The sequence below is a fragment of the Rattus rattus genome, chromosome 12 (assembly GCF_011064425.1).
Source record: "Rattus rattus isolate New Zealand chromosome 12, Rrattus_CSIRO_v1, whole genome shotgun sequence".
In the NCBI taxonomy this organism is placed as follows: Eukaryota; Metazoa; Chordata; class Mammalia; order Rodentia; family Muridae; genus Rattus; species Rattus rattus.
Genome location: NC_046165.1, coordinates 88,965,659 through 89,037,747, shown reverse-complemented (window position 1 = coordinate 89,037,747; position 72,089 = coordinate 88,965,659). Strand labels below are relative to the sequence as shown.

General features: G+C 41.2%; 1 pseudogene; it reads right to left on the bottom strand.

Annotated features, from left to right (window-relative positions):
- Positions 1-33,691: 33,691 nt before the first annotated feature.
- On the bottom strand, positions 33,692-38,702 carry LOC116913285 (annotated as a pseudogene).
- Positions 38,703-72,089: the final 33,387 nt, after the last annotated feature.

Genomic DNA, 72,089 nt, shown 5'->3' with positions numbered 1-72,089 from the left:
AGAGGTCACTTGTAAAAATGGAAATTTGAAAACTATTGAAAAATAAAGACATATTTATTTTTAAAATAGTTTCACAGGGCCTATAAAGCTCTGATATTTCTTCCTTTTTCAAACCATATGGTTTTATTATGCAGTTACCACATGAAGCACATGAATGCTATGAGAAACCTAGAACACATCCCTGGGAGTCAAACTTGGAAATGAAGTCTCAGGGTTTGGTATTTGAAGAACCAACCACAACTCTGAAGCCTCACCTTGGCCTAAGAAGTTGCTTCCACATCTCTTTCCAGTATCTGGAAGACTTAAACCATTCACTTATTCAGATAAAAAGAGAGTTTCCCAATGCCCTGCATTTGTTGAAGTGATAAAAGTAATTTTTTAGAGCGAGGTAACCCAGACACAAAAGAACACATATGGTATGTACTCACTAATAAGTGGATATTAGCCCCAAAGCCCACAATGCCTATAATACAACTCACAGACCATAAGGAGCATAGAGGAAGACCAGGGTGTTGATGCTTCAGTCCTACATTGAGTGGGGAATGGACAATTATGGGAGGTGGAGGGGAAGGGGGACCAAGGAGGGAGAAAGGAGGGGGAGGAAATAAGGGTGGCAGCATCAGGATCTGGAGGAGATGTGAGCGAGGTATAGAGGGCCAGGAAATCAAACAAAAATATATAGTAGGGAGGATGAGGAAGTGGGGATAGCCACCAGAGGGTCTCAGACACCAGGGAAACTCGAGGCTTCCAGGACACAAAGAAGGGGGGTTAGATGCTGTAAAGACCTCCTCCAGCAGATAGGTACTGCCCCAGGACAAGGGATCGGGACACTCACACACCTCAAAGTTTTTAACCCAGAAATGTTTCTGTCCAAAGGAAGAACAGGGATAAAAAATGGAACAGAGACTGAAGGAAGAGCCAACCAGGGACTGCCCGACTTGGGGATCCATCATATCTGCAGATACCAAAACCCAACACTATTGCCATGGTCAAAAGGTGCTTGCCTACAGGAACCTAATGGGACAGTTCCTGAGACAGTCTGGCCAGCAACTGATCAACGTAGATGTGGATCCTTGGAGCCAACCATCAGACAAAGCTCAGGAAACCTGGTCGGGGAGCTCGTGGAAGGACTGGAGGAATAGGGGAAGTTTGCAACCCCATTGGAAGAATAACATAGGCTGGCCTGACTACCCAGTTCTCCCAGAGTCTAGAGCACCAGGAGTGTACCTGGAGAGATCCATGGCTCCAGATACATATGTAGCAGAGGATGGCCTTGCCTGACAGCAATGAGACGGGAGGCCCTTGGTCCTAGGAGGTTTGATGCCCCAGTGTAGGGAAAGGCTGGAGGGGTAGGGCAGGAGAGTGTGGCTGGATGGGGGAGCACCCTCATACAGGCAAAGGGGAGGGTGGATGTGGGATTCGGGGCTGGTGGAGGGGTAACCGGTAAGTGGGATATCATGGGATGGGGGATTCATGGAGGGGGTAACCAGGAAGTGGGATATCATATGAGATGTAAATGAATGGAATGATTAATAAAAAATAAAATAAAAAACTAATTCTTCCACATACAAAAAAGGTAATTCTTCAAAGAAGGTTTAGAGAGCAATCCTTCAGGCTAGGACTTTCTAAACGATGTTTGCATTCCTATAATGAAAGTCATTTGTGACCTTTGAGTAAACAATGTCCTTTGATTTTTATCATGTTTCTGACTGTGTGGGCTCAGATACTGTAACCACAGAGTAAACAGGTGGATTGCAAATGACATATTTTGTTTGTTTGTTTTTCAAGAGCTCATAGACCTTGAACTAATCCTTATAAGTATCTCAGTGCATTGAACAATTTTCAAATGCTACTTAGAATTGTTCTAGAAATTAAATCTTAGACAATTTGTTTACTTTATACAGAGGATATCTTAGAAAAAGGAACGAGCTTTATTTCAGACCTTTTGGCTGTTATCTGAAAGGAGAGGGAGAGAAGAGAGAGAGAGAGAGAGAGAGAGAGAGAGAGAGAGAGAGAGAGAGAGAGAGAGAACTAGAAGTTATACAAGGCTTTTAACTCTCAAAGTCCATTTCCCAAGTGGTATAATTCTGTGGCAAGGTCTTCCTCTAATGAATAAAGATTTCAGAAAACCAATCACTAGGCGAGGAGTAGGTGGAACTTTTGGATTGGAGAGGGGAAGTGAAGAGGCAGGAAAAGGTGACTCGCTTTTGGATGGGGAGAGTTTGGAGGACAATATGTATCGAATAAGAGGTCCCTGGTTTAGATGGTGGATCTGCCAGGATTCACCACCAGAGGATTTAACTTAGAATGGCTTACAAAGTAGGATGTTAGCTGCTGTGACCAGCGATTGAGTTACCTGTTGATTCTAAACTAAGTTTGCATGATATTTTCCTTCATGAGGCTACTCAATTGAGTTCTAGAGAAAGGTATGGTGGTGGGGCACTCCAGTCAGCCATGGGTATTTGGATGTGTGAGTCTGGTGTGGTAGCAACCTGCCATGGAACCTTAGTGAGTCGGGTGGAGAGATTTCAGAGCTCTGGATCAGAGTCTCCATGAGATGAGAATGTGGCAGGCCTGGCAGTAGCTTGGTGGCTTTTTAAATATTTAATGCAACATAATTCCTCCATCAAGGCCAAGCCTCCTATACCTACCCAATCAGTGCCACCAATTGGGAACCAAGTGTTCAAATATCTGAACTTATGGGGTCTAATATTCAAACAATGACACAGGACATAGGTCAACTAGCTTTGTCTGGGAGAACATCTTTGTAGTGTGATGACACTGGTTCTGGGAAGATGTGCACAAATGTCTCCTCGCTCCATCTAGGGAACTGATGGCAGACAGCAGTAAAGATACTACCAAAGTTTAACTTGGTAAACCAATAATTACTGGGGTTACTTACAGGAACATGGATGAGTAAAAGGCAGCTGCATTACTGAAAGCCCACCCCAACACAGATGACAACTTGTGAAGATAGCTCCCTGCACAACTTATGGGCAGCTTCATAGGTCAGACTTTCCTCTTCTCAGCAGTCCTTACTACTTATATAACCCAAGGGAGGGTGGGAGTCTTATGTATCTGATAAGTTTTAGGGACATCCTAAGACTTCTAAGTTGTTGACTTCCTGAGTCTTAAGAGTCTCCATTAGAACTTCCTGAGTTGCAGAGTACTTCCTTCTAGGATAGGCATTGCTGCAGAAATATTCTCACAGTTCTATAGGGACAGAGTGGTCATAATGCCTTTATTCTGGTGGGTGGCTTGTTAGCCATTACTGTGGTATGCATCCTCGATTTAATCATAAATAGACAGATATTTAAATATGTGCTTGATGAATTCATAAAACTTATTTTAAATGAATATGTACAAATTACTATATTAATATCTAAAGAAAGTCATTTGATCTAGTCAAAGTAGGTCAAGAAACTTTTTCTACAAAGGGTCAGGTGGCAGTTGTACATTCCTGGTCACACTATTCCTGTCATAAGCCCTCAACTCTGTCATACCCAGTCTGCAGACAAAAGGCTACACTTGTATTCTTGGGAAGCTTCATGAAAACTCATGGCAGGGCTTCAAGTTGCATCTGACTGATCTGTCATCTAGACATACAAGATTTTGCTGTACGTGAAATAAGTTGTGAGTGAAGGATGCCAAGATCAGTAATTCATTTTGGCTTTTATTTTGTTATTTTCTTCCTTTGTTTATGGATTCAGGATGTTTCTGCTATGCATTGTTAGAGTCGGCGAAGGCCTCCTTCTTCTTGTTAAGGAGTGCACGGGCTGTGAGAGGCAATCTGTTTTTGTTTGTGCACCATTCTTCAGAGCTGAACACAACACTCAGGATTAATAAATGCTAACTAATAGTCATTTCTCAGTTCTCTGCCCTTCCTTTTACAGTGCCTCCTGCAGTGCTCACAGAGGCATTAGCATTGGCAATGTTCGGTTATGTGTCCTCGGCAGCACCTTGCTGATTAAATCACACTCCGGAGAGAGTTAACTACAAGGCCATAAGTATTCTTGACAGGTTGTTCTTGCATGGGTTTGGCTTCTCTTGTAGAAAGATTAAAACTCTTGTCACAGCTAGTAAAAAATGAAGTACAAGCGAAAGCACTGAGTGCCCACAACTCACCAAAGACCTTTCCCTAAAACTCAGCATTCTCTGAGCAAGACGTGGTGAGAAGGAACAGCCCGAGTAGAGATGATGATATTGTGTGGTAGCAGGGGAAGAAATGTACAACCTTTGTGGGACAGGGTGGGCTGTCTTCCCACACATATAAAGTTCATAGACATACAAGTATGTTCTGTTCATAACTTCATTTAGATATATCCAAGATAGTCATCCTAAAAAAAAAAAAGACAAGTTTTCTTTTTTCTCTCTCTCTCTCTTTTTAATCACCATAAACCTAACCCCCCCCCCCCACTGCTCTAAGCACAATGGTTATAAAACTGCCTCCTTCCACTCCTTCCAGATTTTGCTTTAACTGGATGCGTGCCTGAAGCAGCAGGAGATGCTGTCCCATAAAGCCAGAATATTTTATAAGTACTGGCAGAGAACGTTGATTACTTCATTCCCCAAGCAGCACACAGAGCCCGCTGTGGAGGTCCAGGGAGATGGAGTTGTGGAAATGCACTGCAAAGATGTCCTGGGCTGCCGTGTGACGAGGACAAGTCTGGTGGATCAGGGAGCTACAGGCTGTGGTAAACGAGTGACCACATAAGTGTTACACCTGCCGATAAGACCCCGCTGGGGTGTATTGTGGGTGTTAAATACAGACAGTGGGCCTGTAAGGTAGTAAGAAGATAAAGGCACTAAATCAGTGACCTTAGTTAGATCACCAAAACCTCCATAGTATGAACGAAACGATTCCCTCAGTTTGCCCTCTGACCACCACACATGTGCTGTGTAAATTTATGTGCATCTCCTGAAAATAATGCATAGTATTATTAACATATTACATAGTAAATATAAAAAATTAATAATAAACACTAACCACGTCTCTTTTAAACTTGCCCTTTTAAAAATTTCAGGAAAATAGCTTCAACCATTGGAGCAATCAGTGAGATGGCGAAACTTTAATTTGGAACCATTAGAACATAAAGCCATACCAGGTCAAATGTTATCTGCGTGTGCAAAACAGAATAGGTTAATATATTAAAAGTTTGCCCTTTTTAAATCCAAGCCCATGTAGCTGAAGGGTAGACATGTTATGGATCCAGTTAGAGGTTTCTGTTTCCCATGTGTATTAGTCAGGGTTTTCTAGTGTCAGAGACCTTAAGGGACTCTCTCTTTCTCTCTCTCTCTCTCTCTCTCTCTCTCTCTCTCTCTCTCTCTCTCTCTCAACCCTTGAGCAAATCATGAGGAGGGCGATGTCTGTTTCCTGTAGAGCCCTGACTAATAGGACACTTCCACTTAGTTGGTGGTGGTGGTGGTGGTGGTGGTGGTGGTGGTGGTGGTGGTGGTGTGTGTGTGTGTGTGTGTGTGTGTGTGTGTGTGTGTGTGTGTGTGTTGTCTATCCACACACATCTTTATTCTGGGCCACACCTTCTGCTGGATGCCTATATAAGGACATGGAAAAAGGAAGCTCTTGCTCTTTGCCTGCTTACCATTGCTTGTATGCTCATTTCTTCATCAGCATTGGAGCCTACTATCTATCTATCTATCTATCTATCTATATCTATCTATCTATCTATCTATCTATATCTATATATATATATATATATATATATATATATATATATATATATATATATATAATTTATTGGAATGACTTACAGGCTGGAGTTCAACTAATCCAAAACTGGCTATCTGTGAACAGAAAGTCTACGAATCTAGTACGTGCTCAGTCACAAGGCTGGGGGGCTCAGCTGGTCATCTGTATGTGCTGTTTATCCTGAAGAAGTAGGCTTTAATGCCAGAGAAGGAATAGACTAGCAAGGGGGGGCAAGCAGGCAAAAGAGCAAATCTTCCTTCTTCCATGTCCTTATATGGGTTTTCACCAGAAGGTGTGACCCAGATTAGAAGTGTGCTTTCCCTCTTCGAGATCTGGATTAAAGGTCTACGTCTTCCAGCCTCAAGATCCAGACCACGGCTGTATGTCTTCTTTCCTCAAAGGTGCAGACTAGAAGTGGATTCGCTCACTTCAAACTAAGCAGAAAATGTCTCACAGGTGTGCCCTCCATTTCTGGATTGTAGTTCATTCCAGATATAGTCAAATTGACAACCAAGAATAGCCATCCCACCAGGCCTTGGTCCAATCCTGTAGGTTGATGCCATTATGTAGGTGAAGGCATACAAGTTAGGTCAAGGCCATGATTGGACAGTGAAAAATAAGGCGTGGACAGAGCTTTTGTAAGGCAGGAGAGAAGGAGAAGAAAAGAAGAATCAAAATGGAGACGGAGAAGGATGACCCAGCTCTTAAATTGCCAAGGTAGCTGGATTGGATTTCTGTAGGCAAATTTATCTTATCTAGGTGAGTGGTTTATATCCTTACTAATTGGTTATAAGTTCATTGTGAGGATGTATTGTGGATTGAAAATTTAACATGTAAATCTGATTGTTGGGTTACAGTTTGTTGAGTCTTGATTTTACCGGGTGGTTAGGAGTTTATACTTTAACTACCAGGGAGTGGTTGCTGGAAGTGTGGGTAGAGTCCATGGCAGGGAGCCTCGATAGGCCAGTCGCTGCTGGACTCCTAGAGCCCTGAGTTTACTGAGTAACTGGACCCAGAGTTCGAGGCTAGCAGATGAACCTTCGGGAGAGATACTAATCTGAGATATATTAGCACTAGCTCCAATGGCCCACTGGAGCTAGAACTGTCAACCGCCAGGATACGCATGGGAACCAGTTCCAACCTGATTTTTATTTTTACTGCAACACCATCCCACCTCTATAAGTGATTAAGTGGGATTATCTATCTAAGGCACTGCAGGAAGCCGACATCCTCCTCCTCGTGATTTGCTGCAAGGGTTCATTAACTAGACCATTATACTCATGTGGCTGAATGTGGGAAAGTCACAATGGATATCACAGTGTGGGTGGTCCTGTGGAGAAGCAAGGTATTTTGGTGCCTTCCCTATGAGATTGTTATGTGCGTCTTTATCCTTCACATAGTGCTTCTGATGGTTGAGAACACAGCCTTTCTAAGGGGGCCATGTAGAGAGTGAACAGAGGAATAATTTTATCCTCATTCACCTTTTGGCCTCCTGGCAATGTGCCATATACCCAACCAGAATGAACAGGCACTAAGGTGTTTCTCAATAGACCACCCTCCTAGGACTGGGAGAGAGTTGGGAAGTGACCCAGAGGAGGGTGCTATGAGTCTTCAGTGTTCTAGAAGCTTCATTACACTTGTTCCTACAGAGAAAAGCATATCTCATACCACATAGCAGGGTCAGTGGGCTTCTGTGGAGCAAGGCAGCTCTTGTGGACCACATCCAGGCTCTGGTACATACACTTGTTTTCCAGCTTAAGAAAAGTTTTATTTTTAAGTGTGTGTGTGTGTGTGTGTGTGTTGTGTGTGTGTGTGTGTGTACTTGTGAGTATAGATGCCTGAAGAGTTCAGAAGACAGAACTTGGATCCTATTGAGTTCCAGTTATGTTTGGTTATGAGCCAAACATCCTCTCTAAGAATAGCAAGCATTCTTAATTGCTAAGCCATCTCTCCAGCTCTTTAATTTTTATAAACCTCTGAAAATGTGTGAACCTTTCTTAGCTGTGTATTCTCCAAGATTCGGCCTGTCTTGGAGCCACTGGCCCCAGGTGTGTTATCAGTTTCATATCTTTAAAAACTCTTGTTCATGGTTCACATTGCATTTTCTAAGGCCACGTGACCAATTATAAACCTAGTGACTTTCAATCGTGCCCATTTATTGTCACACAGTTCCTCGGTCCCAGGTGACCACAGTCCTCACAGTGGTCACAGTCTGGGGCAGCTGCTATTGCACTGTGCTGCAGTAACGAGGCTTTAATGGTGGGAATGTGATGGATACTTGTGTATAGGAATAATTCCAATGACCATTGGGTACATCCCATAAGAATTGACCTGCTGAACCCAGCCACAAGCTGAAGTTAGCTATTGCCACACATGGATTTACTGCATCAGAATGAGAGAGAGTATCTCCTAGACATGCAGGAATCTCCAGCTTCCTAGGATCCTTCCTGTCAGTAATAGAAAGGGTGTTCACTGGGCAGAGGTAGATAAAGCAACAGAGGCACACCAAGGCTGGATTAAACACAGGGAGAATGACCTTACAGCAGGAACACTCAGTGACTTGTCTATGAATAGAGAAACTCACTTGTTTTCTATTTTGTCTCCCAGACATCCCCAGTGGAGCTGGCCTCAACCTTTTGTCATAAATTAATTCATAGTTACAGATGTCACATTCTGCCCAGGAAAACAAGTTTAGGACTCTTTTAGAGACTCCTTGACGGCTCTGGTAAAGTATCACCACCGTGATGATTTGTACAAGGGAGGGTTTATTTGAGCTTACTGCTCTCGAAGAGTTCAACGGTGGCAGCAAAATGCGCAAACAGAAGAGGCACAGCAGGAAAAGCAAAACAGTACAAGCACACGCTTAGCAATGCAAGAGCTCACTAAAAAAGCTGCTACCCCTTAAAAAACCCTGAGGCCAAATTCTTATGCCTGAAAGTACTGGGACATCTCATTCAAATCACACTAGGGCAATCTTTCTTTGGCTTTCTTTTTTATTTATTTATTTATTTATTTATTTATTTATTTATTTATTTATTTTTTTTATTAAGAGTATTTTTATATACATTTCGTTTAAAGTGTTATTCCCTTTCCGGTTTGCAACATCCCCTCCCTCACTTCCATTCCCACCCTCCCCCTTCCTCCCCCAACAATCACGCTCACTGGGGGGTGCAGTTTTTAGACCCAGGGCTTCCCAACTCACTAGGATATTCACTACCTATGGAGGTCAGAGTCCAGGGTCATCCATATAGTCTTTATGGCTTAGTCCCTGGAAGCCTGGTTGTTTGCATTGTTGAGAATTACTGTCAACGGGGGTCCCATTCTCAGTTCAGTGGTTCACACATTCGCCTCTGTATTTGCTGTATTCTGGCCAGGAGAGATCTACAGGCACTTCTTGCTTCATCCATCTTGTCTAATTGGGTGGCTGTATATGTATGGGCCACATGTGGGGAGAAAGGTTTTAATCTTTTGCTCTCTTCCCTGCCAAGGGTATTCTTGTTCCCCATTGCTTCCTTCCTTTCTTAAAAAATAAAAAAAAAATTATCTTATTTTTACTTATGTGTATGTATGTGTATGCATATGACATATGTACGCAGAAGCCCATAGAGACCAGGAGAAGGAATTGAATACCCTGGGAACTGGAGTTACAGGTGGATGTGAGCCAATAAGCAACGGTTGCTGGGAACTGAACTCAGGTCCCTTGTAAGAGCAGGAAGTGCTCTTAACCACCGAGCAGTGTCTAAGTCCCCAAGCGGGCTCCTTTTTCTATCTTGTTGGTCAGAATTAAATTGACCGTCACTTCTGGTGATGATGATGACAGTAGCTTTAGAGGACTCAAGATTATTTCGAGAGCTGATGATGTGGCAGCTTGGGGAAGAGCCCTGGCTGGGCTCAGGGCTGTAGCTCAGTGGTGGAGCGCGTGCCTGGCATGCACAAGGCATGCGCAAGGGGAGTTCCATCCCCACAGCTGCCAACAAGCAAAGCAACAAAGGAAATCAAACCAAAGCGAGAGAGCCTTGCTAGGACGAAATACTGGGGGTGGTAAGAGAGTCGGGTGATGGGGACTTAGGCCACCAATGACAGTTTCCTGAATCCCGATAGCATGGTCCTTTCAGGAAGCTCATATTGAATACAGCCCCTGGGTGTGTCTATAAGCACTGAGGTGTGGTCACAATGTTATGCTTTGAAGCATTCTGTAACCATCTTTCCTTTGCAGGTTGGCCTTTATACTTTCATTAGGGCTCAAACATCTAAAACGCTTTTGCCAAGTCTGAGACCCTAAATGAGCCCTTTGTTTGCAGGAGTCTCCTCTTTACGTTTGCAGGGGAAACTCGCCTCCTTTGTCTGTGATGGGCTTTCAAATTCACCAGGAAGCACCACGCCATTCTCTTACCCAAGAACTGAACCTTCACACCACACAACTCATGAGAAATCTCAAATAACGAAGGTCGTTAAGGCGGTACATCAAATCTCATTAAAATGACGTAGGCAGCTTTTAAATGCGGGAAGATGAGAGCAGGAACAAGGGACACCTTGGTGGTCAGTTCAGAGAGCTGGAGACACCAATATCCAAGCTTTCTTGGGCTGCTATCTCTATCTGTGTTACCTCAGACATACCATATTCAGTGATCTCATTAATAGCCACTGTGCACTGCTATGAGGCAAGGTATCTGAAGGACACCGAGGAGGAACTTCAAGCCAAGACTAAGGGCTCTTTTACCTGGGAAAGCTGACATTCTAAAAGGGAAGTGTCTGTGTGTGTGTGTGTGTGTGTGTGTGTGTGTAAATTGATAATCATAGATTTACAATATCAGTATATGAGTTGGACAGTTTAATGTCCAAGTTAAATTGAGTTCAAGCCTTGTGAGACAGATCTCCCCTTGTTTAGCAAATAGTTCTCGCTTCTAGCTCTTAACACCTATTTTAGACAGGAATTATCTTTATCAGAGCATTTTTAAAAGACTGATTTTTGTCTTTTATTTATGTGTTTTATTTCTCTGTGTGGACATGTCCACATGAGCTCCATGGGAGCGGGAAACTGGTAGAGAGCGTCAGAGTCTCTGATGCGGGAGCTACAGATGATTATAAGCCACGGGACATGGTCTGCTGGGGGCTGAACTCAGGTCCCTTGAAAGAGCAGCAATGCTCTTAAATGCCGAGCCACCTCTCTAGCTGGAGTCGCTAGTCACCTGTCTTGCTGTTAGGTCCAGAAGGAACTCAGGACAAATGGCTGTGGTGCCTATCCACACATCGAAGCACTTGCTGGCCACAAGCACACTTAGCATTGAGAATACCTGTTACAGAGTCCACAGTGCCATCCTGGCTCATCTCACCCTGTCCCCTACCCTAAACCTCTGAAGCTCACAGTATTTTCTTCTCCCTTCTTCTTACTCCTAAACAACCCTGACCTTTTGGCCCTGAGCTCTCTTGGCCCCTTCTCCCTTAATCCTCTCTTTTGTTCTTTTGTCTTCCTCTCTTGCTTTACTCCTCCCTCTCCCCATGGCCACTCTCCTTCTACTACTTTTTCTCTTTTTCTGGTCTCCTCCTGATGCCTCTGGCCGTACTCTCTCTCCTATCTACAATAAAAACCTCCCCCTTAACCATACCTCAGAGTGGTCACGTCCTCGGTTTATACACTAACCTATATTAATATGTAAACCTGAGGGCTAGGTCATGCCGTGACTGCCTTGATCACCGTGGATAAAAGCTTGTGTGCTCTGCAGGAAGCCCGAGGAACGTGCACATAAACTAAATGCAACGTCTGGGAAAAAGAGAAGCTCACACAAAGCCACACCCAGGACCCGAGCTCCAATCCCTATGTGTCTTCTTAGCAAACTGAGCCAACATGAAAGAGAATGTGGTTTCACTTCCACTCCCTGGCTGCTAATTCGAATGGGCTGTTTTCCCCCCTCTCCCAAGCAGAAGTTTGGAGATCACACATCGCTATCCATTCCTGAGTATGAAGGACGAAGTCTTGCCACAAAGTGTATACTTGACATCCTCCCGGGCTGCTGCGGGCTGTTTTTGATTCTTGGCTTCGAATGTAAAACAGCGTTAGAACAGTTTTGCTCCACACTGAGCTAGAATCGATTTAAAGCAAATTTTATACATTTATTTTAAAGTGCCCTGTAATGTATTTTAGAGGCTGTATTGATTTCATCGATGTAAGTGCATCTCTGACTGGTGTTTTTGTTAGGTTGCAATTGTGTGATAAAGTAATAGGCTCTGGGCTTCTGTCTGGGCCTTCTCGTTTTGTGCCGCGAGAGCTTGCTAATAATTCAATTGTGTCTCTGCCTGATGTTTTAATACTCTTGCTTTTCAGATTGCTCTGACTAGGGGGTATTCACCCCACAGTCGACAGGCTGTTACATCCCATTCAAAATAAACAAAGCAGAAAAGCATGTGTGCACACACCTCCTTGGAATTGTCTGTGTCGATCAACGTTTACTCTGCTTCAGGTCAAGGTTTATAGAAAGCTCTAGTTATCTTCCTTGGCATAACTAACCCGCAAATTTAGTAATATAAAACAACAATGACTTTATTACACTCAAGGACCTTAAGAGTTGGAGATTTATACAGGACAGAGGAAAGATCTGGTATACATACTAGGAAGCGTCAAATAACTGGTCATAACATAATACCTAGATGCTGAAGTCCTCTAGAATCTTCTTCGGGTATATATCTGGCTTTGTAGCCTGTGATGATCTCAAACCTATGCTCTTCTGGGGCTGTCTTCTTGGGGTGCTTGTCCTGTGGCCTCTTCTGTGGCCTGGTTCTCATAGTATGGCAGGGAATTGAAAGTCCTGAGAGTGAGGATTTCTGGGAATAGGGGAAACAGTACCACCCTTTCTGACCTAGCCCTGAAGCATCATGACATGCTGTGTGACTTGCTTCTATTGTATCACACAAAATGCCAAGCCTAGCCCAGATTCAAGTCTATGTCAACAGGAGGTAATTAGGCAATAGGAAGAATATAGAGGAAATTTCGTGCCACTTTCAAAGTCCTCACAACCCACGCTTTATTCTTGGATAGATCTGGGGTTCTTAAAACAAAACAAAGACGTTCATTCCTCTTTCCCTTCATTTGTTCATTTATTTCTCCCTTCTCTCCTTCCTTTGTTTTTAAAGACAGTCTTGCTGTAATGCAGGCTGCCTTCACATTCAGTAAGCGGCTGAGGTAGCCTGGAAATGGCAGCGCTCCTACCTCTGCCTCCTGAGCCTGTCATTGGTTTTGAATTAAGAGTTTATTTGTTAAGTTCTGTGAGTGTTTATTGAAGAGTGTCTAGCACATAAAGGCTAAGGTAAAAAAAACGAAAACAAAACCAAAAAAAGCACCTCTTTTTTTAGTGTCCTACGAAAGAGTGTAACTTAATCAGAGGCGGAGCATGCCGACAATCATAGCACCCACAGCACGCCGGTAGAGTAGCAGGATGTGAAAACCCGTGTTAGTGAACTTGGCTGTAGCGCTTGTGGAATCTTTAGAAGTAATTTCTGTGGTTCCATTCATAGTAAAGAAGCTAATGCAATAGTAAATATCGTCCAAGCATCCCTGCAAAGCTCAAGTCTGGAGGCAGAAATTAGACGGAAGGTGAGCAATGAAATGAACTTACAGATGATGTTTAACAACTCCTTGAACACACTGGAAAGAAAATGAAGACCTGGAGTGTAAAATCCTGGGTAGGCCAAGAGAGGGCAGGGACACGGACCTCTTCCTCTGGGTAACTAGAAGCTTGAAGGCCTCATTTGAAAGTCCGATCCATCAATCTGACTGTTGTCAGTAAGCTTAGGGCGTTCTGCTTTAATAACAATCCTCACGGCCCCAGCTCAATTCACAGTCTTTTATAATTGAGGCTCTGTAGGGTTGTGGGTCCTGTGTCTGCCCCACCACAGAGCTCAGGCCACAGGAAGTTGACCATGCTTACCCCGCTTACCCAACACTGTCTCAGTTGGGTGTTAGGCCCTAGGGAAACCCCAGCACGCCGCTCAGGGGCGGGGAAGCAGTCTGGGGCACAGGACAGCTGGAGCTGGCTTGGGTGTCCCTGGGACTACAAGCAGGCCGGGGCCATCTGGTTCTCAGGCTCTTGGACACCCAGACTCCACTGTAAGGCACAGAAGAGCTGAGAACCGATTCCACCCACCCCCCAACCCCCACATCCTGGATATAGCCTGAGGCGCGAGAGGGGGAAGGTTGGTGAGGGAGGAGCTCTAGCCGGTCCCAAAGGACGAGTCCTTGGCTTGAAGGCTGTGGGCTTGAGCTTGGCTTGGTGGTCCTAGCTGGGAGCACCTTTTAAGGGAGACTAGATGGCAGCTCTATAGGCAAAGGCCTTCTCCATGGCTTCCCCTGGTGGATCCTGATAAAAAAAAAAGGGTCAGTCCATGGTTTTAAGACATTTATTGTCATGGCAGAAAGTGGATGTGTGAAACCGTACCGACTTCTCAGGGTGGTCCTGAGATTAAATACCTTTTGCAGGGAGGAGTGTCTGGAAGGAAAGTTCATTGGTAAGCCCTCAAAGCCTTTAGGTACCTCATTCGTATGGAGATCAGTCTTGAGCCTACATGACCAGAGGTCAAGTCCTTTTCCTGAGGGGCTTGGGGCATTGCCCTTAAGTGACGAATGGCCTCGAATCTGGGGGGAGGGGGAGAGGACTGCTGCTAGTTACACAGGCCTGGTGCTTGGGAGCAGGAGAAGGTCCTATCATTTCTTCAGGATCTCTGGGGGTTCTAGTCTTAACTCAACCTGAGGCCAAGCTACCTTTCACAAGGCGCTTTTTTTTTTATTTTTTATTTTTTTATTTATTTTTTTTTTGCTTATGCTATAGGTACATGGTCGGTCAACTCTGTGGTGACAACTTCACTCTGGGACCCTCCCTACCACATGGTTAGCAGATGGAGAAGGGAGGAGGCAATGGCTGTTGCCGACATCAAGGGAGCATAGGTATGCTCTCTTGCAAATAAGATTCCATTCAGGGTGGAGCAGCAAGTATTTGAAGGAGGGTCCAATACCTCACAGTAAACACACGAAAGGGTTGAGAACAGTAAACAGCATATGAATGTAAGTTATTCTCGATTGGTGCAAGGTTCTTACACCCTAGAAAAAGCCAACCAGCTCTCAGGGTTTGGAAGGTTCAGATCAGATGGCACAAACCCCACCCACGCCTCTCTCATTGACACAATGTTTTCCACATTTGACTGCTCAAGAAAGCATTCCTTTTGTGCAAGAATTATCAATGAACATGTTTCCTTTCTCCCGGAATAGGATTATTTCTTTTAATTTTATTTTTCTTGGATATTTTATGTATTTACATTTCAAATGCTATCCCCTTATCCCCTCTCCCATACTCCCCCTCCCCCTTCTTCTATGAGGATGTTCCCATTCTCACCCACTCACTCCAACCTCAACATCCTGGCATTACCCTATGCTGGGGAAACGAGCCTTCACAGGACCAAGGGCCTTTCCTCCTGTTGATGCTGGACAATGCCATCCTCTGCAACTGCTGGAGTCATGGGTCCCTCCATGTTTACTCATTAGTTAATGGTTTAGTCCCTGGGAGCTCTGTTGGGTCTGGTTGGTTGATATTGTGGTTCTTCCTATGGGGTTGCAAACCCCTTCAGCTCCTTCAGTCTAATCTCTAACTCCTCCATTGGGGTCCCCTTGTTCAGTCCAATACTTAGCTGCAAACATCCTGATCTGTATAAGTAGGGCTCTGGCAGAGCCTCTGAGGAGACACCCATATCTGGCTCCTGTCAGCAAGCACTTTTGGTATCAACAATATTGAATGGGTTGGTGGCTGTATATGGAATGGTGGGGCAGTCTCTGGATGAGACTTTTCTTCAGTCCCCGCTCCACTCTTTGTCCCTGTAGTTCCTCTCATGAGTATTTTGTTCTCACTTCTAAGAAGGAATGAAGCATCCAAATTTTGATCTTCCTTCTTCTTGAGCTTCATATGGTCTGTGAATGGTATCTTGGTATTCCAAGGTTTTAGGCTAATACCCACTTATCAGTGAGTACATACCATATTGTTCTTTTGTGACTGGGTTACCTCACTCAGGATGATATTTTTTAGTCCCATCCATTTGCCTATGAATATCATGTAGTCATTGTTTTTAATAGCTGAATAGTACTCCCTTGTGTAAATGTACCACATTTTCTGTGTCCATCCCTCCATTGAAGGGCATCTGGGTTCTTTCTAGCTTTTGGCTACTATAAACTGCTATAGTGGAGCATGTGTCCTTGTTATATGTTAGAGCATCTTTTGGGTGTATACCCAGGAGTGATATAGCTAGAACTTGAGGTAGTACTATGTCCAATTTTCTGAAGGACCACCAGACTGAGTTCCAGAATGGTTGTACCAGCTTGCAATCCCATCAACAGTGGAGGAATGTTCCTCTTTTTGCACATCATTGCCAGCATCTACTGTCACCTGAGTTTTTGGTCTTAGCCATTCTGACTGGTTTCTCAGGATTGTTTGGATTTGTGTTTCCCTGATGACTAAGGATGTTGAGCATTTCTTTAGGTGCTTCTCAGGCATACGATATTCCTCAGCTGTGAATTCTTTGTTTAGCTCTGTATCCCATTTTTTAATAGAGTTATTTGATTCTCTGGAGTCTAACTTCTAGAGTTCTTTGTGTATATTAGATATTAGCCCTCTATGGGATGTAGGACTGGTAAAGACCTTTTCCAAATCTGATGGTTGTCGTTTTGCCCTATTGACAGTGTCCTTTGCCTTACAGAACCTTTGCAATTTTATGAGGTCCCCTTTGTTGATTCTTGATTTTAGAGCATAAGCCATTGGTGTTGTATTCAGGAAATTTCCCCTATGCCTATGTGTTTGAGGCTTTTCCCCATTTTCGTTTCTATTAGTTTCAGTGTATCTGGTTTTATGTGGAGGTCTTTGAGCCACTTGGACTTGAGTTTGTACCTGGAGATAAGAATAAATCAATTTGCATTCTTCCACATGCTGACCTCCAGTTGAACCAGCATCATAGGTTGAAAATGCTGACTTTTTCCCACTGGATAGTTATAGCTCCTTTGTCAAAGATCAAGTGACCAGAGGTGTGTGGGTTCATTTCTGGGTCTTCAATTCTATTCCATTGATCTACCTGTGTCTTTGTACCAATACCATACAGTTTTTTTTTGTTTTTTGTTTTTGTTTTTATTTTTTTAAAAACATGATTGCTCTGTAATATAGTTTCAGGTCAGGGATGGTGATTTCCTCAGAAGTTCTCTTATTGCTGAGAATAGTTTTTGCTATCCTGGGTTTTTTGCCTTTCTAAATTGCTTTTTCTAATTCTATGAAGAATTGATTTGGAATTTTGATGGGGATTGCATTGAATATGTAGATTGCTTTCTGGAATATGGCTATTTTTACTATATTAATCCTGCCAATCCATGAGCATGGGAGATCTTCCCAACTTCTAAGATCTTCAATTTCTTTCTTCAGAGACTTGATGTTCTCGTCATACATCCTTCACTTGCTTGCTTAGAGTCACACCAAGGTATTTTATATTATTTGTGACATTGTGAAGTTTTTCATTTCCCTAATTTCTTTCTCAACCTGTTTATCCTTTGAGTAGAGGAAGGTTACTGAGTTGTTTGAGTTAATTTTATACCCAGCCACTTTGTTCAAGTTGTTTATCAGCTATAGGAATTCTCTGGTTGAATTTTTGGGGTCACTTAATTATACTAGCATATCAACTGTAAATAGCGACATTTTGACTTCTTTCTTTCCAATTTGTTTCCCTTTGACCTCTTTTTGTTGTCTAATTGCTTTGGCTAGTGCTTCAAATATTATGTTAAATAGGTAGGGAGAGAGTGGGCATCCTTGGCTAGTCTCTGATTTTAGTGGGATTGCTTCAAGTTTCTTTCATCTTAGTTTGATGTTGGCTATCTGTATGCTGTATATTGCTTTTTCTATGTTTAGGTATGGCCCTTGAAATCCTCATCTTTCCAAGTCTCTTATCATGAAGGGGTGTTGAATTTTGTCAAGTGCTTTCTCATCATCTAATGAGATGATTGTGTGTTTCCCCCCTGATTTTGTTTATATAATGGATTCCATTGATGGATTTACATGTACTGAATCATCCTTGCATCCCTAGGATGAAGCATACTTGATCATGGTGAATCATCATTTTGATATGTTCTTGGATTCAGTTTGCAAGAATTTTTCATAAGGGAAATTGGCCTGAAGTTCTCTTTCTTTGTTGGGTCTTTGTGTGGTTTTGTTATCATAACTGTGGCTTTATAAAACAAATTGGGTAGTGTTCTTCCTGTTTCTATTTTGTGGAGTATTTTGAAGAGTATTGGTATTAGGTCTTCTATGAAGGTTTGATAGAATTTTGCACTAAACCCATCTGGTCCTGGGCTTCTTTTGGCTGGGAGACTTTTAATGACTGTTTCTATTTTTTTGTTTAGATGGTTTATCTGATCCTGATTTAACTTTGGTTCCTGGTATCTGTCTAGAAAATTGTTCATTTCATCCAGATTTTCCAGTTTTGTTGAGTATAGACTTTTGTGGTAGAATCTGATAATGTTTTGAATTTCCTTGGTTTCTGTTGTTGTGTCTCCCTTTTCATTTCTTATTTTGTTAATTTGGATACTGTCTCCTCTGTGTCCTCTGGATTGCCTGGCTAACAGTTTATCTATCTTGTTGATTTTCTCAAAGAACTAGTTCCTGGTTTTGTTGATTCTTTGTATAGTTCTTTTTGTTTCTACTTTGTTGATTTCAGCCTGGAGTCTGATTATTTCCTGTAGGCTACTTCTCTTAGGTGAATATGCTTCTTTTTGTTCTAGAGTCTTTTTGGTGTGCTGTTAAGCTGCTAGTGTATGCTTTCTCCAGTTTCTTTTTGGAGGCACTCAGAGCTATGAGTTTTTTTCTTAGCACTGCTTTCATTGTGTCCCATAAGTTTGTATATGTTGTGCTTTCATTTTCATTAAATTCTAAAAACATCTTTAATTTTCTTTATTTCTTCCTTGACCAAGTTGTCATTGTCCAGCTTCCACATGTATGGGCTTTCTGTTGTTTTTGTTGATATTGAAGTCTAGCCTTAGTCCTTGGTAATCTGATAGGATTATTTCAATCTCCTGGTATCTATTGAGGTTCCTTTTGTGACCAATTATTTAGTCAGTTTTTGAGAAGGTACCATGAAGTGCTGAGAAGAAGGTATATTCTTTTGTTTTAGGATGAAATGTTCTGTAGATGTATGTTAAGTTCATTTGGTTCATAACTTCTGTAGCTTTCAATGTATCTCTGTTTAGTTTCTGTTTCCATGATCTGTTCTTTGATACCCTTGGTCCTGCCAAGGTTGGGCCCCCAGTGAATGGGATTCTTGGGGGAAGGGTGGTAATGGGGGAAGGATGGGGAGGGGAACACCTATATAGAAGGGGAGGGGAAGGGATTAGGGGGATGTTGGCCTGGAAACTGGGAAAGGGAATAACATTTGAAATGTAAATAAGAAATACCCGATTTAGTAAAAATGGAAAAAAGTGAAAAATTTTTTAATATATATATATATATATATGTACATATATATATATATATATATACGAGTGTTGTGCTGAAGTCTCCTACTATTATTGTATGTGGTTTAATATAAAGCTTTTAGCTTTAGCAAAGTTTCTTTTATGAATGTGGGTGTCCTTGCATTTGGGCATAGATGTTTAGAATTGAGACTTTATCTTGGTAGATTTTTCCTTTGATGAGTATGAAGTGTCCTTCTTTATCTCTTTTGATAACATTTGGGTGAAAGTAGATTTTATTTGATGTTAGAATAGCTACTCCAGCTTGATTCTTGAGAGCATTTTCTTGGGAAAAATTTTCCCAGCCTTTTACTCTTAGGTAGTATCTGTCTTTGTTACTGAGGTATATTTCTTATATGCAGCAAAACACTGGATCCTGTTTATGTATCTCTTCTCTCAGTCTATGTCTTTCTATTGGGGAATCGAATCCATTGATGTTGAGAGATATTAGGGACCAATGATTGTTTTTCCTGTTATTTTTGTTGTTAGAGGTGCAATTATGTTTGTGTGGCCATCTTCTTTTGTGTTAGTTGATATTAGATTACTTTTTGCCTTTTTTCGCATGTAGTTTCCCTCCTTGTGTTGGGGTTTTCCATCTATTATCCTTAGTACGGCCGGGTTTGTGGAAAAATATTGTGTAAATTTGGTTTTGTCATGGAATATCCTATTTTCTCCATCTATGGTAATTGAGAGTGTTGCTGGGTATAGTAGCCTGGGCTGGCATTTGTGTTCTCTTTGGGTCTGTATGAGATCTGTCCAGGATCTTCTGGCTTTCATAGTCTCTGTTGAGAATTCTGATGTAATTCTGATAGGTCTGCCTTTATATGTTACTTGACCATTTTTCCTTACTGTTCTTAATATTCTTTCTTTGTTTTGTGTATTTGGTGTTTTGACTATTATGTGACTGGCAGAATTCTTTTTCTGGTCCAATCTATTTGGAGTTCTGTAGGTTTCCTATAGGTTCATGGGCATCTCTTTCTTTAGGTTAAGGAAATTTTCTTCTATAATTTTGTTGGAGATAATTTACTGGCCCTTTAAGATGGGAATCTTTGCTCTCTTCTATACCTATTATTCTTAGGTTTGGTCTTCTCATTGTGTCCTGGATTTCCTGGGTGTTTTGGCTTTTCATTTTCATTGATTATTGTGTCAATGTTTTCTATGGTATCTTCTGCCCCTGAGATTCTCTCTTCAATCTCATGTATTCTATTGGTGAAGCTTGTGTCTATGACTCCTGATCTCTTTCCAAGGTTTTCTCTCTCCAGGGTTATCTCCCTTTGTGATTTCTCTATTGTTTCTATTTCTATTTGTAGATGCTAGAAGATTTTGTTCAATTCCTTCACCTGTTTGGTTGTTTTATTTCTTTCTGTAATTCTTTAAGGGATTTTTGTGTTTCCTCTTTAAAGGCTTCTACTTGTTCACCTGTGTTCTCTTTCTATTTCTTTAAGGGAGTTATTTATTTCCTTCTTAAAGTCCTCTCTTATCATCATGATATGTGATTTTAAATCCAAATGTTGCTTTTATGATGTGTTGGCGTATCTAGTATTTGCTTTGTTGGGAGAATTGTGTTCTGATGATGCCAAGTAGTCTTGATATCTGTTGCTTAAGTTCTTGTACTTGCCTCTCAACATTTGGTTATCTCTGATGTTAGTTGGTCTTGCTGTCTCTGACTGGAGTTTGTCCTTCTTGTGGTCCTGTGAACCTGTGAGGTTGTGAGCCTGTGATCTTAGGAGTGAGAGTTCTTCTGTAGACTAGCTTTTTGCTGGCAGGTTTTGGGTCCTGTGGGGACCTGTGAAATGGTCCCAGCTCTGGGCACAGATGGAGAACAGAAGGGTCCTGTCCCAGGCTTCTCTGAGGCTCCTGAGCCCTGTGCACCTCAGGCAGATCTCTGTTTGGACAGTCAATGGAGAAAAAGTGGGGTCCTACTTGTGGGCTTAGGAGGGAGAGTGCTCCTGGCAGACCAGCTTTCTTCAGGCAGCAGGAAATTTTTTAAAGAATGAATTCGTCTATATTTATGTGCAAATATATATTATGTATACAAATATATTCATAATATAGCCAAGACAACTCTCTATATTAGTGGTTCTACATCCATGCATTAAATCAAGTAGGAATCACTGTTCTGAACACACGTGCTTGTTTTCTTGTCTTTATTCTTTACATAATTCAGTATAACAAGTATTTACATAATCAGATTTTACATTACATAACACCTGGGCAGGGTGGGGAGGAGTATAGGGTATATAGGTTAATTGCTAAAACGATGGCATTTTATAAAAGGGACTGGAGCAGCCCTTTGTCTGTGGTCCGTGTGATGTCTTGGAGCCAGCATCCTGTGGGTACCGAAGGGTGATTACGCTGCTTGCAGTAAGAATTGTTCTAAATAGCTACAGCAGCCTTCAGCTTGATTGATAATTTTGTGCCTCTTGCAAGCAAGCCTGTCCATGTGCATCTTAAATCAACCACCTCAACTTGATGTGTTTTATCTGTGGAGAGGAAACTTCCATCAGGAACATTTGTTTCTGTCAGAAATTGTTCTTAAAAATATGTAAATCCCATTACTAGTTATATCCCTCTCCCATAATTTTCCACGTTCACCTCTGAGTTATGCTTGGAGGATAGGCAAGATGGATGATGTAAGCTCTTTAGTGCTTTACAGAGGATGTAATGCAGACTTTCTGTGAGCCCCTGCTCGCAAGCTCCTCTTTGTGACTAACGCAAGTGTAGAAATGCAAAGATGCTCACTGGAAGAGACTGATCTGCAGCATCGATTTTGTGTTTCCCAGAATAAAAGGCTTGTGATGCCTTGGTCCCTAGAGGTTGAGGTGAGGTCGGGGGTTCTCATGCAATATCCCTGGTTTTTCCAGGTTTAAAGTACTTTTACCTGGGATTTCAGGTGAAAACTGCTCTCTTTAGGTTTTACAGACTTGCCTTGCTTCTTCGGCCAGAAGGTAAATTGAGTTCTGTCTTTTAGCTATGGACTATTGAGTAGACCACAGTATCCTTACATCATTGTCTTACATGTGAGTGGCCTTCATGTAGGAATTTTAGTATATTTTACAAATCAAACATAAATCTGATGAACCTTAGTAGCGACCAAAAGCCAAAGTGAACAAAATGTTTGAAGTGTAGATTAAAAAGCCATTGTAGCTCTCATCTCATACAGTCTAAAGGGCAAGTATTACCGTTAAATAGCCCAGTCCTCCCCTTCCCTGGGAGGGAGGCAAATCAAATGCCATTATTTTCACCACGTTAACACACAACGATAAAGTAACAGGGTAGTTTCTGTTTGGAAAATAGCCACCCTGTCCAGATTGACCCAATTCGTCACTAATTTCTACTTAGTCCTGACTTCAAAAGAATTGCTCAAACGGTTATGTGTTTGATATGATACCATTAGCCTAAGCTACACTAAGCCAGATCCAGTGTGGCTAACACACAATAGGAATCATTGAAGAATAAACAATACTCTGTAATAGACCAATTTTTGTATACCAAGAGGGCCATACCAATTTTTGTATACCATGAGGGGCCATATTCAAAAACACAACTATAACCACTTGACTGTTTTCATCAGGAGGAAGAACTGTGCCACAAGTCTGTAAATGACCTAGAGGACATATTTATAAGAAATCTTAACTAAAAAATGTTAGGTAATTATTTGCATATTAGGACAAACATTGCCCCGATTCCCAATTAATGGCCATATTTAGAGACTAAAGTGAGAATTACTTTTGGGCTAAATCTGGAGTTGTATAGTCTCTCCTCTATGTTGTCTAGGAGAAAAGGAAAAATGACAATGTCAATCATTCTTTTACCATTATGAATAATTGGTTTTCCTGTAAGTAGGTCAATGCCCTTCTGTTTCATGTTCATACATACAGGTATACATGTATATGTGAGTGCAAACACACAAACAGACATAGACACACAGGTGTGCTTACTACAAACATGGTTGCTTTTGTGGTAGATAAGGGAGTGGCACGTAAATTCCTTCCATGGGGAGACATAAACAACATTTACCCCTTCCTCATAAGGTTTCATGGAAAAAGCAAAGTACAATTCCCACAAAGTTTTCATCTAGTTTATTGTACTTATGTTTGGGCATGTTTGAGGGGAATGTGGGTGACCCCAAAGAAGCAGTGCCCAGAAGGTTTGACACAGCATGGATGATGGCTTTCCCAAAGATGTGTAGATGGATGGAGCCTCTTTCTATTAACCCCTAGCAGCCTACATGTAGTAGTACCAGGCTGTGAGTAATTAGGGCATACAGATGGCTGGTAGGAGTGGCTGCAATCTGAGGTGTAGATTCGGCCCTACCCCCTTCTTATATGAAGGAAAGTCAACAGTCAATAGGTCCTTAGTATGATGACCTCCTGTGAGCAGGCAAAACTGATGGAGAGGGAGGCTGTTTGGCTCCAAGGATGCTTTCTACACTTGGAACTTAAGGACAGTGCTTGTGGAGACAGAGGCAAGCAGAGGGAGTCGGTGAGAATGTTATGAGTCCATCATTCCCAATTATGCAAATATTTCAGCATTGAAAGGGGGTGAGAAGAAGGTTTTTAGGGCAAGAGGCATCCCAGATGCTCTTTTCTCATTGTTTATTTAGATTTGTATTTTGTTCTGTGCTACTGTTTTAAGAAAAAGAAATCAGAAAAGAAACAAATATGTTTGAAACTTAAATAGAAACTTAGGAATAGCTTTTTAGTCATTTTAAAAATAAACTGGATGTTTGTTCATTATTTAGATTCAGTTGTGGGAAGGGGGTGGGCTAAAATAGGAGATCAGGCCTGGAAAATACAGATGGTTCCCTGGGAACCCTGACGCCTCTCCAGTTACAGGTGGTTGTAGAATGGGGCTGATTTTATGTAGGTCCCACATTCTATAAACAGCACTTATATGAAACCATAACTGATAATGGAACTTTGTAGCACATCTCACTGTACTTTGTTCATATTTATCCTTCTATTACTCTCTCTCATCCTCACTCTATTTAACATTATAAATCCGTCCTGTTTTACTAAGATCTATTTTAAGCACACCTAGTGCTCAACCATGTCTTTTTCCACCTTGTCACTGACCCATTTGCTGAGGGTTTGCATTCAGGGTTGGTGATGTGTTTGCTGGAGAAAAAAAGCTGAAACAAATAGTAAAATTATATAATTAGTGATTACAGAAGGGTCTCAGCCCATTGCAATATATTCTAGTAAGCAGCACTGCTTCCTAATATCAGCTTCTCTCTCCAGAGCCTTGTTTGAGTTCCTGTCAACTCTTTGATGATGAACTATAGAAATTAAGCCTCTTGTGCCTCTTGTAGAAATTACTTAATCTCAGTTGGTTCTACATCCATGCATTAAATCAAGTCTTCAAATGGAAAAAGAAAACATTCTTACAGCTATTGGCTGTCATCATCTACATTTAACAGGTTTTAAATTACAGGAGTAAGGTCACAAAATTTTGGAGGCTAACCAGGTTCAGATATCCTCAACTGTAATTCTTTTCTGTCATCTGAGAGAACTTGAGATTCTGAATGTCCATTGGAGGGATGGGTGAGACCTTATTTGCAGCAAAGAAACAAATAGTAAGAAGTATTATACAAATATATTCGTAATATAGCCAAGGCAACTCTCTATATTAATGGTTCTACATCCATGCATTAAATCAAGTCCAAAAAAAGAAAAGAAAAGAAAAGAAAACGTTCAGCAGGAACTTTACCCAGCTTTTACTGCAGAGCTGAAGTAAAATGCTAACTGTTCAGATACTCTCTGTAATTCTTTTTCTGTCATCTGGAACTTTTGTTAACTTTACTGACTTCATTCTTTCCAACTGGATAAATGAAGCAACGAGACAAATCACTGTATCCTGTCCAACAGAGCGGGACTAGCTGGGATCATGGATGTGTGAAAAGCACAGAGTATATCACTTTGTAGAATACTTCCTTTTCCACCTGCATTTTCTTTTACCCTTCACTATAAAATTGTGATCATCGACTCTAAAAAAATTGAAATTTAAGTTATTTTTAAAATCCCTTTTACATTGTTTGTTCTCTTTGTGTTGGGGAGGGGAAGGGAGAGGATGGCAAAGCAAGATTACCACAGCACATATGTAGTCAAAGGACAACTAGTGACAGTCTGCTCTCCTCTCCCACAGGAGGCTTGGTTACAGCCATCTTATCTGATATCCATCCCCAAGGCCCATAATTTAAGTTCCTGGGGAAAGAGGTGATGATGATCCCATCATCCTGTTCTAAGAGGAATCAGTGACCATGGGACGTGTGCTTGTTTTCTTGTCTTTACATAATTCAGTATAGCAAGTATTTACATAATATCAGGTTTTACATTACATAATACCTGGGCAGGGTGGGGGGAGTTACAGTGTAGGGTATGCATAGGTTAATTGTAAAAAATGATGGCATTTTATAAAAGGGACTGGAAGCAGTTGCAATTTGTTCTGTGAAGAGATGGGCTAAGTAACTTTTGTTTGCACCATTTTATTTAGTTGAGGAGGAAACATTTTCAGTGGATTATTGATAAATGAATAAAATGTAGAGGATATTAAAAACTATTTACTCTTTCAAACCGCAGTTACTGAGTGCTGGAAATATTCTTGGCTCTCTTCTGAGTTCTTGGAATATATTATGATTAAGCACATCAAAATCCACAAAAGGACAGGAGAAATAAATCACTTTTTAAATAGTATTTTTATTTAATATTTATCAAATTACTAGACAATAGCATCAGTATTTTATGGCGTTTGATTATATAAATTTTGAGAAGTGAAGGAAGTAAAGAAATAGTGGAAAAGTCATTTATAAACCTACATTAGTAAGTAGCTATAACTTTTTTTGTACAATGATTTCTTTGTGCTTTCTCCCCCAGAAACCCAGCTTCATTGTGGTCTCAAGCTTCTCACAGCTTTATATCCTCTTCAGTTGTTCAGACTGTGGAAAATAGAGGGAAGAGTGGTAGGATGCCTGAGATTGGAGTTTAAAATGAAGTTTATCACATTCATCAACAATTGTCAGAACATAGCCACATGACCCTATGTGCTACAAAAGATGCTGGGAAGGAAATTCTAACTCTATCCCAAAAGAAAACAAAATGGTATTTTAAACTATAATCCTGATTATCACTGAGTCCTAGATACTCCAGCTATTTTTGTTTTGATTGCAATATTGTCATTTCATGCTTTTTCACCTGCTCTTTGTTCTTCGAAATAGCAACTCTGAGGGTTCTTATCTATGGATAAACGGATAGACCAAAACCTTGCCTCTATTCCCCAACTAGCTCGTATCTCAGTAACCCAGTTTACTCTGTGTGCTTCATGCCTGGTTACCTCCTTCTCAGTATCATGCATCTCTCTCCTTTTCAGAGTTCAAGGCGAATCTCTCATGTCTGACTATTTCCCAGAATTTCCCCCCTCTGTCTGTCTGTCTGTCCATCCCTCCCTCCCCCCTCTCTGTCTGCAGGAACTCCCACCTGCTACTTCCTGCCTTAGCTCATTGGCCAAAGGCTTTTTTATTGACAGGGGAATGCTTTTACACAGCACACAAGAGATAGCAATTCTCTTTGCACAATATAGCTTTTCTTCTATTAGCCAATCATTCCTTATTTTTAGGGAGAATTCATTGAGTTTCTGTCTATTGTAGTTGCCTGTTTTATCTGTGCATTTTCCACACTGTTTGAGCTACCGTTCCACTGGGTTAGGCAAGCACTTGCCTTCATGCATTTCCAGCTTCTTTTCAACTCCATGCAGTGGAGCACACAGTGCTGTCTGACAATTGAGACTGATAGGCAGATAAAAACCTACACCCAAGATCCTGGCCTCACTCCCACTGTTGCTGTGCTGCGTGGATTGTGCTGTGCTAATGTGTTTCGCATGCACGCTTGTCGCTTTAGAACAACTTTATCCTCTTCTGTATCCTCTTCTGTATCTGTTTTCATCCTGATTTTTTCCATGCGGTAATCTTTGATCCTTTTTGGTGTTGAAGGCAGGCTTTAAAAACTATATCCCTTCATGTTTCATAAAGGGGATGTCTCCCTAGTGGATTTGATTCCTTTAAAGCTGTCTAAAGCTTGCGAAAGACCATTTAATGGAGGGGAAACCACAACACCCAAACTCAATAGTAAAATTTCCATCAATATTTTTCAGTGGTGAATATAGAAGGTTTTCAAAAAATACTATGGTAGGTGTGCCAGCTAGGTTTTTTTATTTAATTTTTTTTTTTAAAAAATTGTCCTTCTCTCATATATTGTATTATAACCACAGTTTCCACTCCCTTCTCCCCGTCTAGTCCCCCTCCTCCAATCTCCTTCCCATCCACCCCTCTTCAACAAGTCATATCAAGTTACTAAGCACCTCCCCACCTAGTAAGGCTGGAACAACACAGCAGGAGGAAAAGAGTCTCAAAAACAGGCAAAAGAGTCAGAGACAGCTCCCATCCCTACTGTTAGGAGTCCCACCAGACCGAGCTACACCACTGTAGCATATACGCAGAGGGCCTGGGTCACACCATGCCGGCTTCCTGGTTGGCGGTTCAGTACCTGTGAGTACCTATGAGCCCCCATTAGTTGATCCTGTAGGTTTCCGTGTGTTCTCTTTGATCCTTCTGGCTTCTCCAATCCTTCCTCCAATGTCTTCTGCAGGACTCTGAACCAGGCCCCTCCTGGTGTTTGACCGTGGCTCTCTGCATCTATTTCCATCAGTTGCTGCATGACAATTGGGCTAGTTGCCAACCGGTATGCGCTGGCCAATTTCAATATCAACTTGACACATGCTAGAGTCATCAGACAGGAAGGAACCTCAATGGAGAAAATGCCTCCAGAAGATCAGGCTGAGGCAAGCCTGGAGGGCGTTTTCTTAACTAGTGATTGATGGGGAGGGGCCAGCCCATGGTGGGTGGTGCATCCTTGGGCTGGTAGTCCTGGTTTCTATAAGAAAGCAGCCCAAATAAACCATGGGAAGCGAGCCAGTAAGCCGCAGCCCTCTGTCGACTCTGTCAGCTCCTCCCTCTAGGTTCCTGCCCTGCTTGAGTTTCTGCCCTCACTGCTTTTGATGAACTGTTATATGGGACTGTGCATGAAATAAACCCTTTCCACCCCAAGTTTTTTTTTTTTTTGGTTATAAAGTTTTATCACAGTAATAGCACCCCTAATTAAAACAGTAGGTTAAAAACGTAATAGATTTTTTTTTCAAAGTATTGATAATTGGGTACTTGGTTTATAATGTTGTAGAAGTGTTTGTGGTAGATTAAATAGGAATGGCCCCTTATCTCATATATTTGAATGTTTTGTCATTAAGCCCTGGCATTATTAGGAGATGCGGTCTTGTTGGGGGACATGTGTAACTGGGGGAGGCCTTTGTGGTTTCAGATTCTCAAGGCAGACCCAGTGGCGTGGCTCACTCTTTTCCTGATGCCAGCTGATCTGGATGTAGAACTCTCAGCTACTCTCCAGCACCATGACTGCCTGCATGCCGACTGCCTGCATGCCCCATGCTTCCCACCGTGATTACAATGAACTAAACCTCTGAACTTTAAGTCAGCCCTGATTGTTTTCTTTTATGAGTTGTCACGGTCATGGTGTCTCTTTATAGCAATAGAACTGTAACTAAGACAGTGTTCAATATGTTTGTATGATAAAAACATATATTTATGCTTATTTCGATTCATATTAGCAGCTATAGTTGCCAGAAAATACCATCTCGATGCTGTAAAGGAGTACTAGATTAAGGGACACCCTCCAGGAGTGGCTACTGCTTGCAAACATGTTACCTATGTTATCAATACCAGAGACTTCCTCAATGAGCATAGTAAAGGTTAGAAATAAAATTTCATTCATGGGATTCATGGTCTAGAGGAGGAAATTGTCTCAAAGACTCTGACCTTGTATGAATAAGGTAAAGTTGAAATTTGAATAAGACATATTGATACCTGTACACAAATTGGGTATTATCTATCAGCTTCTATTCTAACTGGGCTCTGTGTTGTCCTTTTCTTTTATTAAACATTGAAATATGCTTCTAGGAACATGGTAGGAGATGGAGCGATCCAGCACTCTGTACCTTTAGAACTGGTAATGGGGAAGTAGCAGTAGGTACCTATTCTGTGTTTATAATGTTAACATTATCATTATGTGTTAGCATATGGAGTTTATTATTATATATACATTTATGCCAGCATTACATGTCTACTATATGGCAATAATGTTCTGCGAGAGGTTATGTCTTGTATTCTTCCAAACAATCTTGAAAAATTCAGCAAAAAAATTAACCTTCATGATTACCTAGAATTCTATATTTTGTTTGTTTTCTTTGCTTCCTCAAAGTGATGCACGCTCATTAGGCACTCAGTGCTTGTTAAATGAGTCATTTAAATTTTACAAACAATACAATGGAGGCTCAAAGGACTTCGAGGCTTGTTTAGTAGCTTTCGTAGGTGGTTTAAAGAGTAACTATCTGGGTCTGATATATCTGTCTGATCCTCGGGTCACTGTGTAGTAACCAAAGGCAAACACTCAGACAGTGCCCATTTGGCTATCCATTGAGATACATTGAGATGATGGACTTGTGTGCTAGGGGTGCAGAACGGTGGTTAGTGTCTATTTTGAAATAAGATCTGTTGGCGAAAAGTAGGCTACGATGTCCTATTCTTGACTGTTCCTTTATGCTATGTAGTTAGTACCCAAAGGAAATGAATATTTTGGTAACAAATAATACTTTATCTTATTGTTGTTGCTGTTTGATTATTATGACCAGTAATGGAAAAGTAAATTCTTAAGTGGACAGAATCACCTGAGAGACAGCTTCCTAACCATGTCTTCAAGAGGAACCAGGTGACAGTACCAGTCCCTGGGTTTAGACTCCTGGGCTGAACACAAATGAGAAAGCACGCTCATGGCTCTCTGTCTTCTGACTGTAGATGCGATGTGACCCCCTGTTCAGAGGGCCTGCTGCCTTGACTCCCCGGCTGATATTGACTGCACCATTGAACTATGATCCAGAACAAGCCCTTTCTTCCTTACATTGTATTCATGTGGAATTTCATCATAGCCACGGGATAAACAAAGAAACAAAACAAAACGAACAAAAACTAGTATCATCTCAAACAAATAAAAGTAGCCACTCACCAGAGTAGACTCTGCTGTTAGCAAATGCAGACCAGACTGGCACCGATGTTGACCGATGTTGTCTTGGGCTGAGCATAGATAGATGGAATCTTCCAGCTTCTACTAGAGGACCGGGCACATCCTTGCAGCTTTCCACAGTGCTAACTTGGTGGCGTGGGGCCTCCAGAAAAATGTTAATATTTAACCATCTCTAAATCTATATCGAAGTTTTATAAATAAAATCATCTCCACCAAGGGAAATGCCGAGCCAAAGTAGTGGGGCTTTCTCCTTTTCTCCTCTCGTAAAACATTGTAAAACACTGCACGATAGGCGTTCTCCAATTGAACACATACAGCTGTCATCTGAGCAGAGGTCTTGCCACACTGACAGTGAATGGGCAGCTCACTACCCTAGCAAACAGGAACCCAAGATGATCAGGACAAAGCTGCTTAGCAACTCCCCAAACAGAACCGTCTCGAGCCCTGTGAAAAGAATTTGATTAATGGATCCTGGGAGCTCACCGGTGATCACTGGCATCCAAGCATAGTGCGCAGGCGAAGGCTGGCTGGTCGCTTCAGGCTGAGCTTGGAGGAGGCCAGGCAAAGCACAGCAGTGGGTGTTTCTGACTTGAATTGCACATTCCCAGTGACTAACTGTGCTGGGATACCTCATTTATACTTAGGAAGCTGCCGTGTAATGTCTCGCTCTCTAGTTTTGAATCTGGAAACCAGAATTCTGCTTACTAGTTAGGGATCCTCATGTTCATTGAAGAGTTCTCCGGGAAAGATTAGCAGATAAGGTCGAATGGGTATGAAACCCATGTGAAAACAACTGAGTCTTCCAGATGGTTCGTCACCAGTGAGTATGCTGGACTGTTGTCTCCCTGCCCCATGGTAGGCTCACACACAGGACAGCAGCAGAAGCTGCCAGGAAACGTTGTGGTTTTGTTTGTTTGTTTGTTTTTGTTTATTATTATTATTGTTATTGTTATTGTTATTATTATTATTATTATTATTATTATTATTATTATTATTATTATTATTGAAACAGGGCCTTCTATGTATCCCCGGGTGTCTTGGGACTCTCTATGTAGACAAGGCTAGCTCTCAACTGACAGAACCCTTCCTGCCTCTGACTTCTAAGTGCTGGGATTAAAGGCCTATGCCTACACCCAGCTTGTGTATAGGTAATGTGGGGCATTATGATGATAGTGTTGCCAATTCTATGTGACTAACACATCTCTATTTATCACCGATTTTCAGGGTGTTTGAGGCATTTTTATGCAGCTTGGGACACTTACAAGGATATGATGTTCATTTCTCTGATATACATTGTATGTTTCTTTGTTTTAACCAGTTAAATCTGCCTGGTTTCTTCGGCCACCTTTCATCAATTCAGGTCTATCTCTAGTTTTGTGGTTTCCAGAAGCAAACTCATAAAATGGAGATGGGATGCTTCAAACTATTTATAAACCATTTATTAATTAATCGTGGGTGTGCCACCATGGCTTTTACAATGTAAGGATGCCAGCTGCCTGCCATTTCTATTTCCACTGTCTTGCTTTGTGTGCATATGTTGTGTGTGTGTATGTATACAATGTTCATGTTCTTGCATACTCCTGTGAGGTCAGAGGTCAATATCACTTATCTTCTTCAATCACTGTCTACCTTATCTTTTGACTCAGTGCTTCTCACTGAACCTGTTGCTCGCTTATTCAGCCATACAGGTTAGTCAGTGAGGTCCAGGAACACACCTGTCTCACCTCCCAAGAGTCAGGATTACAGACATGTTCTCAGGCACCCAGCTTTTCACATGGATGCTGGGGCATCTGAACTCGAGTCCACATGCTTGCAAAGATAGTAAGCACTTTATAACTGAACTGTGTTCTTACACACACTGTCAGTCTTCCTCCTTTAAAGTTCAAAGTTTATTTTTAGATAACCTGAATGTAACATTTGACCATTCTGACTGTAACATTTGACCATTCCGACTTTATGACTTATAAATAACAGCTTTAATTAAATAAAAATTCACAGGAAAAAACGTATGAAGTACTAAAATTTTTATTTGATATGATTGAAAGCATCACTAGATTTTTAATTTTGTTGAACACTGGAATGTGAAGGAAGTACCAGGAGGCACTTGTTTGACACCTCTAGAGTAAGTTTCTCAAGATTACAGGCATTGCTAACATTTTGAACAAAGTTCACTACTGCTTACTTTGAAGTAATACTGCATTTCCCCCTACACTCCTTCGTATAGGAAGAGTCACTCCTATCAAACCATCTTTGTCATTTAAAGTGTTTTTAGAGAAATACCTGCCTGAATGTCACTTTTTTTACTACCCCCTCCACCTCACAAGATCTAATACAGTAAGGAGACACAAGTCTGTTGTATTGAGCATCCATTGAAAGGTCTCTGACTCAAATCAGGAGCTAAAATAGATACCAGCATGGTTCAAAACAAAAAAAAAAAACACACACACACACACACACACACACACACACACACACCACAGAGTAAACAAAGCCATGTTCTTTAGAAATAGTTCAGAGCTATTCTAGAACTAGCCTTTCCCATAAACCTTCACACAGTGAATGGTAGATCTTTACAAAGTGACGTGCTCACTGCTGGTATGTGTACAGGAGCATTCCAGAGATCCTTGAGTGATTCGACTTTGAAAATTCTGCTGCCCCAGCTGCCCCAGCTGCCCCAGCTGCCCCAGACCTCTTGGACTTTGCATCACTTGATTCAAATTTTTGCAAGTGTCTAACAATCACAGTAGTAGAGAAATGGACAGATCGGCAGCCATAGCAGCAAAGGCCAGCGGCAGAGACTTGAAAACAGTGAAGCACAGCAGGGGAGAGGGAAACCAAGAGCTCTCTATACAACAAATACCCAAACTTGCCATGCGCAAGCCTCCCACAGACAGACCAAGTAAGTTACTCTTCTTAGGTGGAGTCTTATGTAGCTCATGCTAGCCTCACTTTGAACTTTTGTTTTTAAATTGAACTTATCCAGCAGAGTGGAAATAATGTCTGTACAAAAGCAAACGTTTCTTACTATAACTTCTGCGTCACAATGAAAATCTAAACAGTTTTTTTAAAAACAGTCAACTCAGTCAAAACCCACTACTTCAGATTCAATAGCTTCTTTGAAGCCGCAGTAACACTTTAATATGGTTAAGACTTGAATGCAGAAATTTGCTTGGTTGGAAGGCTAATTAAGCCTCCAACTTGCTCGAATAGAATTACAAAAAGGGCAAAACTGTGTTTTTCACAGAGACACGGTCCGCTGGAATCACCAACACTGGGCAGCTGTTAAGAATACTTAGAGACCTGAGATAAAAAGGAATCCAGGCATCCTTAGACAGTCTTCTGTTGTCCTTTCTTCCCGATCAGCGATTTGTAGACGTGTGGGATGACACCACCACCAGCAATCGTAGCCTTGATCAGAGAGACCAACTCTTCATCTCCGCGGATAGCAAGTTGCAAGTGACATCTTTTGATGCATTTCCTGCCAATTCAAGTACCTCTGTGGTGAGGAACTCCAGGACGGCTGCGCTGTACACAGCAGCGGTCGCGACCACACGTCCCTGGCTGGTTGTCCTAGATTTCAGGTGTCGATGAATACAGCCCACAGGGAACTGCAAGCCCTCTCACTGGGAGCAGGAAATCACCTTTGTCTTGGCCTTTCCGGAGTCCTTTCCAACCTGGCCATCTCGTACTGTGCTCAGACAAGCGAGGAAGGGATGAGGCCAGGGGGATGCTCGGCGAGATCCCGGCGCCCACTCCTCCGGCGTACGGCGATTCAAACTGCCCACTTTGAACTTTTGATCCTCCTGTCCTTACCCTCCTGAGAGCTAGGATGACAGGCGTGAGCCACTCTGTTTCCGTATCCTCTGAGGGATTGGACTCAAAGCTGTGTGCATGTTAAGCATGCACTCTACCAATAGTGTTGCATTTCAAGCCCCCAGGAATGCATTCTGGATTACATATCACTTTCTGTAAGTGCAGTAAAAAACCAATGCAGCAGGTGGAACAAACTCCTCAACATTTCTTGTCAGTTTCTTCAAATCCAGTTTTTTTTTTCTATACAAATATTACATCTGAGCTTTCTATACCAAAAAACTGTCCACTCCAGCAAACATGAGACTAAGTGCCCTTGAACTGGAGAATGTCAACTTTCCTCACGTCACCATATTTTCTTAATAGCTTTCAATGGCTGCACCCCGTGAGACTGTGTAGTTGTTGACTACATGATTGTATGCGGTGTCAGGAAGCGGGCATGTGGCAGACGGTCTGCTGTCACAACCCTGGCCCCTTGGCACTCTATGTCTGCACACTCTTGGCATCTGTATGGCTTCAAAGGGAGAGAGAGAGAGGAGTGGGAGAATCAATAGTTCCCGTAAGGTGGCTGGCAGCAGTGAGTGGGTGGATGCCGTCTGTACCTCCCTCAGCTCTGAGAGCGATGCCTCAGCCATCTGAGCTCTCTCTGTTGCCCACATTCTTCACTGTCTGGCCCCCTCTTCTTGCCTCACCACTTCTCCGGTGGCGTTGTCTGCTTCTGGTGTTGTCACTTCCTGATTGTCTGAATCCACTTCTGTTGTAAGCCAAAAGAAGATACCCTAGTACCTACTGTTGTAGAGAGTTGGGAGTAAATCTACCCTCAGTATGTACAGTCAAGCCAGGAGTCCCTAATTTTAGGGTTTAGAGAGCATCCATGTGCCTGACCACAGGTTATTCCTTGCCTTTGCCTTTATACCAGTGTGTGTGTGTGTGTGTGTGTGTGTGTGTGTGTGTGTGTGTGTGTGTGTGTGTGTGTGTGATAAAGCATGCATGCTTCAGTGGTTATGTGGCCTGTCAGAGGACAACCTTATGGTGTTGGTTCTCTCCATCCACCTTTGCCCCATGTTTCAGGGATTGAAATCAGGGTTTGAACAGTGAGCCCTCTTACCTACTATGATGTCTCACTCAGGATATCCGGTTTGTGTGGCGAGAGTTCTTATCCACCGTGCTGTCTCACCGGCCACTTTTGCCTTAAAAAAAAAAAAAACCTCTATCCCACTGGTTTCATCCTAGAAATCACTTTTCTGTTTTTATTTCTTTTCTTTTTTTTGAATGTGTCTGTGTACTTGGAGACGGTTCTCTTTATTTAATTTTCCCACCTACTTACTTTTAATGTTTCGGGCTCTCCGTTTTAGCTCTCTAACAATTACCAGCAAAATTTAGCATCTTACGTAATTACAACAAGCCCTTACCATCTCACAGCTGGGGTGTCCCTGCCTCGGAGTCTGTCACAAGAAGGAACCCTGCCTGTTAGGCAGTTGGGACTGGTGTCCAATTGAAAGAGCTTTGCCTCTAAACTCAGTCTCCTGCTGGCTGAAACGCTCTGGTCTCGGTCACAGAGGCCTCTGTGTAGGTTATCTTTGGGGCATGATATTAGCTGATGCTGTGGGATGGATTATGAGATGCTCAGTGAGGCATGTTTCTCGGTGTTTCAGATGAACTAAGGGAGGAGATCTACTCTGAGGTTGGTAGCATCTTCCAAATGTCTAGGACAAAGAGAAAAGGGAGAAAGAGAGTGGAATTCTCTTCTCTCTGATGCCCAGTTTCTCCAGATGTGAGCCAGCTATTGCTACTGAAGCCTGGAGCTGCTCCTGCTGTATGCTTTTTCCATCAAGACAGACTGAGCCCTCAAATCATAAGCCAAAACAAACCTCTCTTAAGTGGCTTCTTAGCAGGTCACAGTGACAAGAGACAAGTGAGGAATGCAGGCTGCTGTAAGGAAACACCATGGGCTGGGTAACTTAATGAGCCAACATTTAGAAGCCTAGGGTCAGGACGCTGGTGACTTCGATGTGTAGTGAGAGCTCGGGCCTTGTGCACTGTTACTTTCCAACTGTGCCCTTTCATTACCTTTGCTCGCTGTGAGAATGGTGAGAAGTACGGTTCTCTCTGTTGTACGTTGTTATTATTATGATTACATTTTTGTAGTGCTGTGACTCAAACCTATGTCCTCATGTATGTTAGGTGAATTTTTTACCATTGAGCTGTACTGCCTAGCCTCTTCCTCTTATAAGCAATCAGGGTCTCATTATAATAATCTCATTTATACTTGATTACCGCCTCAGAGGGCTTTCCTACAAGGGTCATCAAATTGGGAATTAGACCTTTCAGGGAGGAGAGACCAAGTTAGGTCTGTGAACTGAGAGGGAGAGAGGACAAGCCAGAGATCATATAAGACAGAACCTGCAAAATGTTTCCAACCTAATCTTGGAAGGACATCCTGTTATTTTTTTCTCTTTCTCCCTCCCTCTTTCACTCCCTCTCTGTCTCTGTGTCTGTCTGCCTGCCTCCCCCAACCCCTCACATACACCTTAGAAATGAGTCTGTAAGTTTAGGGCACACTCATGAGGAGAGGGCTCTGGGGTGAGCCTTGTGAGGAAACTCCCACAGCAGTCCACTCTGTGTAGAAGCATTTCTTGGTGTCCTTGCTAGTCCTCTGGGTCTTCCTTAGCTGAAACAGACAGTTGACAACTGCCCCACCCCAGGCACATGATACTAATGAGAACAGAGAGTCTGCAGGACACAATTTTATTTGCTTTCCTGATTATTAGCCATAACCCAGATCAAGTTTTTATTTCTTTAAACCTCTTTAAGATTGATTATTTTAAGGAGAAAGACACCTAGAGGCCCACCCACAGCCCCATCATGGGGTGTACGTAGACAAAGGACACCCAGAGACCTGTCAGCTGCATGGACCACATGCAGCGGGAGCCACTACAATGCACAAGTCTATGGTGGACAGATGGGAGAGAGGGAGAAGGAACAGCTTGAGTATAATGAAGAGAGACGGAACTGGAGATGTGACGGTGAGGAGGAGGAGCCTGCTGTGAGTGGCCAGCCCTGCCACCTGAGGCCATGGTGAAGTCCCAGCCCCTGCTGCTGTTGAGAACCATGTCTGGTCTATGTCCACACAGCAGCAGGGGTCTATGCTGATGTCTGCGACTCATATTGCCACCAAAGGCTGTGTGGATGTCCCTGGCTGGGCTTCCACCCAGGACTATGTTAATGAAGAAGAACTGTACAGGTTTGGCTCTGCCTCTCATGAGCTGGAGCATTTGGAATAGAGCTGAATCTGGAGGTGTGAGTGCAGGTGAGCTGGCCCCAAGGGCGTGCGAGTGGGAGGGCTGTCCCTGCCTCTTGCTGGATGCAGCAGCACTGGGTGAGTCAGCCAGGGCAGTGCTAGAGTGTGTCCTGGTGGTGTAGGTGCAGGAGAGCTGGTAGGCTGACAGGCTCAGCCATCACCGAGGCCCAGATCCAGGGCTATGAGTTAGTCTCTGGATCTGCTGGAGTATGGAAAAGGGTTGGTTCTGCAGATCGAAAGCTGCAGTGTCTCTATCAGGACAACAGCAGAATAGCCGAGAAGAGTCCTGGTGAGCATGTGGTATTGACGATACAGAAGTGACTATGCAATATGGCCATGTGAAACATGTATGAGCCACACACTTAGGCCATACATTGCCATGTATTAGAGTTTTAACAACTATATTAAAGATGGATAAATCAGATAAGATCTATTCTCATGTTTAATGTATTATGTGCAATTAATAACCAATATAACATGATTCATGAATTCCTTACACATATTGTACTAAGTCTTTACAAACCAGTGTACATTTTACAGACACATGTTTACCTTAATTTGAACCACCCACATAACACACACAAGCTGATGGCCATGTATGGCTGCAGTTAACCTTTGGCTAGTATGGGTCTTATGTTTATACAGGCTATAAACTTACACGATTGCCTATGAGTTTCAATAGTGGTGTGTGTGTGTGTGTGTGTGTGTGTGTGTGTGTGTGAAAATTAAAGGCTGTCATCCATAGATAACAACTCAATTTTTATAATATTTTCAAGAGCCAGCATTGATCGAGCACTGCTGGTTAATGTAGGTGCTGATTCCTGAAGGCACCATAGGACAATAGATAGGTAAGTATCTGAAGACCAACGCCACAAGATTGTACTCGAGAACATTTACAGACTGCGATTAAAGGTTGTCAGTGACCTAAGATCTAGGCGTTCCATGGCCCCACTTATACCAACTTCTCTCCTGCAACCTTCAATAGGCATTTAGTGATCCACTCAAGGTCAAGAATAAAGGGAATACTAGTAAAATCCATTAACGGGAGAACAAGCCACTTGGGCTGTGTGCATTTGATGAGGATGCTGTATCCCAGTCAAGGGTATTACAAACTGAGAACCTGGCTGAAAAGGGACACGCAGATCAATTTATGGAACCATTGAGCAAAGTCGCTTTTCAAAGAGCACTTACCGACTTCTGACAAAACAAAATCCACACAACAGACATCGTTCCAGGGGAGGGAAAGCCAACAGCAAGGGCTTCCAATAAACACGAGCATGTGCTTACCCAGAGAGCATCATCTCTCTCACTTCCTGTGGAACCATGCAGACTTGATTTGAAAGATGGAATAGCCAGGCCGGCCATCAGAGGCCATGGTCAAGTCCCAGCTACTGCTGCTGCTGAGGACCATGTCACAAAGATCAGATTTGAAGAGTAAACAAATGGCGGATGGATGGAGACCCAGGCATGTTGCAACTTGGTACACCTGTCTGGTGACTTAAGGGATAATGTAGAATGAGGCTGATTGGTAGCCTGCAGGCGCTCATGGTGACTTAGTCATCTCAGGATTCTTTTCCAGTTGTGTCAGTCCCACTTTTTAAGCTCACTAACATTCTTGCCCCTTGGGCCCTTGGCTATTTCCTTACCTGTTGTGGCAACTGGATTTACCTGGGCACCACCCAGTAGCGCTCCACTTGTCCCTGCTGTGCATTTCCTGCAGGCCTCCTTGGGCTTTCCTCAAGGCATTTGCGATGTGGTGGGGTCAGAACAGCCTCAGGTAGATGAATCGGAGTTGGGGATGTGTAGGAGTCAGTGCTCTGCAGTTTTTAGAAGTGAACTGTGGTTTGCATGAGAAGGCAGATGGCAGAAGAACTGTACTTCCTTTTTCCTGTGGAGATGGATCGCCTCAGCCTGCCTTAGAAGATGATGCAAGGGGATGGGTGAGCACACTTGTGTCTAAGTGTGGCCAACTCCCTACTACAGTTCCCTCTCCATGTTATTTTTCCCTTTGCCTTGTCTCTGCTTCCTGTGTCTCTTTACGTCTAATAAATTCGTGACCCAAGACACGAGAATCAGGGTTAGCACTGAGCTGGGGGCAATAGATTATAAGTCATTAGCTGTGAAAATGTGCATGAGACTTTTTAAGACATGGTAGAACACAAAATGAAAGAGATCACTGATTTTTTTCCAGACAGGGTCTTGTTATGTCACCTACATGATCCCTAAACTTTGAGACTCGAGTAATCCTCTTGTCCCAGCCTTGCCAGCAGATGTATGCCTGACTTTTGTTAACACTGAAAAAATTTTAAAGAACTGATATTTGGATGTGTTGGGTTAAATAAGGTACACTACTGAAATTGATTTTTATTTGTTCATTTCGAATTTTAAGAAGTAGCTCAAGTGTTTCCCAAGCTACAATTTGACTGGAATTGTAGACTACACCTCTGACCTGTTTAACATTTCAGTACAGCACTGAGTAGTCTCCCATAGCCTCTTGTACTTTTGACAATTTGTTTTCTTTAAAAAGACTTATTTTAAAGAAAACATTTTTGACTGATATATATATATATATATATACATATATACACATACATATATATGTGTGTGTATGTGTGTGTATCTCTATGTATATACATGTGTGTATGTCTCTGTATGTGTGTATGTCTCTGTGTGTGTCTCTGTATGTATATACATGTGTTCATATGTGTATGAATGTGTATGTTGCTGTGTGTGTGCATGTATCTCTGTGTGTATATATGTATAGCTGTATGTATCTCTCTGTATCTGTGTATATGAATCTGTATGTGTGTGTCTGTGTGTGTGTATCTCTGTGTTTGCGTGTGGGTGTGTCTGTGTGTGGGTGTCTGCGGGTGTTCTGTGTCTTAGTGAGGGATTTACTGCTGTGAACAGACACTATGACCAAGGTAACTCTTATAAGGATGACATTTAATTGGGGCTGGTGTAATGGTTTGTATATGCTCGGCCTAGGGAGTGGCACTATTGAAAGGTGTGACCCTGTTGGAGTAAGTGTGTCACTGTGGATGTGGGCTTTAAGACCCTCACTCTAGCTGCCTGGAAGTGAGTATTCTCTTAGCAGCCTTCAGTTAAAGGTGTAGAACTCTCAGCTTCTCCTGGCCAAGGCCTGCCTAGAGATAACTGCACATACTGCCATGCTCCTGCCCTGATGATAATGGACCGAACCTCTGAGCCTGTAAGCCAGCCCCAATTAAATGCTGTCCTTTTAAAGACTTGCCTTGGTCATGGCATCAGTTCACAACAGTAGAACCCCAACTAAGACATCTGGCATTCTACTGCTTTCCAAGTCCGAAGTCTCAAAATCCACATTCTGCCAAACAAAAGCAGGGTCAGACCTATCTCAGCAGTAACCTAGTCCCTGGTACCAACTTCTGTCTTAGCTAGGGTTTTACTGCTGCACGGTGCAGGAGAAGCTGAGAGTTCTACAGCTACATATGAAGGCTGCTAGCAGAAGACTGGTTTCCAGGCAGCTAGAATGAAGGTCTTAAAATCCCAGTGATAGAGCTACCCCAACAAGGTCACACCTATTCCAACAGGGCCACACCTTCTAATAGTGCCACTCCCTGGACCAAGCATATACAAACTATCACACTCTGTATGTGTGTATATAGGCGTGTGTGTCTGTGTATATCTATACTTGTATATATATGTGTGTGTGGGTGTCTATGTGTGTCTCTATGTGTGTGTGTGTGTGTGTGTTTGTGTGTGTGTGTGTGTGTGTGTCTGTCTGTTTGTGTATGTCTGTGTGTGGGTGCGTATACATTAGTGCAGATGCCTATAGAGGTTAGAGGTGTCACGTTCCCTGGATCTGATGTTACAGGAAGTTGTGGGTTGCTTGGTGTGTGTGTGTGTGTGTGTGTGTGTGTGTGTGTGTGTGTGTGTGTGTGTACTCAGAACTGGATTTGGGTCTCCTGATAAGTAGTGCCCACTGTTAAGCACTGAAGTCTGTCTCCAGCATTCCTATGGTTTCTTTGAGATTTTAGTCAGTACTGCTGTGAGTAAGCTATAGTTTCAAGTCATGGTCATGCTTTCACTAGGGTCCAAAAGGATCCCGTGAACAAACTGACTACTTGGATTCTTTCCAATGATCGTGGACTATGAACACAATATTTTTTTTTCTGGGACAAAGGATTCTTATGTAGCCTAGGCTGCCATGAAACTCAGCCTTTCTCTGTCTCCGGAGCTCTGGGTTGACAGGCATTTAACACCACACATTAAATTTGCAGGTTAGGCTTGCAGTTAAACTACAAATGAGTTCATCTCTGTTTGATGCTTTGCTATACAGACTGAAATAAATGCAATAGATGTTGAGAGGCTAATAGGTTTATAAGCATTAATTTCCTGGTGTATTTTATTATATGCATTTCAATGCTATAATTGAATATCTATCTAAAGCATACAGCCTAAGGTTCAGCTTGTGCGTTTTTCTTTTCACTTCCATTATCAATTATGGGTTGCAATTTGGTGGCTAAATTAAATTTATTGCAGGATTTTGCACTGCTGTTGTGTCTGGCAGTTCCATGTGGCTTTTTTATCCAGGGTATTTCATTTCCAAATCGTCTTATTAAAAACTCATGCATGTGATGTTGACTGTGAGCATGACTCAGGGCAAGTCAAAGAGCTGTGGATTTTATTCTGGTCAATAAAAAGATCTGCTTCACACTCAGAGTCCCTCTCTTGAAATTTTCGCTCTGGATCAATGGAAATGTTGTTAAATCGGTTTGGTGAGAGTTGTTGAAAGGGCAAGTGTTGAGCATATCCCCAGTTAAGACAGAGGGTGAACTGTCTCAACTCCAGTTGAGTGGAAGGGGAAGGAAGCAGACTTTAAGAAGACAGAACGTTCAGTAGTTTTCAAATAGCAAATCAAACGTATTTGACATGGCTCCAGCCAGAAAAAGATTTTTCAGTTTAGCTGTAAGTCATCACGAGAGCAGAGGATATTATTTATGCTTTGATAATCAGCTAATCGCTAAAGGGAATCACAAAACACCCTGCTCAGACTTTTGAAATACCAAGCAACACTGTCGATGACCACACGGGACTCGAAGATGACCACCCTACAGACATCTCTCTGTGTCTGTCCTGTAGCAAGGGTCAGAGGTGAGTTTCTATATGTCAGGGCAAATAGACATTTCCATTGTTTCTAGAATAATTTTGTTTTCTTTGAAACCTTGTTTCTTTGCTTCTCAAATGAAAGAAATTAAATGTAGAAAAACAATTCTACCAGTAGATTCATTATGATAAGACGGGGATTAATTAGAAGTTAAAGAAACACTCACATCTGGAATAATATTAAATTTTGTTCAAAAGCACAGATAGGCAGAGTGGTAGGATGATGAGTCAACCATTTATCTCCAGCTATCACTGCAAGCTGGGCAAGCAGCTCTGTGGCCTGGCCCTGTGTGCAGTCACCACCACAGCACAAAATCCCTAGTCACATTCACGTCCCACAGGTATCTCCCAGTGCCAAAGACTGTCACTGCATCAATGAGTTGGACTTTAAATATTCAGTGGCAATTGGGATGGCATTACTAAGGGCCTTGTCAACCTTGTTTGGGATCAAGGACCACAGCCACAGTTGTGCCCAATCTTGGTTTATGATAAACGTCCATTACAACTCAGGGTTAACAGCTTTGACAAAATAGGGTCATTTGCCAACATCTTATGATTATGAGAGACAGGCTATCATAGGCAGAACATAGAAGAGAAAATGAACTCTCTCTGCTAATCAATACAACCTATCCTATTAACATCCAATATCACCATGTCATCCACTTTTGAAGATAACAGTGATTAAAGGGATGATAACAATGCTGAGCACTGGAGACGACCAGAATCCTGGAATATTCAGCTTGAGGTCTGTGCCTTGTAACAGTTGGACTTACCTCCAGCTGAACCAGCACCATTGAAAATGCTATCTTTTTTCCACTGGATGGTTTTGGCTCCTTTATCAAAGATCAAGTTACCATAGGTGTGTGGGTTCATTTCTGGGTCTTCAATTCTATTCCACTGATCTACCTACTGGTCTCTACCAATACCATACAATTTTTTTTTATTATCATGATTGCTATGTAATACAGCTTGAGGTCAGAGATGGTGATTCCCCTAGAAGTTGTTTTATTGTTGAGGATAGTTTTCACTGTCCTGGGTTTTTTTGTTATTCCAAATGAATTTGAAAATTGATCTTTCTAACTCTATGAAGAATTGAATTGGAATTTTGATAGAGATTGCCTTGAATCTGTAGAATGCTTTCTGCAATGTGGCCATTGTTACTACATTAATCCAGCCCATCCATGAGCATGGGAGATCTTCCTGTCTTGTGAGATGATCTTCGATTTCTTTTTTCAGAGACTTGAAGTTCTTGTCATACAGATCTATCACTTGCTTGGTTAGAGTCAGACCAAGGTATTTTTTGTTATTTTTGACTATTGTGAAGGGTGTCATTTCACTAATTACTTGCTCAGTCTTTTTATCCTTTGAGTAGAGGAAGTCTACTCATTTGTTTGAGTTAATTTTATACCCAGCCACTTTGCTGAAGTTGTTTATCAGGTTTAGTTGTTCTCTGGTGGAACTTTTGGGGTCACTTAAGTATATTATTATATCACCTGAAAACAGTGATATTTTGACTTCTTCCTTTCCAATTTGAATCCCTCTGACTTCCTCTTGTTGTCTGACTGCTCTGGCTAGGACTTCAAGTACCATATTGAATAAGTAGGGAGAGAGTGGGCAGCCTTGTCTACTGCCTAATTTTAGTGGGATTGCTTCAAGTTTCTCTCCATTTAGTTTGATGTTGGCTACTGGTTTGCTGTATGTTGATTTTATTATGTTTAAGTATGGGCCTAGAATTCCTGATCTTTCCAAGACTTTTATCATGAAGGAGTGTTGAATTTTGTCAAATGCTTTCTCAGCATCTGATGAAATGATCATGTGTTTTTTTCCTTTGGTTTGTTTATATAGTGGGTTACTTTAATGGATTTCCATATACTAAACCATCCTTGAATCCCTGGCATGAAGCCTACTTTGTCATGGTCAAAGATCGTTTTGATGTTTTCTTGGATTAGGTTTGCAAGAATTTTATTGAGTACGCTGGCATCGAGATTCATAAGGGAAATAGGTGTGAAGTTCTCTTTCTTTGGAGGGTCTTTATGTGGTTTAGGTATAAGTATACTTGTGGCTTCAAAGCATGAACTGTGTAGGGTTCCTTCTGTTTCTATTTTGTGAAAGAGTTTGAAGAGTCTTCAATTAGGTCTTCTTTGAAGGTCTGGTAGAATTTTGCAATAAACCAATCTGGTCCTGGGCTTTTTTTTGGTATGGAGACTTTTGGTGACTGCTTCTATTTCTTTAGGAGTTATGGGACTGTTTAGATGGTTTATCTGATCCTGATTTAGCTTTGGTACCTGGTATCTGTCTAGAAAATTGTCCAATTGTCCATTTCACCCAGATTTTCCAGTTTTGTTGAGTAGTATGATCTGATAACTTTTCACTTTCCTCAGTTTCTGTTGTTATGTCTCTCTTTTCATTTCTTATGCTGTTAATTTGGTTACTATCTGTGTTCCCTCTCATTAGCCTGGCTAAAGTTTATCTATCTTGTTGATATTCTCAAAGAACCAGTTCCTGGTTTTGTGGATTCTTTGTATTGTTCTATTTGTTTCTACTTGGTTGATATCAGCTCTGAGTTTGATTATTTCCTGCTGTCTATGCCTCTTCTGTAAATTTGCTTCTTTTTGTTCTAGAGCTTTCAGGTGTGGTGTCAAGCTGCTAGTGTATGCTCTCTTCAATTTCTTTTTGCAGGCACTCAGAGATATGAATTTTCCTCTTAGCACTGCTTTCATTGTATCCCATAAGTTTGGGTATGTTGTGCCTTCATTTTCATTAAATTCTAAAACGTCTTTAATTTCTTTCTTTATTTCTTCCTTGACCAAATCGTCATTGAGTAGAGCATTGTTCAGCTTCCATGTGTATGTGTGCTTTCTGTTGTTTTTGTTGTTATTGAAGAACAGTCGTAGTCTGTGGTAATATGATAAGATGCATGGGATGATTTCAATCTTTTTGTATCTATACTGAGGTCTCTTTTGTGACCAATTATATCATCAATTTTTGAGAAGTTATCTGAGGTGCTGAGAAGAAGGTTTATTTTTTTGTTTTAGGTTGAAATTCTATAGAAGTCTGTTAAATCCACTTGGTTCATAACTTCTGTTAGTTTCTCTGTGTCTCTGTTTAGTTTCTGTTTCCATGATGTGTCCATTGATGAGAGTATTGTGTTGAAGTCTCTTATTATTATTGTATGTTGTACAATGTATACTTTGAGCTTTAGTAAAGTTTCTTTTATGAATGTGGGTACTCTTGCATTTGGAGCATAGACATCCAGAATTGTGAGTTCATCTTGGTAGGTTTTTCCTTTGATGAGTATGAAATGTCCTTCCTTATCTTTTTTTTTTGATAACTTTTGGATTAAAGTCAGTTTTATTTGATATTAGAATGGCTACTCCACTTTGATTCTTGGGATCATTTTCTTGGAAATTTTTTCCCAGTCTTTTACTCCTAGGTAGTGTCTGTCTTTGTTACTGAGGTGAGTTTCCTGTATGCAGCAAAATGCTGGATCCTGTTTATATATTTATTCTGTTAGTCTATGTCTTTTTATTGGGGAATTGAGTCCATTGATTTTGAGAGATATTAGGGACCAATGATTGTTGTTCCCTGTTATTTTTGTGGTTAGAGTTGGAATTGTGTTTGTGTGACTATCTTCTTTTGGGTTCGTTACAAGAAGATTACTTTTTTCTTTTTCTATGGTGTAATTTCCTTCTTTGTGTTGGTGTTTTCCATCTATTATCCTTTGTAGGGTTGGATTTGTGGAAAGATATTGTGTAAATTTGGTTTTGTCATGGACTATCGTGTTTTCTCCATTTATGGTAATTGAGAGTGTTGCTGGGTATTGTAGTCTGGGTGGGCATTTGTGTTCTCTTAGGGTCTGTATGAGATCTGTCCAGGATCTTCTGGATTTCATAGTCTCTGTTGAGAAGTCTGGTGTAATTCTGATAGGTCTGCCTTTATATGTTCCTTGACCTTTTTCCCCTTACTGTTTTTAATATTCTTTCTTTGTTTTGTGTATTTGTTGTTTTGATTATTATGTGATGATAGGAGTTTCTTTTCTAGTCCAATTTGTTTGGAGTTCTGTAGGCTTCTTGTATGTTTATGGGTGTCTCTTTCTCCAGGTTAGGGAAGTTTTTCTATAACTTTGTTGAAGATATTTACTGGCCCTTTAAGTTGGGAGTCTTTGCTCTCTTCTATATCTATTATCCTTAGGTTTGATCTTCTCATTGTGTCCTGGATTTCCTGGATGTTTTGGCTTAGGAGCTTTTTGTTTCTTGCATTTTCTTTGACTGTTGTGTCAATGCTTTCTATGGTATCTTCTGCCTCTGAGATTCTCTCTTCTATCTCTTGTATTCTGTTGGTGATGTTTGCATCTATGACTCTTGATTGCCTTCCTAGGTTTTCTATCTCCAGGGCTGTTTCCCTTTTTGATTTCATTTTTTTCTATTTCCATTTGTAGTTCCTGGAAGATTTTGCTCAATTCCTGCACCTGTTTGGTTGTATTTTCCTATAATTCTTTAAGGGATTTTTGTGTTTTCTTTTTAAGGGCTTCTGTTTGTTTACCTGTGTTCTCCTGTATTTCTTTAAGGGGGGTATTTATGTTCTTCGTAAAGTCCTCTATCATCATGATGAAATGTGATTTTAAATCCAAATATTGCTTTTCCAGTATGTTGGGATATCTAGTATTTGCTGTGGCTGGAGAACTGTGTTCTGATGATGCCAAGTAGTCTTGGTTTCTGTTGCTTAGATTCTTTCACTTGCTTCTAGCCATCTGTTTATCTCTGAATTTAGTTTGCTTTGCTGTCTCTGACTGGAGCTTGTTTCTCCTGTGAGCCTGTGAGCCTCTGAGCCTCTGAGCCTGTGAACCTGTGATCTTTAGGAGAGAGCACTCCTGGCATACCAGCTCTCTGCTGGCAGGTTTTGCATCTGAGAGCTGTGGGAAAGCCCCAGCTCTGGGCACAGATGGAGATGTGAAGGGTCCTCTTCTATGTTGCCTTGTGGCTCTTGTGCTCCATGTGCTCCTGGTGTGTTTCTACTCAGACAGTTAATGGAGAGAATGTGGAGTCCCACCTGTGGGCTATGGGATTAGGATGGAGAGTGCTCCTGGCGTACCAGCTCTCTACAGACAGGTTTTGTGTCTGAGGGCTGTAGAGCAACCTCAGCTCTGGGCACAGATGGAGACTGGGAGCTTTTAAATGCATTGGCCTTCAAAATTTTTATGAGGAAAGGTTGGTCAGGATGAATGGGAACATGAGAACCAGGTGGGGAAGAGGAGCTAGGAGACTTGAAGGAGAACAGGGGCATCAAAGAACATAGGAAAATGCTAAGTTCAGTGACAGAGAATATGTTTACTTCTGATCTCTGAAAGCCCATGTAAATTGTAAGAATTATGGCATATAGAGCAAGGTGCAGATGGAAGCAAGACGATGGCAGGTGGTAGGCACGCGGGTGGTAGGCACGCGGGCAGAGAACCAACAGACACCTTTCCTACCAAGGCTACTGCTAAGGGCTTCTTCATGAGACGTCCTCTGACCCTACAGAACAGTACTAGCACTTGAGCATATACTACTTTTAACATGAAGTTCCAGAAAACCCTTTATTTTTCCTTTACAATAATTCTGTAATAGACAAATGGGTCTTCATGAGCTTCAAATGGCAGAGGAGTAGGGTAAGAAAACTTACCCCCAGCCCACACCACTTCCTGATATTTCTTCCCCTCCTGTGTACAATTACTACCAGCAATTGTGGAGCAGTGAAAGACCCCCTGGTTCCCAGTTGAGGAGGCTTGAACCCCAGAGACCCTGAAGGGATGGTAGGTGTTTCACCTGACTCCCAGGAAACCAGCCTACAGTTCCCCATAGATTTGTGACAATCAGTCATGTAAGGGCAATGCTCTAAGACCCTTCACTGGTAGAGGACATGACCACAGGTCATGTAGGCTCAAGACAGAGCTCCATTATAATGAGGTACCTAAAGGTCTGGAGGCTTAGCCAGTGAATTTCCCTTCCCAGACACTCCTCGCTGCAAAAGGCATTTAATCTCAGGCCCACTCTGAGAAATGGAGTATGGTTTTTCTCACCCACTTTCTGCCATGATAGTAAACGCCCCCAAACCACAGACTGTCTCTTTTCATCGGGGATCTGCAGTAGGGAGCCACAGAGAAGGCCCTCACTTACAGAGCTGGTGTCTAATTTCCCAAAGTTAAGCCTCCCTGCACTCCCAGCGTCAACCATTAAGCTCAAGCCACCATTGTTCAGCCAAGTACTCTCCTCTCAGGACCAGCTGGAGCTCCCTCTCTTTTCCCTCGGCCCAGGTCTAGATCCAGACCCACAGACCCCCACTCTGTTGTCAGCTTTTCCGCAGCACCCCAGCAATGTCTGGACGCCTAAGAGCCTGAGAACCAGATGGCTGGTCCTCCTTGCAGGCCCAGGGACCCCCGAACCAGCTCCGGCTGTGTCCCATTCTCAGACTGTGCTTCCCCACCCCGGGAGTTGAGTTCTGCGGCGTGGGGTAAGCATGGTCAAACTACCCGTGTCCAGCCTCCCCTAGCAGCTAGAGCTCCGAGGTAGAGCAGACACCAGACCACAATTATCCTACAAGAAATTAGGAATATTTTTCTTATATGTATAATACTTTTAGATACATTTAACGTATTTTTGTTTTGATTTGCTCTGTTCTGGTTTGAAACAGGGTTTCTCTGAATAGTCCTGGCTCTGTAGACCAGGCTTGCCTTAAATTCAGATATCCGCCTCCGGTTGCTTCCCAAGTGTTGAGATTAAAGGCACATGCCACCGTACTCAGCATCGTTTAACACTTTAAGTGTGGATGGATGGAATTATTGAGGCACACAAGTCATTGAACATAAACATGAAACTACTTTGTAAAAAAATCTCTTTCTCCTAAGTGTGACATTCACACTCTTTGGTTAGGTTATATGTAGCTTCTTTTGTGAAATCTGTCTTTAGTGTCACTGTAACTTTCAGTCAGTAAGTGACTTGGTTTTGCTATTAACGTTCTATTTGTTTTAAAGTTGTCTTTTTTGTTTGTTTGTTTCCTTTATCATGTATTCACTTTACTGCCCATTTGCTGTTCCCTCCCCCACAATCTTTCCTCTTCTCCCCTTCTCCTCTGAGAGAGTGGAGCGCTGCGCCCCTCCCCCGGGTATTCTCCAACCCTGGCGCATCAGATCCCTGCAGGGCTACGTGCATCCTTTTCCATTAAGGCCAGACAGAGCAGGCCGGCTAGAAGAAGGAATTTCACAGACAGGTAGCAGCTTTAGGGATAGCGTCCACTCCAGCTCCTTGGGACCCACATGCAGACTGAGCTGCACATCTGTTACATATTTGTGATGGGCGGGCGGTGGGGCAGTGGATTCTAGGTTGAGCCTGTATATGGTCTTTGGTTGGTGGTTCAGTCTCTGAGAGCCCCCACAGGTCCAGGTTAGTTGACTCTGTTGGTTTTCCTGTGGCGTTCCTACCCGCTTCTGAATTGTTCAGTCCTTCCCCAAACTCTTCCGTAAGAGTCCCTGAGCTCCATCCAATGTTAGGCTGTGAGTCTCTGCATCTGTTTTAGTCAGCTGCTGGGTGGAGCCTCTCAGCAGGACAGTGATGTTAGGCTCCTGTCTGCAAGCATAACAGAGTGTCATTAACAGTGTCAGGGATTGGTGTTTGCCCATGGGATGGGTCTCTAGTTGGGCTGGTTATTAATTGGCCATTCCCTCAGTGTCTGCTCCACCTCCCATCCCTGCATTTCTTATAGACATGGAAATTTTGTGTCAAAAGTTTTGTGGGCAGTTTGGTGTCCCTTCATAGAGGTTCCTTCCTGGCTACAGGACATGGCCTCTTCAGTTTCCATATCCCCAGTGCTGTGAGTCTCAGCTAATGTCACCCCCTTTGACTCTTGGGAGCCTTCCTTATCCCAGGTCTCTGGCACATCCTCAAGATGCCCCCAACTACTGCCAGTTGCAAATTTTCCTGGTCCTCTGACCCTCTCTGCTGTCTCTCCCCACACTTGATCCTGAACTCCCCTACTCCCCTCCCCATCCCCTCTCCCACACAGTTCCCTCTCTCCATCTGCCTCTATGACTATTTTATTCCCCCTTCCAGGTGAGATTCAAGCATTCTATCTTGGGCTCTCCTTGTTTAGCTTCTTTGGGTCTGTGCAGTGGAGTGTAGGTATCCAGTATTTTATGGCTAATATCTACTTATCAGTGAGTACATACTGTGCTTATACTTTTGGGTCTGGGTTACCTCACTCAGGATGATATTCTCAAGTTCTATCCATTAACCTGCAAAATTAATGATGTCTTTGTTTTTAATATTTGAATAGCATTCCACTGTGTAGATGTACGACCTTTCCTTTATCCATTTGTCAGTTGAGGGACATCTAGGTTGTTTCCAGTTTCTGGATACTATGAATAAAGCTGCTCTGAACCTAGTTGAGTAACTGTCCCTGTGGTATAGTGAGGCATCTTTTCAAATGATCGAGAAGCACTTAAAGAAATGTTCAAAGTCCATACTCATCAGGAAAATGCAAATCAAAATGATCCTGAGATTCCATTTTATACCCATCAGAATGGCTAAGATCAAAAAACTCAAGTGATAGCACATATTATTGAGGATATGGAGCAAGGGGAACTCTCCTTCATTGCTGGTGAGAGTGCAAACTTGTACAGCCATTTTGGAAATCAATTTGGCAGTTTCTAAAAATCTGGGAATAGTTCTACCTCAGAACCCCCTTCTATCACTCCCGGGCCTATACCCAAACATTGTAAAGCTTAGCTTGAGTGTGGCTTCTGCTGTGGGGTCTGTGTGGGAGTGTCGTTAAGTGTTTGATCAAAGCTTCATTTCTTGGTTTGTCAAACTTTCTGTTTATGAGGTCGATGAGCATAAGGAATGTTTCATATGCCCTTTGCAAAGTCTGTCTCCATTAAGTATTGGTTAACAAGGGTTGCTCTTTTTCATACTTATATGTATTTCCCCACTGAAAAATATATTTTCTTGAGTTTTCCATATTGAGTGCGGGATGTGGCTAAGCAGTTGCTTTAGGACTCAGCTATAGCCTCAGCCCTTTGTGACAGGGTCTCAGCAAATTACCCTGGCTGGTCTTCAACACATAATTGCCTGTTTGATAATAGCTGGTGATGCGAGTCACATCATTTATTAGTAGAATATACTTTTCCCTTCTAGCATATACAATCATGGTAGTGCTATGAAGATGTTTTCCTGTCTCAGACTTGACATATGTGTCAAACCAACCTTTCATAACTCTTAGAAGGCTGGAACTTAAGTGGTGGAGGGGGATCATGACTCTGCCTACCTTGGTGCTGCACCACTCTGACTCTACCTTTCTCCGGGTCTCTCTAGAGCTAGCACAGAGTAGATCAGAGGGGCCAGCCAAGCAGACATGAGCTAGGAAATGCAATACCACTCTTTTCTTTGTGCAGTTAACAAACTCAGAGCAGATGGTTCCCTCAGCCCGTGGGTGAAGATTTTCTACCTTGTTTCAAAGAGAGAAGGTCGTTTCTTTCCCTTTCATTTGGAAATGGGTTCTCCCTATAAATATCTGCTCTAGGCTGGTGACCTTCTCCCCTCTCAATTCTGCCTTGATACAGATTGGAGAAGGGTCATGTGGTAGAGATAGGTTCTGTATTTATCTGCAATTTCCTGCCTTAAAGTCTGCAGGACAGTGTTGAAGAGATGGCTCAGTGGTTAAGATCATGTATCAGTCTTCCAGAGGAGCTGTATTCAATTCCTACCACTCACATTCATGGTGTATAACAGCTAGTAATGCTATATCCAAACTATTTGAGGCCTCTGGGCTCTGCAGGCATGTGAACACATGTGCATGTATACTCTTCTCTACCCCTGCTACCCCATACCTCACAAATTTAAATTAAAGAAAGAGGTGGTGCAGACGATATGGAGTCTGACATACCTTCTAAGCCCTCTTCTTTTAGCTCTGACCCTCGGCTGGCATTGTGCATGATAAGGAAAATCCAAGTTGCGATCTCGTTTCATAACTCTAGTCAGCAGAACCAACTCTTACACTGGTCCTCTGGCCAAGACCCATTTTCTAGCTTTTCTGCATGTAGTGTCCACTAGAAAGCTGCCTTCTATGGACTACCTGGCCTTCTTGCCTCTTGTTAGTTTTGACTAAAGGGAGGCACAAGCAGAAGATTTGCTGGGTGGTAGATAAAGAGCCAGGAGTTTATAATTCTGATCTTCTGTTTTAACTCAGGATTCTTGCAGGTACAGCCATTGCCTGCTTGCCTGCCTGTTTAAGCCCGCTATTTTTCTTTCCTCCATTCCCTCAGTGTAAGGTTTGAACAGATTTCCACTGGGGCCAGTACTTGAGGGTATCATCTTGTGCTGATTCCCCCAAGCTATCCTGGTCTTTTAACCCTGTCCACACCTCTGCAAAGATTCTCTTCATTAAAACCATTACGGTTAAATCCTTTCCTGCTGTGACCAGAACAAATCTGCTGCCTTATTCCATTAGCAAAATATCCTGAGCTCTTCAATGTCATTCCATGTATACTTAGTTAAATGGAAATGACCATCTAATCTTATCATGGGCAGATATCAGACATATTCTAGTGGAGAAGCATTCTACAACATAACTGAATTACAAAATATCAGAGACATGAAAAGCCAAGAAAGCCAAGGAATTACTAAAGATCAGAGAATATGGTAATGAAATGCAAGGAGAAACAAGTTTATACATTTTCCCGTAAATGATAACTATATTCGAAGGCACATGTATGTATTCACATATGCAAGACGGATGAATACAGACTGTGTGTCTCTGAGAATGTGCAAGAATCCTTTGTACGAGCTGTAGAGCATTTCCCAGCCCAGGTGAAACCTGCCTTACTGTGTGCCCTTTATTTCACCGTCTCCCATTTTTCTTACACTCCTACAGAAAACGCCCCCACACCTAGCTTTCTGTACATGAACCTGGGTTATTGCTGACTAGAGTTGAAGAAGCAGAACTGTTGGTTGAGTCAAGGGCTGTGCACAATTTACCTTTTTTTTGTATTACCAAAGGCAAAAAGCTACATGTTAACTTGTATGATTGGCTCTCTTGAATGGATCAAATTTAGACCCTTAGAGCTCAGGGGATTTGCTACGTTATTTGCATGCATTACTTTTTTCTAAAGATTCTTCATGGCTAGTCTGTTCCACACCTTCCTTTTGCTGTGGGGTTCCAGGCCCACCTGTAGAGGCCTGCCTCTCTGAACTCTACTCAGCTAGAAATGCTAATTTTCTTCATAAAGGTAAAATGCTAAAATACTATTTTCCGTTTCTGTCAAGTATAACCTTGCAAATATAATCAAAGCTTGAGCGAACCTTGTGGAGAAAGTAAAGTGAGTGAATATCAATGTTGAGCTGAAGCTGTGGCAATGTTGCTCAACAGCCAAACACATCCAAAGGCTTGGTTTTGGGATAAAATCACAAAATGGAGAGAAGAGTGCGGTGCTTTGAATAGGTATGGCTCCCCATAGCCTCAGGGCTTTGAATGTTGGGTCCTAGGGAGTGGCACTAGTAGAAGGTGGTCTTGTTGGAGGACGTGTATCACTGTGAAGGCTGACATTGAGATTATATATGCTCAAGCTATGCCCAGTATGGCACACTCTCCTTCTACTCCCTGCAGATCAAGATGTGAAACTATGGGCTCCTCCAGCCTCTTGTCTTCCTGGACATTATCATATTCTCTGCCATGATTATACTGGAGTAAATCTCTGAAACTGTAAGATATCCCCAATTAGATGTTTTCTTTCAGCCAGTTTCCAGAAGTGCTGACACACCTGAGAGCATAGGAACCCGCCTGGAGACCTCTGGACATTGGAACGGAGGAACAGTCTGGGACAGGATCCTTCTGGTTTCCGCCTGCACTCAGAGCTGACCCTGTGACACAGTTATCTACACACAGATCCTGCTGGAAGAAAGGTGGCCTTCAGGAGTGCTGACACACAGGCTTAAAAGAGGGTCAAACCACTGTCACAGACAGCAAGAACAGCTAACACCAGAGACAACCAGATGGCAAGAGGCCAGCACAGGAACCTAAGCAACAGAAACCAAGACTACTTAGCATCATCAGAGCCCAGTTCTCCCACCAAAGTAAATAATGGGTATTCAAACACACCAGAAAAACAAAATTTGGACTTAAAATCACATTTCTTGATGATGATAGAGGACTTTAAGAAGGACATTTAAAAATGCCTTAAAGAAATACAGGACAACACAGGCAAACAAGTAAAAGACCTTAAAGAGGAAACACAAAATCCCTTAAAGAATTACAGGAAAACACAACCAAACAGGTAAAGGAATTGAACAAAACCATCCAGGATCTAAAAATAGAAATAGAAACCTTAAAGAAATAACAACAGAAAGAAAACCTAGCAAAGAGATCAGGAGTCATAGACACAAGCATCACAAACAGAATACAAAAGGTAGAAAAGAGAATCTTAGGGGCAGAAGATATAGAAAACATTGACATAACCATTAAAGACAAAGTAAAACACAAAACGCTCCTCAGAAATTTGAACATTGTACTACCTGAGGACCCAGCTATACCACTCCTGGGCATATACCCAAAGGTTGCTCCAACATATAACAAAGCCACATGCTTCACTATGTTCATAGCAGCCTTATTTATAATAGCCAGAAGCTGGAAAGAAACTAGATGCATTACAACAGAGAAATACAAACAGAAAATGTGGTACAATGGAGTACTACACAGCTATCAAAAACAATGACTTCATGAAATTCATAGGAAAATGGTTGGAACTAGAAAATATCATCGTGAGTGAGGTAACCCAATAACAAAAGAGCACGCATGGTGTGGACTCACTGATAAGTGGATATTAACCCAAAACTCAAATTACCCAAGATTCAACCCACAGGCCAAATGAAACTCAAGGAGAAGGATGTCAAAGTGCGGGTGTTTCAGTCCTTCTTAAAAGGAAGAATGAAAATATTCATAGGAGGAGATATGGAGACAAAGTTTAGAGCAGAGACTGAAGGAATGGCCATTCAGAGCCTGTCCCACCTGGGGATCTAGCCCATATACATACAGCCACCAAAACTAGATATTATTGATGAAGCCAAGAAGTATATGCTGATAGGAGCCTGATATAGCTGTCTCCTGAGAGGCTCAGCCAGAGCATGACAAATACAGAGGTGAATGTTATCAGCAAACCATTGAACTGAGAATGGGGTTCCCATTGGAGGAGTTAGAGAAAGGACTAAAGGAGTTGAAGGATTTTGCCACCCATAAGAACAACAATACCAACCAACCAGAGCTCCCAGGGACTAAACCACCACCCAAAGTCTACACATGGACAGACCCATGGCTCCATCTGCATATGTAGCAGAGGATGACCTTGTTGGCATCAGTGGGAGAAGAAGCCCTGGGTCCTGTCAAGACTGGACCCCCCAGTGTAGGGGAATGTCAGGGCAGGGAGGTGGTTAGGGGTGGGTGGTTGGTTGTGGGAAAGTGGTAACATTTGAAATGTAAATAAAACAATATCGAATAGTAATAATGAAAACAAAACAAAAATGTTTTCTTTGAATAGTTTCCATGGTCATGGTGTTTCTTCACAGCAGAAACCGTAGGACAGATATAGTGGAGGCGGAAAACATTGGATCTATCCTCTTTTGCACTGAAAGTGAAAACTGGTTTGCATCACTGACATGCGGATTGACACCACACAGCCTACACTTGGCTGAATCAATTGAGCACTGGTTGCCTGACTTTAAAATTCCCTTTCTCACTCCACAGTTCTGCAGCCTGGGAGGTCCTCTAAAGGTTTGTTTATTTTTATTTGTGTGTGTGCTCATGTGACCCAGCAGAGGCCAGAAGAGATTGTCAGAATTTCTGGAACTCAGTTGTGAGCCACCCAATGTGTGTTAGAATCTAAGCTCAGGTCCTCAGGAAGAGCAGCAAGTGCTCGGCACCACTGAGTTGTCTCTCCAGCCCTGTCTTCGAGATCTTCAGGCTGTTCTGTGAAGCAAGGGCTTTGCCTGGTACAGCCACAAGTCTGAAGGTAACAGAGAATAGGGAGGTGAGAATTAAAAAAAAAACCATTCCAAGACTTGTAAAAAATTTACACAAGACACTCTTGCAAATGATTTTTAACATGCTCACACCCAGGATATGAAAATGGGAAGTTGATTACTTCTCTATGATGGCTGAGAAATACATAAAATAAAATGACATGACTTTGGGTAAAATGAATATTACCATCATATAAGCACCCAAGTTTGCTCCTGCAATAACCATGCCAAGCCTAATATACACATTAAATGTTACTGTATTTGGAAATGATTACATCTTCCTAAATAATTTGCAAAAGCTCAGTGAGTTTCAAATACTCTTAATCATGGCAAAAAAACAAATTATGATCCATCTATTCAGTTTCTAAAATTATAATGTGTTTATGCCACAGTAAGATGACGTATTATACAAGTGTTGGTACCTATGATATGCAACCTTCCCGATTCACCCATGTCCTGCCTTGAAGATGTATTTGCATGTTTAGTTGGATGTGGGTGGATGCAGCAAATATAGAGATTTTCATGAAGAACCAATTGAGTTGAATACAACTGGGCCATGTTCACATTTTTTTCCTCACGTTGGAGGGATCATTTGCAGAATGTATTGGGGACTGAAGAGATTGCATGAGTGTAGAATAACAGTTTGTAGCAGAGTGGGGTTAACTTAGAGAAAAGGGGACAATGGAGGACATGTAAATAAGTAAAATAATTAATTAAATAAATAAATAAATAAAAAGGACAGAGAAAGAGAGTGACCAGTCAGCAAATGACTCAGCACACACATGGGGAGACAACAGCAACAGCAGCAGCAGCAGCAGCAGCAGCAGCAGCAGCAGCAGCAGCAGCAGCAGCAGCAGCAGCATCAACAACAGCAACAAAACCCGAAAGGTCAGACATGGTGGTGGAAGCTTGGAGGCAGAGACAGGAGGGTCAAATTACATAGTCGTGCTAATTCAGTTTTTGTTGGCTCCACTTGGCACAACTACAGTTCTGTGTTAATAGGAACTCTCGAATGAGAAAACACCTCCAGTAGACTGGTCTCTGGTGCATTTTCCTGATTGGTGATTGGTGTAGAAGGACTTGCTCACTGTGGGCGGTACCATCCCTGGGCAAACAGTCCTAGTGTTACAAGGTTCATGCTCTGGCTTTCCCCAATAATACATCCACAGAGGCCAAAAGGCATTAGATCCCCTGGATCTAGACTTAGAATTGATTGATAGAAAATCAAAATAGGAACATAGAAACAATATTTAGACAGAGAGAGTCCCAGGACAGCCGGGGTTACACAGAGAAACTCTGTCTCAGAAAACCAAAACCAAACCAAAACAAACAACAATAACATTCAAAAAACAAAATCAAAAGAGGAAGAAACAAAATTTCAAAGCAATATATATTATATTATACATCATACATCATATATCATATATCACATATCACATATCATATACCATATTACATATTATATATTATATTATATAGTATATAATATATATTATATATTATATTTGTTCACAGCTACATTAGAGCAGTGCTTCCCCAACTCCATGGTGCATACATAAGTACAGATTTCTGTACTTATCTCCATTATCTTCCACAGGTCCATGCATTGAAGAGTTGGTCCCTAGGTTATGGTGTTGTTGGGAGATAATAGGACATTTAGATCATAGGGGGCATGACCTTGGAGGGAATGCTGGGATTCTACTCCTTCTTGTCCTTGGCTACCCAGACACAGGCTCAGAGCAACAGCTATCAATCATGGACCTTCCAAACTGAACCAAAAAACAAACCTCTTATTATCCTTATATTATTAAAGAATAAACCTTTTATTATGAATAGGCCCCTATTATCAAATTGATTATCTCAGTTATTTGCCATAGTAGCACAAAGCTAGTTAACACAAGTGGCCATGGGGTGAACCCCCAGAGTCTCCATTTCTAACAAGCTCATAGGCAATGGTGATGCCATGGGCTCCTGAAATGCATTTTTGGTAGCTTTTTTTAAGTTCACAACCATGAAGGCATCAGAGGACTGCACCAAAGAAGAAAAGGTCTGCATATGTAGGCTGACACAAGTTATTGAATTGCAATCAAATTACCAGGTACAGTGCTATCCTTATGAACAGTTCACAATTATTGGTAAAATATTTGGTTAAAAGAAACTATATTTCCCTTAATTTTCATATTATAGCATTTTGCAAAATTGTGTTCGTGTGTGAAATTAAGTTACATTCCAGCAAACTTTCTACCTACAGGAATGTCCAGCAAAATTCTTGAGACTTCCCTAGACCGTTACAGTGAGATGCTGCTCTCTGTACGTGGAACCATCTACCTCTACCTCTTGGCCTTTGGGATGGTTGGTGTCATCTAAATTTACACACCAAATATCAATACCATGCTTAAGTCATGGTGATAAACAAAATCTGACTCAACAAATTTCCTAAGTGCTCTGGGTTCAATGTGAGATTTACAGACTGTAAATTAAGGAGTGGGTATTTCAGGTTTTTAGTGAGCAGTCACGGTAGAAGCCCATAAAGGGCTGGGCAGATACATCAAGGGTCAAGTGCTACAGTTGCTTGGAGACACCTGGATCTACTCTTTCACTTGGGTTAGAAACGCTACATTGAACCAATCTAGGAAAGGGTGGGTTAGGATAGAGCACGTCTTTCAAGCCTGCGGGAGTCTATGGATCACCTGGGATCTTGCTGAAATGTACAGAGCTCTGTGTTACATCTGAGTGGAGGGGCTTGAGTGTCTGAATCTCCACTACGTACACTGAGACTGCTGTGATCGCTTCATCCACAGTTTCTCCTTTTCCATTGTGTTTCTCCTCTGGAGTTGATGAAGACTGGTGAACTAAACGAGCTAGTTGGTCTGCAGGGGTCTGGAATGGTCCTTATCTCCTTTGGAATAGGAACGGAATGGGTAACGGTTTAAAGGTCATTTGAAGGGTTGATGACACAGAGTAACTAGCGAAGGCCTAGTTACGTCATCCAAAGACTTAATTAACCATCCTTCGACATCTTGTTATCGGATATTTGGAAGCCAGATTGAAGATACCATCAACTTAAAAAATAATTACCTGCTGACAATTGAGATGTTTCTCTTTAAACTTAAACATTATGAAGAAAGAGTTATTGGGTTATAAAGCCGAGAACAGAGAAATACAAACAGATGCTATAAATTCCAGAAAGAGCAGCCTAGGGAACAGCATGAGGAACTTGCTTCCACAAACTGTGCAAGTGCATAGCCCATGCCTAGAGGCGAGGGCCTATGAGGATGATTCATGGCAGAAAACCCAGGCTACCGACTGCGTGATGGGTGTTCTGCTCACCTGGATAAAGATACCGCTTGTGATTCTATTTGATTGCCAGTTACAGGTTACACTGTTTTTAATGAATTAGTTTTGGGGATGGCAACACAACAAACTCCATTAAAGTCACTCGAGATCATGTTTGTTTGATTTTTGTGTTTGCTGTGGTAAGAATGGAACCCAGGATCTTAAATTTGCGAGGCAAGTATTTTATTTTCCTTGGAGACACACGCCCAGCATGGCAGGCCAGGAAATATTTCAATGACACACAGAAAGTCCTCAATCACTCTCTCAGCAGATGTCCTATTCCCTGTTTCTAAACTTTCCTCTTGGCCTCGGTACAGGCATAATATTATGTGACTGCACAATAACGGAGCCTAGATGTTTCCTATTTTTAAGGGAATGAGTTTAATGAGTAAAAATAGACAGAAACCCCAGAACAGAACATAAAAGTCAAAGTCGCAAACTGGTGCACCTTCCCCTGCACAGGACATGCAGTATGATGAAGTCATGAAAAATTTGTTATTTTTGAAAGAGAATTAGATTCCAGAAGCCAAACTCAACGCTTGAATGCTTGCTGCTATGAGAGGCAGTCAAGCACTGTATTCTGGTTAATCTCACTGGATTTGCTCCTGGGGCTACAGGCCAGTTGCATCTGTACCTACAAAGGTAAGGAGTGGGCATTTGGAATATGGTGGCTGGTTGGGTAACAGTACCTTGGCAGGAGTGAGGTCAAGGGCTCCAGAGGGGGGCATCTTTTCTTAGGGGGTCATAAAACGCTCATGTTGCTGAGATGAAGTTTATTTCACTATGTGTCACCTAGGGATGTATTGCCAACTGGAAACAAATTATATATATACTTTATTCTATTGATAGCTAAACAAACAAGAGAACTTGATGCCTCTTGTCAGCAACCTGTCCTCTCCAGGTTGCTTTTCAGTCTGTACGGCTAAGGGTTTGGCAGTTTCCATACTTAGGAAGGTTCAGGTTGTATTCAAAGTTCTTTTGTTACCTTGGGTCCTTAATTACTTTAGACAGCTGCCCAATCATTTTTATTCTGTAAGCTTTGTTTGTGTGTAAGTTACTGCACACTTGTGTGTGTGTGTGTGTGTGTGTGTGTGTGTGTGTGTGTACTAGTGTAGACTACTCAGTCCTCTTCTACCGTTCTCTGCCTGTTCCTTTGAGGCAGTGTCTCTCCCTGAATCTGGGGCTTTCTCTAGGCTATATTGGAAGTCAGCAAACCCCACCAATCCCTCTGTCTTCAATGTGGTCCAAGCTGGTGGTTAGCCACATTTGCAGAACCACTTGGCATGTTCTACAGGATCTGGAATCAGAACCCTAGTCCTCATGATTGTGGAGCAAGCACTCCTCACTGCTGAGCCATCTCTCCAGCTCATCCACTTTCATCGTGTGATTGATTGATTGATTGATTGTACAAGGGATATAGCTGATCACATTTCTCTATACTAATATATCTATATGCATATGTGGCTTTGATACTAGTACATGTATGTACCTGGATTCTCTCTAGCCTCTCAGTTATCAGCATGTTACAGGTCATTAGATTTTCTTATTTCATCTTCTTGATGATCAACCATATCTAGAGTAAGCGTACCCGTATCTCAATTTTTCCCTTGGTGTGCTCTCGCCAGTTCTCAGTAACGTATACTCCATGGGAGTGAATACTGGTGTCCTTAGCTTTCTCCTGCAAGAGCTTTGATTCAGGGCACGTTCTCAGGATGGGGACTTCTGTGCTTGGCTGACCACACTACTTGATCTGCTATGGGCAGAGTCTTACACTTGATGTTGTTATTAGTGTGAACTCTCTTTTCAGAAGTGTCCTGGCTGGATCTACACATTTAAGATGTTCCTGTTGACTGGTATTATGGTCATTGAGCACTTTTCAAATATTGATAAATCAAATAATCAACCATGAGATTTTGTAACTTTATAATATTGATAATATTCTCTTTGCTTTGAAAATAAATTATAGGAAAAGACTTTTTCAAATATTGATAATTAAAATAATCAATTCATGGGATTTTGTAACTTTATAATATTGGTAATATTCTCTTACTTTGAAAATAAATTATAGGAAAAAGAACTTGCTTTAAGAAGCTTATTAAAATAGACAATTCTGCACATAAGTAAGAAAATAAAATTAATTCAATATACAATATAACATTTCAACCTTTTTATTTTAGCAAATGTATGACTATTAGTGGTGTCTCGTGGTTACAGGGGGACTACACAAATGTTACCTTTGTTACTAAGATCTAAGACAATTTAGTATTACATTAAATCTCATTAATCTTGGCATGTAAATGTAAAAAATGTAAATATTTTGGTAATTTGGAAAGCAATTGTTTTACTGAGAGAGACAAAAGTTAGCTTCTAAGTGAGGGAATAGTGTAAGTCAGAGTTTCGGAGATGTGTATGCAGTGTGGAGAATAATTCAATGAACTCTAGTAATTGAGCTTGTGCAGACCAGAGTGACGCTGCAGCTGGGACTGTGTCTGCTTAGATTGGCACTCGATTTGCTAATTCAAGCAATCCCATCAGGGTCTTCTCTCTCAGGTCTGACTGCTGTGTCCACTTCTAGTTGGCTTAGAACTCCCTGTCCAGAGCAGTGGTTCTTAACCTCCCTAATGTGGAGACCCTGTAATATAGTTCCTCATGCCGTGATGACCCCCGACCGTAAAATTATTTTGTTGCTACTTCATAACACTAATTCTCCTATTAGTGTGAATCATACTGTAAATGTCTATATTTTCTGGTAGTCTCAGGTGACCCATGAGAAAGGGTTGTTGGATCCCCAAAGGGTTCCTGACCCACAGGTTGAGAACCACTGGTTGAGAGTCAGCACACTATCTGCACATCACTTCCAGAAAGGTGTTGGTTTCAAATCCCTAGTACTTCACCTTTACGCTAGTAGCTGAAGACAGTGTTTTCAGGATAAATGATAGGAGATTGCTTCAACGTTTCTAAGGTGTGTGCTTGGATGTGACCTTTACAAAACAAAGTGCATTCCGGGATCACAAGGCATGTGGATTACCATGGAATGTTTCTCCATCCTGTAAGAAATTGCAAGTGGATGCCAGCAGTGAAGCCTAGGCTGTCTGCACTTAACTGAGGACTGGATGGAATGCTGGGTTGCCCAGCCAGTCAGATCTTTGCTCCTAGAAGGTCAGAGTTTAAAATGTTCAGTAGAGGACCAGGGCTACCGAGACCCATAGTTCCATCGATAGTTTCATTTTAATCTTGTCTTTGACACTCCTGTGACTTGGACAAGCTCCCTATCATTGAGGCTCAGCTTCCTTGTGCCTATTGTCATCAAAGGTCTCTTCCCAAAGATACTACGCAGTAGTTTTGGAACAGTGTTCCTAAAAGAACAAAGGAAGACAAGGGAGTTCTCTGAGAGGAAAGATAGGGGTGGGATGTAGTGGGGTGGGAGGCTGGGGGGTAGGAGGTGGGAGGTAGTGGGTCAGAATTTGGCCTTAGGCAAAAATCTGGAGTTTCGTGTTCTCCAGTGAAGAGAATCCTCATGCCTCAGGGAAGAGTATAGTCATCTTGATGAGCTAGGTCATAAGGGACATTCTTGCCCCGATTTGGGTCACATTTCTGTTGCTTTGTGTACATTCTGCTTTTTTTCCTTGCCCCTTTGATATTCTCCCTTTTCTATGTCCCTCTCATCTCCTCCTTTGTTCTTTGGGATGCCTCTGGAATCCACACAGCATGATACCTGACTTCTCCAGAGTACATAAGTCAGGAGAACAAGCTGGAATCCTCCTATGACCTTGCCTTGGACATCCTTTATTGTCATCTCTGCTATATTCTGTTGGCCACATCAGACCAAATCTCATTTAATCCAGGAAGGAGCTAGGAAATTAACTGTAATGACTAAGGATTGTTGAAGCCATTTTAGAAAATGGCGGCCATATTGACTTGCACTTGGTCTTGTGACTTTTATCCCTACATATCACTCCCCTTTCCCAATGAAATTTGACCTCTGATTCTAAGCCCTTTAGGGGTTTTGACACAAGCTCAGGCCTTGTCTCTAGAGCAGCCTCTCTCTATACATTGTGCTGTGTACAGGTTCCCCATACCAGTGTTTTCTGCAAGGCTTCCCTGCAACCCCACATCTGCCAGGGGACTCCCTTCAGGAGGCTACGTTGTCACCATCACTAGGAGGATCCTAAGATGAAGAACATATTAGTCAGTATCGTATTTAATTTGCACCTGGAAATTCTGTCTCTAAGCAAGGTCTCCAGAACAACATATTATTTTGTTTCATAGGCTAATTGTCTTATTATCTGTCTCTATGAATAAATTGCCTTTTTCTAAAAGTAAAAATGGACTAGCTAATCTAATTGATAAAGTTTTTCTTTTACAAAACTTCAGTTTTTCCATAAACATGAACAATATGATAGGCAGCATCATGCTACCTGTCATTTAAACTTTGCTAATCTTATTTTGATTTATCGGGAAATTAATACTGCAGTTTATGGTGGCTCTGTGCTCCGAGGCTGACACTGTGATCTAGAAGGTGCAAAAAAAAGACAAGTCTGTGAATGGCAATCCTGCTGCTTTTCTGGGGAAAGCAACACCATAATATACTTTTTCCAATCATTAAAACCATCTCCTCTCTTCACCTACTACAATTCTCTCATGAATATTTATAGTTTTTCCTTCCCTTGGCTTTAAAACCACTATGGCCCTCATTTGCCCAACACTGGCATTATCTGCTGTTTTGGGGTTAATAATGAAGGACACACATTTTCCTTTGGAAACCAACAAAAAACTAAGCTGAGAAGTGCCCCCAATGTCTATAATTAGAGTTACTTTTACATCATATTTCTTCTCCCTACAATGAATACTGTTCGATAATAATTCATTTTATTGTTTGAAAACACACATACTCAGAAAAAGAAAACTAATCAATGGAAGTCATCCGTAATTCCACCGTTTCCCCTGGGCATCTATTTTTTGTGATTTGTTTTCTGCACATACATTCTCCCATACAGTAATTTTTTTTTCTCGGAATGTTTTATTGCCACTATCTTTCCCTGTTCAGGAATGTGAACTTAAATAGTCAATTTTACTGTAAGCATTCTAGCTCATTTTATAAATACAGTAGTATATTTAATCAGTTTCCCAGTAATGGAGGTTTTAGTTATTACAGTATTCTCGTGTTAATAGACAATGAGATGATAAATATTTACAAAGTGTGTATGTATACAGATATGCATGCTACTTCTATATTTCTGAATAAGTAGACCTTCTGGGCTTCTATCTTAAATTCAGCTGACTTTTATTCTCATCAAGGAAATGTATGAAGGACAAGATTTTTCACATCTTATGTGCTTTTATCAACTCCTCCGGCAATACCTTCTGACACCCACCAGTCCTTTGGGTTCAATGGTCTCTCTTAGCACGATGAGCCACTTAGTGCTACTGTTGTGTTAAGTGATTTCTGTGTCAGTTCTGGCTTCCTTATTAAGTCCCTTTAATTTTTGTAATTTTCAAATATATTTCAAAACCTGGCATAATGTGTTTCCTCACATCATTTTTTTGGGAATAATTCTCAATATTCAACTTTCACATTTGTTCTTCTAAACAAAGGAATCATTTCTTAAGACCGCAAACTGTCTTAGGCTATTCTTTGGTACTATATTATATTCATTTGTTATTTCATAGAGAAACAATATCTTTTCAAATTAAAATCTTTTGATCTAAAATATGGTCAATGTATATTTGCTTAAGTCTTTGAGTGTGTAATTAAAATTTCATTTCCCACTCTTTGCACAATTGTTATTTATATTTAAAAGAATTTGTCTTTGCCATCATGACATTTTAATTTTTTTTACCTTTTTTGCTTTTTGACATTTATTTTGTTTTATAATTTAAAACTATTTTTAAATTTAAATATATTTTGATATGATTTTTCTTCCCAAAGTCTTTCTAGATCTTCTCTTTCCCTCCCCACACAACTTTAAATTTTTTCTCAAAGAAAAAAACCAATACCACAGCAAAACCTCTCAAAACCAATACAATAAAATAAACCACCACCAAAAGAGAACAAAACAGAACAAACCCTATAAACCCCCCAAATACACACACACACACACACACACACACACACACACACACACACACACACACACACACAGTGGAGTCCATTGTATACTGATCAATTACTCTTGAATATGAGACCTGCCCAGGAGTTGATATATCTAGTGTCACTCCACTGGAGAAAATGGAATTTTCCTTTCCCAGCAGGTATAAATGATAGTTCAGTTGCTAACCTTTATCCTAGTGGCTTTTGATTGATTGATTGATTGATTCATTCATTCATTGATTCAAGAAATGTAACAAAAATAGAACATAAGATAAAACAAAAACTATCACCCTGAAGTTGGACAAGACAAACTAACAGAAGGACAAGAGCCCAAGTGAAAGCATAAGAATTAGAGTCCCCTCAGGAATCTCACAAAAGAATTATCACCCTCAGGAGTCTCACAAAAACACTAAACTAGAAGCCATAAAATAATATTAGCCCGGAGGACCCTGTCCATGCTGCTTCAGTCTTTGTGAGTTCACATGGGCTCATTTGCTCGTGTTGACTTAGAGGGCCTTGCTCTCCTGGAGTCCTCTGTCCTCTCTGGCTCTCACACTCTGATGCTTCTTCTTCCACAGGGTTCCCGGAGTTCTGAGGGGAGAGATTTGATATACATTTCGTTTAGGACTGAGTGTTCTAAGGTATCTTACTCTATTCCTAATGTCTGGCTGTGGGTCTCTGTATTTGTTTCCATTTGCTGCAGGAGCAAGCTTCTCTGATGTTAAATGAACAAGGCACTGGTCTCTGAGTCCAACAGAATATCATTAGACATCACTTTATCACTATATTCTTTTTCTTTCATTTTTAAGACTAGTATCGTTTGGTTTTACCCCAAGCCCCTGGGCTATCTAGTCTCCGGTTCTTGCTCAGCAAGCAGGGATGGATATAGGTTCCATCTCGTGAAGTGGGCCTTAAGGCAAATCAGTTATTGGTTGGTCCCTCCTATAAGCATTGTGCCACCATTGGCCTAGAATATCTTACAGGTAATACACTATTGTAGATGAAGGGTTTCTGGCTGGCTTGGTGTTTCTCCCCACCCCTCTTTCTTTACTCTACTGAGTACTTTCCCATACCAAAGACGTTGGTATGTAGGGGTGAAGGTTCTGTGTAGGCACAGGCTCAATATCTCCATGTTCAATGAGTTATATAGTTCTTTTCTTCAGCACTGGGGTCTTGTCAGTCTGTAGAGAAAAACCTATAGCCTTGGTAATAAACTGTGTTGTTTGGGAATAATTGTGGGCCCCCCTTAGCTGATGACTCAATTGTATGTAACACAATCCCAGTACTGAAAGCTTCATTTGTTGACAAGAGATGGCCAGTTGGGCTTCTGTCTATTCTCCCCATTTGATCTTCCCATTCCAGCATCCCCTGCCCATTCAAAGCTATCTATTCTATTTCCCTTTCCTTACAAGATATATCTTTTTACTCTAGTCCCTTACTTTATACCTAGCCTTTGTGGTTCTACACATTGTAGCTTGATTATCATTGACTTAATAGCTAATATCCACATATAAGTGAATACATACCATGTTTGTGTTTCTAGGTCACTCAGAATGCTATTTTTCCTATTTCTATTCATTTGCCTGCAAATTTCATGATGTCATATTTAATGGTTGAGCAATATTTCATTGTGTAAATATACCACATTTTCTTTAACCATTTTTTCTGTTGAGAGCATCTAGGTTTCCAATCTCTGGCTATCATACAGAGAGCAGTAATGAACATGGTTGAGCAAGTGTCTCTGTGGGAGGATGAAGCATCCTTTGGGTGTATGCCCAAGAGTATTATACCTGGATCTTGAAGTTGATTGGTTCTCATCTTCTGAGGAACTGCCACCCTAATTTCCGTAGTGCTGGACAAGTTTGCACTCTCACCAGCAAACTTACTCATCCTCCCCAGCGTTACTTGTTTTGTTGAACTTAGCCATTTTGACAGCTGTCAAATAAAATCTCAAAGTAGTTTTGGTTTGCATATCTTTGATAGCTAAGGATGCTGAGTGCTTATTTAAATGTTTCTCAGCAATTTGAGTTTCTTCTACTGAGAATTCCCTATTTAAATCTGTACATCATTTTTAACGGGTTATTTGTTTTCTTAATATCTAGGTTTTTTTTGCATTCTTTATATATTTTGGATATTGGCACTCTATTAGGCGTGAAGTTGCTAAATACTTTTTCTCATTCTGCAGGCTGCCGCTTTTCCTGAATGACATTGTCTTTTGCCATGCATAAGATTTTCAGTTTCATGAGGTCCTATTTACTAATCGCAGGGCTGGCTCTGCTTCTTATCTTAGGATATTCAGGCACCATTGCCAGTTGGGCTGGAATGAAAGGGATGAGTCTTGTCTAGATGGGTGGGTTTGCAGGATCTTAGTCAAGCCCAGAGTGTACCAGTGGGAGAAGGCCTTCTCTGAGATGGCTTTCAGTGTTACAACTTTCCTAGATGGTATTCAGTGAAAGAACTCTTCCTTTATTCTGGGGTAACAATGGCTATATAAACCTTGGGGAATGGGTAGGGATTTTTGGGGTGAGTGAACATTACTGACTGGAGCCAAGGGGCTGGAAACACCTCATTTATGTGAAGAATTCAAGGTGCTTAAACCTGTAATTTGGCTATGAGGCTAAGTGACTTCCTCAAGAAGGACAGAGGTAGGTAGGGTTCATGCTGTCTCCATGCACTAGGGCATGCAGACCTGGAACAGGGAGGGAACAATCCATGCTCCTGCCGGTCTCCAAATGAGATCTTTGAGATTTTGAAACATCTCAGCCTTACTCTTGTTCCAGGCCAGCTCCCTTGGTCACACAGATGCATGCCCCACAATTAATTGCTGATTTTAGTGTCTTTGCTGACAGTTTTCTCATCATAAGGTATTTTTCTGTATCAATGAGTCCAAAGCCATTTAGTCTTCTTTGAGGCTCAGTATAACTAGTTTTATATTGTGGTCTTTGATTCATTTGGAGTTTTGTGAAGGTTATTAAATATGGATCTATTTGTATTCTTCTACATGAAGCCATCCAATTTGTCCAGCAAGAATTGTTGAAGATGCAGTCTTTTTTTTTCTTCCAGTCTGTTTTCTGATCTCTTCTATAATTTCTTTTTCAATGACTTGAAATTTTTATTATTTAAGTCTTTCACTTGCTCGGTTAGAGTTATCCCAAGATACTTTATTTTATTTGAGGCTCTTGTGAAAGGTGTTGTTTCTCTAATTCCTTTCTCAGTCTGTTTGTCATTTGTATATAGGAGGGCTACTGATTTTTGTGAGTTAATTTTGTATTCAGCTACTTTGGTGAAAGAAGGAGTTTCCTGGCAAAATTTTTAGGGTCACTGATGTATATTATTATATCATCTGCAAATAAAAATATTTTGACTTTTCATTTCTAATTTGTATTCCTTTGATATTCAGTTGTCTTATTGTTTGAGAATTTAAGTACTATAATAAATAGGTATAAAAAGAATAGACAACTTTGTCTTGTTCTCTAATTTTAGTGGAATTGCTCAGTTATATACAGGCTTGCTGTAAACTGCTTTTTTATGTTGTATTCTAAATCTCTTTATCATTGTATTTTGTAATCATCTAATGAGATGACAGTTTGTGTTTTGGTTTATTTTTGGTGTATTGATTTTTTTATATTATTTGAAAGTACTTGATCATGTTGGATGAATTCTATTGGATTTGGTTTGCCAAAACCTTCTGGTCCTTTTCTTTATTGTGTCTTGGTGGTTTAGGGAAACTTTTAAAATGAACTGGACAATGCTTTCTGTTCCATTGGGGTTATTTAGGTCTAGAATTTTAAAACCTTCTCTCCCTAGGTTGGTTTAATTTAAAGACTGGTAATTATTGTCTAAAATTATCCATTTGGTAATTTTGAAAATTATCCATTTTTCTTTTTTTAATTTCGTGGAGTACAGGTTTTTATAGAGTGATTTCATTGATTCTCTGGATTTCCTTAGTGTCTAATGTTATATCCTCCCTTTTCTTTCTAATTTTGTTAATAATCTCTCTCTGGCTTTGAGTTAATTTGGATAAGAGTTTGTCAATATTATTGATTTTCTTTATTTCATTAATTCAGTAATTTTTTGGTCTTTTTTATTTCATTGATTTTAGCCTTAGCCCTGAGTGGGATTATTTCTTGACATTTACTTCTTTTGGATGTTAGTACTTTTTCATTTTTGTTCTAGGGCTTCTGGTATGTTCTTAAATTGGTAGTATGAGATTTCTCCAATTTTTTATGTAGACATTTTAGTGCTATACGTTTGCATCTTAGAACAAACACCATTGTGTCCTACAAGTTTTGGTTATACTCTGTATTCATTTTCATTTAATTCTAGAAAGTCATTAATTTCTTTCTATTTGTGTCTTGACCCATTTTTTTTTCATTCTGCAGAGAGTTGTTCAATTTCCATGAACTTTTAAGCTTTTTGTTTTTTCCGTTGTTGTTGATACCCTACTTTAATCTGCGGTGGTCAGTTAAGATGCTGGTTATTATTCAAATTTTCTTATATCTCTTGAGATTTGCTTCCTGTGCAGTGTGAGTATGTGGTCAGTTTGGGAGAAAGTTCTAAGAGTTATAGAGAAGATAATATATTCTTTAGTGCTTGGTGAAATATTCAAGAAATATCTGTTAAGTGCATTTGGTTTATAATGTCTATTAGATCCAGAATTTCTCTGTTCAGTTTTTGTCTGGATAACCAGTCCACTGACAGGAGTGGGATATTAAAGTCACTTGATATCAGGGTATGGTATGAGAGTTAATATGTGATTTAAACTGACTAGTTTTGATTTGAAGTCTATTTGTCAGATATTAAAATGACTTTACCAGCTTGTGTCTTAGGTACATTTGCTTAGAATAACCTTCTCCAAATCTATAACTCTATGTTGGTGTCTATTCTTGATATTAAGGTGTGTTTCTTGGATATGGCAGAGGGACATATCCTTTGTTTGCATCTATTCTGTGACTTTTTATTGGGGAATTGAAATAAATTAATGACCAGTGATTTCTATCTTGTTATTTTGTTTCTGTTCATGTTGTTGTTGTTGCTGCTGCTGCTGGTGGTGGTAGTGGTGGTGGTGTGTCTATGTGTGTGTTTTCCTTCTTTGGATTTTGCTGGATTTTCCCTGTTTTTTAGGATGTAGTTAACTTCTTTTGGTTGGAATTTTCCTTCTGTAGGGCTGGATTTGTAGATAGATCTTGATTATATTTGGTTTCATCATGGAATGTATGTTTTTCATCTATGGTGATTCAAAATTTTATTGGGTATAGTAGTAGCCTGACTGGCATTTGTGATCTCTTAACATCTGCAGTATATCTATCTAGATCCTTCTGTCTTTCAGAGTCTCAATTGAGAAGTCATGTGTAATTTTAATAGTCTATCATTTTGTTCTTGTTATTTGATATTTTTCCTTGCAGCTTTTAATATTCTTTTATTGTTCTATACAGTATTTTTATTATTATTATTATTATATTTTTCTGGTCCAGTCTTTGGCTTTCTGTAAGCTTCTAGAGTACTTTGATAGGTATCTCCTTCTTTAGTTTAGGGAAATTTTCCTCCATGATTTTGTTGAAAATATTTTCTATGCCTTTTGACCTGTGTTTCTTTTCTTTCCTCTGTTATTATTCTTAGATGTAGTCTTTTCAAAGTGTTCCAGATTTTCTTGATGTTTTATGCCAGGAATCTTTTAGGTTTGACATTTTCTTTGACCAGTGTATCCATTTCTTCTATTATGTCTTCAGTGCCTAAGATTCTTCTTCCATTGTTTTTATTCTGTTGGTGAATCTTGCCTCTGTGGTTCCTGATTGAGTTCCAAAGTTTTCACTTTCCAATTTCCCTCTGGTTTTTGAAATTTATTCTATTTTTACTTCTAGCTCTTAATTTTTTTCCTACTTTTTATTAGTGTTTTCATAGATTTCCTTAAGGGATTTATTAATTTCTTCTCTAAGGACCTTCATCATATTCATAAAAACTATTTTAAGATATTTTCTTGTACTCCAGCTATATTACAAT